Source organism: Cryptomeria japonica, chromosome 1 (assembly GCF_030272615.1).
Source record: "Cryptomeria japonica chromosome 1, Sugi_1.0, whole genome shotgun sequence".
Taxonomy (NCBI): domain Eukaryota; kingdom Viridiplantae; phylum Streptophyta; class Pinopsida; order Cupressales; family Cupressaceae; genus Cryptomeria; species Cryptomeria japonica.
This window is the reverse complement of record NC_081405.1, coordinates 262,570,884-262,642,972: the sequence shown is the minus strand read 5'-3', so window position 1 is coordinate 262,642,972 and position 72,089 is coordinate 262,570,884. Positions and strand designations below refer to the sequence as shown.

At 32.9% G+C, this 72,089-nt stretch overlaps 3 protein-coding genes across 3 annotated transcripts; all 3 read left to right on the top strand.

Moving 5' to 3' along the window:
• The first annotated feature begins 26,086 nt into the window (after nt 1-26,086).
• On the top strand, nt 26,087-26,651 carry LOC131857304 (cysteine-rich repeat secretory protein 38-like). Its single transcript, XM_059209584.1, has 2 exons — nt 26,087-26,145; nt 26,291-26,651. Exons 1-2 carry the CDS (start codon nt 26,087-26,089, stop codon nt 26,649-26,651), a joined length of 420 nt encoding a protein of 139 aa, XP_059065567.1.
• Nucleotides 26,652-27,435: 784 nt separating this feature from the next.
• LOC131857302 (cysteine-rich receptor-like protein kinase 25) lies at nt 27,436-28,182 on the top strand. Its single transcript, XM_059209582.1, has 2 exons — nt 27,436-27,454; nt 27,623-28,182. Exons 1-2 carry the CDS (start codon nt 27,436-27,438, stop codon nt 28,180-28,182), a joined length of 579 nt encoding a protein of 192 aa, XP_059065565.1.
• Nucleotides 28,183-28,208: 26 nt separating this feature from the next.
• On the top strand, nt 28,209-30,542 carry LOC131073767 (cysteine-rich receptor-like protein kinase 43). The gene is made up of 6 exons (XM_059207235.1): nt 28,209-28,383; nt 28,534-28,673; nt 28,882-29,092; nt 29,204-29,438; nt 29,817-29,967; nt 30,210-30,542. Exons 1-6 carry the CDS (start codon nt 28,305-28,307, stop codon nt 30,351-30,353), a joined length of 960 nt encoding a protein of 319 aa, XP_059063218.1. The 5' UTR covers nt 28,209-28,304; the 3' UTR covers nt 30,354-30,542.
• Nucleotides 30,543-72,089: the final 41,547 nt, after the last annotated feature.

The following is a 72,089-nucleotide window of genomic DNA, read 5'->3' as shown; positions in this document are numbered from 1 at the left end:
TAGTAATTTTATACACTAAAATAAGATTCTCCCCTAATCCTTCAATCCCTATAACATTTCTTAAAGTTTTATTTGTTACACTAATAGATCCTATTCCTAGAATTGGTAATTTCATTTTAGTACACATGATAATTTCTTGGTTTGAATTATTTCTTTCATAAAAAGCAATAAACAAATTTCTATCTCCAATCATGTAAAAATATGCTTCTAATTCTAAAATCCATTCTTTATTAGAGTCTAATGAAAAGCATCCCCACTTAACTCTATTCTTCAACTTCAAAATTGCCTCTACAATTGATTTTAGTTTCTTGGAGATGGTCATAAAACTATGTTTATCCATCTTTCCTTCATTGAACCTTTCTGTCTTAGGCTTCTATTGTTGTCTTTTCATTGTCCCTCTTCTTCAAGAAAATTCTTTCCTTGTGTTTCTCACCTCTACAGTATGTGCAAATATTAGATTTTCTTCTCAACTATTTTTTGCACCACCATCTCTAGAGGAATGGTTAGAACCATAATATTTTCAAAATTTATTGGAATTTTTCCAATTCTTCTACCCTTCAACAAATCTAAGAAAGGAATTACCCTTAGTTGTATATAAATGATTCTTTTTAATGTGTCCATCTTTAATAAGTTGATAGTCTTAAATCTAAAATCAACTTACAAAATTGATCAATAACTTGCTAGGGGTATTGGGATTTAGTTTTATAACCCTTTTCCTAGGTTCTTTAAATACCTTGTAAGTTTGGGGAAGCTTTCTTTAAACCATTGTAATTAATTGAAATCTTTCTTTTCTTCCTTCATATTCAACACCTCTTTTCTTTAGTTAGGCATTTAAACATGTAATGTCATTAAAGTAATCAACCATTTTTTAAAATCAACTATATCTAAGTTCTATATTTTTTATTTATAATAAACACAATAGAAATATCTATTTTTTTTAATCTGTTTCTAAATTTTTCCATGGCTATATTGGATTATCAATATCAAAAAATATTTTATTGAGATTGGGAAAACCAAGATTTACCAGTAATACTTTTTTATTTCTCTAGCTTGCATTTTTATAACTCCTTTTCTTTATTTTGTTGAGGTGCTCCAATATCTTTATTAACTATGATCCATATAGCCTTTTCTCCCAAAGCATCTTTGACTGAAATATTTCAATCCACAAAACCACTTCCATCAAAGATTGATTTTTTTATTTGTATCTAGCCCATGTCAGAAATAATCAACCTTCAAACAAATAGATTAAACCCCTTCAAAGTTCATCTAGTTAAACAAATATCAATGTAGAAATATTTTAACCTTGTTAGAAAATTTATAGCTTTGATACTATGCAAAAGAAATGCCAAAAGAAAACTATTAAAAAAAAAGAAAAAAATAGCAAAAAATAGAGGAAAATACAACATAAAACAAAGAAAAATGGTTGGAGAATAATATATTGATCTATAGTGTTGTAAATTGCATCCTCTGCAATTTCACATAACATAAGTCTTCCCTATAGTTACAATGATGATAATTATGTTTTGCAACTTTAATCCTTATTGGAAACATATTTTTCCACCTCACATGCTTGATTTCTTGGCCATTAGGTCTATTTTTCACCAAAATGTATGTGCTTCATGTAGATGTTTTTGTGGTGCATGATAATCTCAAAAAATAAATTAGACTATACTAGCCATTAGGATGCTACAATTTCCATGTTTTGATAGTGTAACACCTATGCCAACCTACACCAATGTCAAAGGTAATTTCCTATTGCTAAAACCTCCTATTTTGCCTCCATTTTTCCAATATTTGAACATCTTTGAACTTCATTCACAAAATTCACAAGATATATGGCATTCCGATGCTCCATTCATTATTTTCTCTCACTCATAACACTTCACCTATTATGTTATTTTACCGTTACTATTGCAATAATGATATCTTGTTAATACATTGTCATTACTAGATGATATCATTGTTATCTTAGGGTTTTCTTGCTAATTATTACACTTGCAAGTTTTTTTCTGCTTGAGGTTGATAAATTATCTAAGATTGCTTGATATATTATCCTTATTTTGATAGAATATCTTTCCTTTATATATTTTATTCATATCTTGTATAAGTCTATCCATGGAGGTGGTAACACCAAAATGGGGGGTTGACTAAGGAAAAATCCTATATAGCCATCCAACTCCTTTCTCTAGTCTTATGTCTGTAGGTACAAGTGAATGAGTTGCCTAAAGAAAGTCTACATGGACATATTCAACATTCCTAGTGATAAATAAGCATATTTCCCCTCTTTTCATTTCAATGGTTTTGTTGCATTCAATACTTTTATTTATATTATTTTATTATCTACTTACATTTCACTATTCTTTAAATATTAGAATGTTGTGTAAGTCATTTTATAATTTTTTTTATAATTTCACGTTTATTAATATGTCTGTATAGGATGCCAACGTGTTGCGTTGTTATCCACACATCATAATTTTTTCCTAGATAGAGAGCTTTTTGAATTCTCTATAATACCTCTATGGTTTGAACTTTCACTTTATGAAGTCTAAATAACTTAGATGACTCTCCTGCATGCTTAAAACACACATCTACTTAATTAGTGGGTAAACTTGAAGGGCATAGTTACCTAAAGGCTTACATGAGAGGAGGGTTGTGTTGGAATGATTTGATACTAGGGGAAAACTGAGAGCAAGGGGGGTGAATCAGTTTTCTCACAAGTAAAATAGTTAATGCAAATTACAAGATTAATACCGGAGCACAACATAGTGAAAGGTAAATCATGAAAGCACAATACATATGACACCAATATTTTGACGTGGAAAACCCTATAAAGGGAAAAACCATGGTGGGAAACCCTACCCACAATTAGATAATACTTTTGTAGTAGTATGTGAAATAATTACAATGGGGATTGCACTTGCAATCAGGCCAATAGCCTATATCTCACTGCTCATCAAAAAAAGGAGAAGTATCGCTGACTTACAAAACATCAGACTACAATCCGAAGAAAATGAACTATCAAAGTAGCATCCATTAATGCTTGATACAATTTCGGTTAAGCACAAATGTTTGCTCTGCAATACCAAATCCTTTAGATCCCTTCGCTGAAATATATGAATTTATTTGCACATAAACCTTTCTTTCATAATGCAAACATAACCATTGATCCCAAAAACCATACCCAATTACATGAATAAGTTACCTATAAGTACATATCATCAACCTTAATGATAAGGTCGGCTAGACCCTAAACCCAAAAACCCATAATTACAAAAATTACATCATACAATACCACCAGACCAATATTGTGATTTACATTACATAGAATGGACCTAATTCAAATTCTCAAATGATTATATCTACCCAAAATTCCACTAAGACCAAAATCCAACACGTTTCAACAAGTGATAGAAACCCTCAGTGCAATAACACAAAAAGTCTAACCGGATCCGAATAGGACCACCATAACAACACACCGGCCAATGCAAAGTCACCAAAAAATTAGGATACGATCAAGAAGCACTTTCAACACAATAAAAATAGATTCCATAAGCCAAACCAAAATCATCTAACCAAAGCATCAAATATCGCTAACTGGTAAAGCTAACTGGTACCAATAAGTATCAACCGAGAACATAAGCGATAGTTACCGAAGCACCAAAACATGAACCATTAGAATATGGCAAAAATATAACCATCTGAATTCAAGGATCTGATCATATCGGACCAGGATCGAAGCCAAGACCAATATAAACACTAAGTCTAACCGGGATAGGTCCAACCGAGATAGTAGAACCATATCCAACCAGGATACAGTGTTGACATCAATGACAATACTTAACCAAATCCTGCATATGCCAATAGGTTTAATCCTGAATCCTCAAAAGGTTTGATTATCCTGTGTAATGGTTAACATTTCATACTCTACATTTTTTTGAACCTATCGTGAATCAAAATGTTTCAAGAAAACAATCTCATCAAACTAAAATTAGTAAAATTTTTATTTTTCTCACGTCCTCTTTTCTCATTTTTTGAGGTTTGTAAAACCACATGTCTTGATACTCTCCTATGATTTTCATGATTTGGTATATAAATTTTGAAAATATAGATAGAAGGATCTTAAGAGCTAGTGCACCTCTAGATCAATATAGTAGATTACTAGACTTGGCCTGATGCTTTTTTAAGACCTTGAGTCTCTTTGCTCTCATCTATTTTTTGAAAACTCTTCAAGTTCAGAATCTTAGCCTAATTCTCAAGAAAAATATTTCCCTAGGTCTCCTCCTCTTGTGGATCATGAATCTTGTCTTAGGGTCCCCTTTGAGAAAACACAATCCCTAGAAGAGAACTTGAGGGATTTCAAGAGCTTCCTTAACCATGATAATTTCTTCACTCAAGTCAGTAATATGAGAGAATTTCTCATATTAGATCATCAGGGCCCTAAGTTACTTTATGCATTGAATAATATTGTTTAGACACATGTTCCCTCTTACACAATTGTTATGTCTCACCCTCAGGATACTCATTCAAATATCATTGGTCCCTAATTGAATCTAACAATGCCTATTGTGTCAATACATATGGTTGATAAAAATCTTTATCTTCTAAATTGGTAACACAAATACCATATATATGAATCTCATTACTCCTAGAATTAATGTTTCTTGGAATCATTTTGGGATATGATTTCTACTTCCATCATTTCCACGAATCCAACTTCTATAGACCATGCTTCCATAGGAATTGCTGCCATGGGTAATGTTTCCTCAACTCATCTATTCGCTTCTATGGTTAATCCACCTTCACCTCCCCTATCATCTAATCCCATTCTAAATACCCCATTGTAGAATATGGGCCAGAAGTAGTCTCGATTAAAATCTAATCAAAATTGCTACACAATCTATGCTACACCTTATTATCATTGAAGTCCTCTTTCTTTAACCATTTTGAATACACCTATGATCCAAGGCATCGAGGTTTTAAAAGGGTAAAAGTACAAAGTTGTGTCACGCTTTTATAAAGGAAATGGCCCATGTTGATTCAACATTTCAAATTGAATCAATAGAAAGTGACATATATGTTTTGAATATTGAAATGATGTAAACTAATTAAATGTAAATTTTTAGTGTATTTTGTGTTTGTAATTTAAATTTTTTTTAATAAAATTACTTGATTATATTTTTTTATAAAGTAAACACTAAAAATTTTCTACTAATAAAATGTCAAGAAAGTGAAGTTACATGATGCCCTACACTTTATATAGTAAATTTTATGTTTGTTTTTTTCAATTTTTTTGTGTGTATTAATAACTTGAAACTTTAGTGCATGGATATTATTTTTACTATTTTTTATAAATATATATTTTTAAATAAATTTGAAAAATTGTGTGTACTAAAATGTAAATCTTTTCATTTGACACCACTTTTTGTCTTAATTATTTATCCAAAATAGAAAAGAATTTTTATTTAAATAAATTTTAGGTTTTTTCTCGGACAAGATAATCAACCTTATATTTTAGTACTGATACCTACTTTCAATTAAAATAAAATATAAAATTGAAAAACAAATTAAAATATTAAAAGACATTTTAAAAAAAATTAACTTATAGATCTAAAAAATAATATTTTATTATTTAAAAAAAATTATTTATAATAGTAGGAGTTGCTGAAACATGGAGTTTAAAAAAAAATATACGTTTTTGGTAATTGGACCCAAAGTGATATTAAATATACATTTAGTAGACACTTCCAATTGAAATGGTTGTCGACCATATATAACTTAGCCATGATAAATCTATATAGATCATATGTTTGACTAAAATTAAATTTTAGTTAGAAATACATAATTTCACTTTTGTTGATAAGTTGGCCTGAAACGTGACACAGTTTTGTACTTTTACCCAAAATTTAATAAGTACAATGGTAAGGGTAATACACAATTACATGTTAATTCCTTCACTGCACTTTGTAATGATTTTCATCATTAGGATATTTTGTTAGCTAAACTATTCTCCTGTTCCCTTAAGGAAACTACATTGGAATGGTTCTACTCATTTCTTGATAACTCTATCTTTTCTTTCAATTAGTTCTTGAAATGATTTTAGGTGAACATTGGCACCAAGGTCACTATTATTGATATCGTTCATTGTAAGTAGTACCCTAGTGAGAAGCTAACTGGATTTATTTGTCATTATCAATCTATATCTTTAAAAAATTCATTATAATAATTTTATAGTTGTGTCTTCTTTTAGATGATCAAAGAAGAATAAAGAAGTTGCTAATGTAATCACAATTTTAGGAAACTGAGAATAGTATAACCAGTTTTCAATAAAATAATACCAATATAAATCTATTCAATTCCTACTAAAATAATAGGGTAAAATCTCAAAACCATGTCATGTTTCAGGCTAACTTATCAGGACAAGTGAATTTATGTAATTCTAACTAAAAAGTATTTTTTGTCAAACATATGGTCTCTATGTATTCATTATAGCTAAGTTATATATGGGCCACAATTTTTCCAATTGGAAGTGTCTACTAAATGTATAAGTGAATTTTCATCTATATATATATATATATATATATATTAATATTTTAATTAGTTTTTTATATTTTATATTTTCTTTTTATTGAAAGTAGGTCATCAACATTAAAATATAAGGTTGATTACCTTGTCAAGGAAAAATACTAAAATTTATTTTAAAAAATAGAAAAAAATATGATGCAGTAGAGAGAAGAGTCTATGTCAAGATGATATAATTCTTTTCTAATTTTGATAAATAATTAAGAAAAAAGGTGGTGAGAATTGGAAAGAGTTATATTTCAGCACACGCAACTTTTCAAATTTATTGAAAAATATGTATTTATAAAAAATAGTAAAAAATATATCAATGCACTAAAGTTTCAAGTTATTACTAAATAAAGTGTGGCGGCTTGTGTAACTTCAATTTCAACATTTTTTCAGCAAATAAATTATAGTGTTTACTTTATAAAAAACTAAATTCAAACAATTTTTTAATTTTTTGTTAAAATTACAAACATAAAATAGACATAAGAATATAAATTTTATTAGTTTACATCATTTAAAAATTCAAAACATATATTTCATTTTCTATTGATTTAATTTAAAAAGTTGAATCAATATTGACCATTTGCTTTATAAAAGTGTGACACAGCTTTGTACTTTTACCTAATAAAGAACCCATAAAGAAGTTGTACATACTTTAAAAGATCAACCAAGAAACATGTCCTCCACAAGAGAATGTTCAAACATGAGCTTGCATGAAAATGAGATTAAAATACTCAATGATAGATGAAAATGATTCAATTGATATGATACAGTATACAAATGAACCTTGGTTATATAGACAAGGAGATGAGATAGGATGAAAAGTACCATTGATATAAAAATTAAATGTGTGATGCATAATGATAAATGCCTAACAAATATTAATTAATGATACATGACCTCATGTCATCTAGAATTTCACCTAGGATAAATAACATGATCATATGAATGTTATTAAATAACAACTTACATAAATTAACTTTATCATAACTAACTTGCAAGATAGATCCTAAGTAAACATAACATGTGAATAAGTTATAACTAAGAACTAGTTAGGATATAACCACATTCACCCCAACACCCCACTTAAGTGTAACTTAGGGGGAAAAAATATTATGCAAATAATGCAAGCCTAATATGAAAATGAAATATGGGTCTCGATAACTAGGTCATGTTAGGTACCCATGCACAACTAACCACTTACAATTTGAGAAAAGGAGAAAAACTTGTGGGATGAGATTCCTCTCTAAAATAGAGTCCTAAATGTCATCATCAACATGCATAACAATGACTTTGAGGACAAGATCCCTATTACATTTCCAAGCAAGTTTTTGATGAGAGGTGTCTGAAAGGGGAGCAAGAATATACAAATATGACAATAAATTAAGCCATCTAAGATGAGTGAGAATTCTATCACTCCATTTTCTATAGTTCCCCATCTTCAAGGCAATCAAAGAAGGGTGAAATGATAAAACCGATTGCAAACTATGACCTCAAAAACCCAAATATAGAACCATAAATTGAATTTAGAAACCCCCAAATATGATAACCAACTGAAAATAGTGCCCCCCAAAGAAATTGTACCTCTCTAGATATCACAATTTCTAAGTTATCAAGGAAATATCATAAATTACAAAAAACTCAATCAATAGTACCTGGGCCTGAATTTGGAAAAAGTGTATAGACTAAATAATAGAGCTCCTCAATACCTTTTCAACACCATAAGAGTAATAGTAATTGGAGATCGTAGAAAAAATTATGAGCTTAGGAGTCCAAAAACAAGGACGTTGGTGGATATTTTTTCAATTTTTGGAGGTTGTGTTGTACTTTGGTTGTGTTCATTAGCCCAAGACATTTTATTGGGTCTAGTACTTTATACCCATGCAAGAGGTTATTATTTGTAGCACAACATATGCCTACCACAACATTTCCAACCATATAACATCACTAGTGGGATCGACACCACATCTCCACCATGGGATTGTGCACCTTATCTAGTCCCACTAACTCTTAAGCCTCCAGGTTCTTAAAATTTTTTAGTTTTCAAACAAGTCAATCACATCTATTATCAAGTTCCTATCTAGCCTAGGGCTTAATTTAGCAACCTTAATTTTTCATTGGGCTCCATATAGGCGATTATTTTCCATGGATCATATCTTGAGCATATAGAGTCATTTATGGGTGGCTGCAAGAAGTTGAGTCCCACTTTTGGGCAAAAAGTGGAAGTGTTTTCTCTGTTTTTCAAATTTTCAGTCGATTGATGTCAAAATTTGATGCACTTAGAGATTGAATCTCAAAAAACTTCAGTAATAGAAAATGTAGTGCTCAGAGTCTAATTTTCAAATATGTAATTTATTTTAATACCCACATGGTAGAAATTTCTTTTTAGTAGGCATGCTTAAAAAATGGTTTTTCAAAATGCCTATTTCAGGACCATACCACACATGTGTACGACCACCCTTTCTTGATGCAAATAAATGAATTTTTGCAAATACTTCTGGGAAACGATACCTAAGACACCAAATATTGACGATAATATTTTTTCTTATTTTTAATTAATTTTTAATTGACAATAAAGTATATTTTCAAAACATCGGGTGTACGACCACCATAATTTGATGAAATTTTCATATTTTTCAATTTTTTTTTTTTTAATATTCAAATAAATGTATGTATATCTATGTCATTAAGTACCACCTAAAAACAAAAAAGTTATTAAAGTTTTACTCAACCTCGGTATTTTAGGTTTAGGTACCACTTTTGACTAATAAATAATACAAAAATAATAAAAATGATCTTATCACTATGAAATTTACATTTCTGAAATCAAGACGTTGAAAACTCTAATGGGTTTTCATTTTGTCAAAAAATTCAATCAGGAAGGCCCTCAAAAAATTAGGCCAAGGTAGAAATATGATGTCATTTTACCTTAGCCATTTATTTGGAGGTCAAAGCATAGGATTGGTGGGACCAAGCCTATCTCGAAGCAAAAAACAAGGCTAAGGGTTGATTCCCGCCCCTAATTTTAAAAATCAGGCGCCCATTTTTTAAATTCAAAAAATAGGCGCCCGTTTTGCTTTGTATCATTGAAAGCAAAATGGGTGCCCATTTTTAGAAACAGGCAACCGATTCTAAAACAGGCACCCGTTTCATTAAATAACGGGCGCCCATTTTTGAAAAGATTTGTTGGGCCAGAATCTGGCCCACAAGCACAAATCCTAATGATTGAATGATTTTTCAATCTTTGCTTGACAGGTACGATCTGCAAAGAGAATGTTTTGATTAATCATTCTCTTTTTTTGTCTTATTATCGATTTGGTAAGGAGATTGATTTGAATTCAAAATTTGGTGCAGCCATGGGATCAAATCAACGCTGGAAGAGGCAAAGGAAGGTTCTGACAACTGAGGAGATTGCAACAAATAGGGAGAAGGAGGCAATACTTCAATGAGAGAGAAGAGAAAGAATGAGACAAGGAGCTTCAAGTTCCACAATCGTTTCAAAAGAGGAGAACATTGAATGATACCATAAATGTTGACAAAGGAAACACAATAGAACCATTTAATTCAGGTGCATCTTCTAATCCATTATTGGATACATGTATGTCTTCACAGCCTTATGTTTTGTCTCATGAAGAAATTGGTGATTTAGTAGAAGTAGATTACTTATTAAATCAAACGCCAATTGAAAATCAAACCCCAAATGAAATTAGAACTCAAGTTGAAACTGAAATTGAAATCCAAATTGAAACCCCAAATGAAACTAGATCTCAACTTGAAACTAAAATTGGAACCGAAATTGAAACTCCAAATGAAATTGAAAATCAACCTGCAACTGAAACCAATAATGTGGATGTAGACATGGAAACACCAATTGAAAATGAAACATGTTTGAATGATAATCAAACGAATGAAAATTTTGAAATTAAAAGTGATGTACTAGACAATCTTCCTGGCTTGGTTTCATGGAGACAAATTAGGACACATGCAAATAGATTGTTTAGACATTTTTATAATAATAAGAAATTTGGGTTTCAATATCAATTAATGGTACAACTAATTAAAATGACTCAAATGCGAAAAGTGATGAAGAAGTTAGGCTTTTATGTCAAACCCAAGAAGAAGGATTAGTCTTTAAAACAAGTTGTATCGACTGTTGCTAGTGCCTTTGATACAATCGGAAAGAAAAGTCATTTTAAAGTTAAAAATGCAGCACGATGAGAAATAACAACTTTAGTAAGCCAAACAACTTCTGATAAAAGAATGATGAGTAACATAAGTGGATATTTTAATAGTCATCATAAAAATTTGTCAAGAGCTATAAAAAGAAGAGGTAACTTTGAAAGTGATCCGGCAAACAATTTGTGGACTTTTAGTGGTAGACTACCAAGGTTTGATATGAAACTTACTAGTGAAGTCAAAACTTTGATCGAAAAATTTTGGCACTATAATACAAGAGTATCACCTAATGCTAGAGATGTTCTTAAATTAAGAGTTGGGTCAAAAATTCGTGATCCACATCCAAAACACCTATTGGACATGACTCAAACTGAATTGTACAAAAAAAAATTGGATGATAAGGTGTTGACTATTACCATTTGTCAAAGGTCTTTTGAAAAGTGTAAACTTCGGTATGTTCAAATTACAAGGAAAGAGTCACATGTTGCAAAACTCATGTTCAATTTCGCTACCATTATGATGTATTTCAATATATACGTGTTACCATTCATAGTAATGGAATGTTGCAAGAATGTGGTATAAATATACCACTTGAAACTATAAAGGAGTTTATATCAAGTTTGTTTTGCAACCCACCAAATGAGCAAAATTTTCTTTTCAATGAATGTGTTTCCGGTGTATGTGATATATGTGGAAATCTTGCATTGTTGGATGAATGTTTGCATGAAAATATTTCAAATAATTTTGGACAACAATTAGTTGATGTTAAAAGATTTAAAACTATTGAGTATCCACTGCAAGATGGAAAGGTTGGAAGACGGTGCGATATAATCACTGAAAAAGTTAGTGTTCATGCATTTATCAATGAATTTAAGAGTAAGATCGTACCTAAATATGTTAAACACTCTCAAAATGCTAGATGGTTCGATGGTCAGTTTTGAATATGTAAAAATACATTTCTTGTTGGTATTATTCTTTTGGTCATTGACTTTGCAGAGAACTACATACTTGCACCACAAGATGCGGTCCAATCACAATAGTACAATTCAGTGCAAGTATCATTTTTTGTCCATATTGTCTATAGGCATGCACCAGATAGTACAGAAGAGGATCGTAAAATTTTGAGAGAGTACCATTTCTATATGAGCGATAATAAATTGCACTCATCTCAGTTTGTCCAGTATTGCTTCAAGACCTTTGTTGAGAATTTGAGGGAGAGAGAAATTCATATGACACAATATCTAATATGGTCAGATAATTGCACAGCGCAATTCAAGAATGCTAGAATGTTTTATTGGTTGAGTAGGATTCATAAGAAAACTAATATCGAACACATGTGGAGTTTTTTTAAGGCTGGACACGGGAAAGGAGAACATGATGGTGTCGGTGCATGTGTTAAGAGAGCCCTTTGCAGAGAGCAATTGTGGATTGGTGTAGTGCAAGTTTATCTACAGGATCAAGTCAGAACTCTACAATTAGATGTTTCTTCTAGCTAGTTAAAGAGGAGAATATCCTTCCAAGATATGATTGTGATACAATCAATGGGTCAGCTAGATGACATTCATTTAAGAGTTCTAATTCTAACACTTGGACTATATGGACTAGAGAGCTTGGATGTTTTTGTCAATTTTGTGTTGTAGGTGAATCGAAAGAATGCAAGAATACGGAATGGGTCAAAGAATGACAACACAAATCCTTAACACCTAGTGAGACACAATATCAAGATGTTAGAAGAAATGAAGACCTAGATCATGCATTTACATCAGAAGATTATGATCGTGTTTTAGACCTCATACAACCTGGTAATTTAATTCAATTTCTTGTTTATAACTTTAAATTATATATTTTTATGTATTGTCATATAATTTATGATTGTATTTGAATTATAAATTCTAACAAGTTTTATTTCTACACGTACTTAAATTTGTTTTCTAGGACATGTGTATGTTGTTGTTGCACCTGAGGATAATGATGAGCAGGTTGAGTATTGACTAGCTAGATGTGTAGAACCTAAGAAAAAGCTGATATGTGATCAAGTAGATGATGATGGTTTTCAGTATCCAGTTGGTTCTATTGTTGTAGTTGGCACATGGCTATGCAAATACTTAACAAGGAATGTCTTACCAGCTTATGAAGACTACCAATCAGAAAAGAAGATTATACACCTATCTCATTTGGTGGTGGCAACAAACATAAAATTAGAAAGATACAAAGGTAGACCTACTAATAAGGTATTGTGGACACTTTCAGTAGAAGATCATGAGGCAATCATAGACGCATTGTAGAAGAGAGAGGATGCAGATGGTACATTAGGTTGAATCAAATTCATATGCATGTAAGTTTGTGTTAATTGTGTGAATTCTTTTATATTTAATTATGATAAAAAAAATTCTTTGTCCCTTTAACATTGTATTTGTCTACATTTGATACAATTTTGGTTTCATAAACAACATTGTATTAGTTATCTTCTTCTTAATGTTATTTTGTGCACATTGTAATTGTATTACAATGATTCTAATTTTTATTGTGTTACATTGTATTTGTCTAATTTAGATACAATTTTGGTTTCATAATAATTTATTGTTATTTTATGTACATTGTAATTGTGTTACAATCATTCTAATTTTTTATGATATATTTATTTTATCACAATTTTTTATGATATAAGTATTTTATTGAATTATAAATTGTTGAACTATAAGATGTTCAATCACAATGTTAAAATATAAAGTCATAAATAGATCATATATAATCACTAGAGGGTACCAAATCACATAACAACTAATCATATATAATCACTAGAGGGCGCCAAATCACATAACAAGACCTGATATCATAATAGAAAGGAAATGACATAATAAAAAGTCCTAATTACATAATAACAAGTCCAGGTGAGAAAATAATAATAAGCCACAGAATAACATAACAAGTGTCATCGTAAAAATTCCATAATACAATAATATGACATGATATAAAATATATAAGATAAGAACTTTCATGCATCTCATCTGCAGTCCTCTTCACTCCATGTGAAGGTGGCTGAGATGAATCATCCTGTTGCACGTGATCCTGAGATGCACCATCCTGTGTGTGTGTAGTATCAATGTCTCCACCCTCCTGTATATTATTAAAATATTTTACATGAGAAGAAGATTTAACATGAGAATTGAAGTTACTTGCATAATTCACTTATAAAGTAATTAAATATTAAAAATTTAAAATAAATTACCATACGACCGTGCTCTATAATGCCCTCACTAGTACGTGGAGGTCCACTATCACGAACGAGAAAAGTGGTTGTAGTCAAGTCCTGTAAAAAAAAACATTGTACATCAATTTTGATAATCCCTATAAAAGCTAGGTACACAGTATAAACAAATTACAAATTATTTTTCTAATCATCACCTTAAATGATATTGTCGACGGTTGCATCTAGCTCAATCCTATAGCCATACCAATACTAATAGTGGTATAGACCTGAACAACATATATAAAACATGAATCAAACTTGTATATACATAAATTATAAAGTATATATATAGACTACAAGTTTATCATAGAAAAGAATACATATGGTGTGTCATGTGTAGCCAAAGTAACTAATGGGTTGAGGTGTACATTTGATGCACCATCAAACAATCCAGAATCCTACAATTACAAAAAATAACAAACATGAATCAGAGTTGTACATAAATTAGTAAGCATACAAACACTTCAAATTAATGCATACCATAAATGGGGCATCGACATCTCTAGGTATCGAGGTAACATGATGTCAGTCCCTCAATGACATGGTATGATCCATCCTCTGTTTAGAAAAATTGACCTATGTTATGGTTCATATGTGTATATATAAGGAATTTAATATTACACTGTAAATTATATAAATTAATTTGTACCTCTGTAGGTTGATCATCGTCTGTGCACAGGAGATCAACATATGAAGAGATGACATCAGCATGTGTAGCCTCCTCGACATCATCATTACCACCATGGGCAGCATCAACATCATCAAAATCACCATCTCCTCCAGGGACAGCCTCACTTTATGGACCCATACATACATTCCTGCAGCTCATGCAAACATGTGCTAAGATGGGGGCAACCCTCACTTGGTGCAGGTTCTCTAACAAATTGCCCGAAAGGGCACTCGGTGAACCAAGAGAAGATTCAACTGCTCAATGATGAACGGGTGCAGGAACAAATGATGCGGGAAGAGGAACAAGGGGATCATCACGCACATGATTTCTAACTCTATCACTCAATTTGGCCCCTGACCTATCCTGTGGTATGCCTCAACCAATCCCCTGAAATGATCTGATCCCAAAGTAATTGGGTTTTTTATCCAATTCAAATTCTACCTATAATTTTTTCAAAAAATACATCGACGCCTTATGATTAGAGTGTGATGGATGGTCAAACACCATCCACCAACACTCCCAAAATTGTGCAGCTATCTATGGGTGCCTACACCATCTAATAGATATACGCGACTTTTTCGGATCTATCTCCTCACCCGTTTTTGGGTTCCCAAAATAACGTTTCAAATCATTTTTTTGTTATTTTCAACTCATTGACTTGTTTATAAGATAGGCCATCAAGAATAATACGCACGCATGAAATCTCTCAACGTGCGATATCTATCCAACTCCCCATCCAATTTATGTACAAAATGGACAACGCCTTGCATACTATCTGCAAGGCGTAGTAGTTGCGGAGGAGGATGAGGATAATATCTAATGGTACTAATATCTCTCAAGAGGGAAGCAATATTCTTCCTCATGCTCTCCCTCAACTCCTCAGGAGTAGGTGGAGGTGGAGGTGCAGGGGCTGGAGGTGGAGGGGGTGGAGGTGACATCTGACCTAAAAACTCATCTATGTCAAACTCATCCATTCTGTGAATATAATCTGCATATATATACAAACATGAAAATTTACAATTACTATTTAATTTAAATTTCACCTTCAAAATAAAAACATAATTAAATACAACATTTAGAAATATAAATTTAAACATTCAAACTTAATAATTAAATACAACATTTACAAATATAAATTTAAACATTCAAACTTAATAATTAAATACAACATTTACAAATATAAATTTAAACACTCAAACTTTATAATTAAATACAACATTTACAAATATAAATTTAAACATTTAAACTTTTACGCACAATTAAAATAAAGAGAGCTAGAGAGAGAAGGAGAGTAGGTAATTTGAGAGACAATGTGTGTGTGTGTGTGTGTGTGTGTGTGTGTGTGTGTGTGTGTGAGAGAGAGAGAGAGAGAGAGAGAGAGAGAGAGAGAGAGAGAGAGAGAGAGAGTTCATAAAGAGAAAGAGAGAGAATAGCTAATGAGAGAGAGTGAGATAATGAGAGAGGGAGAGAGAGAAAAGAGGAGAGAGTTCATAGAGGGAGATAAAAGAGGAGAGAGTAGCTAATGAGAGAGGGAGAGAGAGAAAAGATGAGAGAGTTCATAGAGGCAGAGAGGGAGAGAGGGAGTGAGATAATGAGAGAGGAGAGAGTTCATAGAGAGAGAGAGAGAGAGAGAGAGAGAGAGAGAGAGAGAGAGAGAGAGAGATAGAGATAGAGTGTGAGTGAGAACATTTATACATAACATTAGAAACATATAAAATGTAACATTTCAACATATCAAAAATAAATTTAAATATTTAAACATCTAACTATACACATGTATAACATTTAAATATGTGTAGCATTTGGGTGAAAACGGGTCTAAGGATGGAGTAGGATGTATTAAAGGGTTCTCGGTTTCTTATAGGGTCAAAAGATGTCTTAGGATGTATTAAGGCATCCTATAATGTCTTAAGAGGTCCTAGGATGTACTAAAAAAGTCCTAGAGAGAGAGAGAGAGGGGTAATCAGAGAGATTTAGAGAGAGAGAGAGATAGAGAGTAGGTAATGAGAGAGAGAGAGGGTTATTGTTCATTTTCTATCTATAGTTTATTGTTTGTTTTCTGTCTAGGGTTTATTCTTCATTTTTTCCTAGTGTTTATTGTTTGTTTGTTTTATGTCTAGGGTTTATTCTTCATTTACATTTTTTCTTTTGTTTTCTACCTAGGGTTTTAAGTTTTAACTATTTTTTTATTTTTCAGGTTTTCTACAATATTTGAAAACTAAAACAACTATTTTAAACATAAAATTAAATAAAAAATTTACACTATTAAACTAAAACGTTTTTCAAACTTTAAAATTTTAACCTACTTGCTACAATTAAAAAATGACATATATTAACATGTTTATAGAAAAATGAAAATGAAAAATGAAAAAAATATTAAAAAACAAAGGTACGTATCTAGAATGAGGGAAAAAATAGTCTAGGGGGTCGGCTGGCAAGATGAAAACGGGCACCCATGCTTCCTCAAATCGTCTACCCATTTTCTGAACAATGAAAATGAGGACAAAATGCATTAAAAAAAAAAATTAAATACATTTACAAAACAGGCACCCATTTTGCTTTGGGTGCCCGAACCAAAACGGGCGCACGTTTCTAAAAATGTGCGCTTGTTTTATTCACGACACAGGCGCCTGAAGCGAAACGGATGCCAGATTTGTGAAAATCGGGCGCCCATTTCTTGTCGGTAATTTTCCCAACTTGCGGACTTTCGAGGGATTGGGACCCGACTTTGAATTCCAACCCTTATTCATAATCCATATATCGTTGGAAAGTTGGTTCTACCAACTATACAATGGTATAGGTTAATCTAATTGATTTTATTATTTAGTTGTCCATTTTGTGGCTTGAAGTCAATGTATTCAACTAGAATTTAATAAAGCCATTAATATCAAATGCCAGGATGGAATGGGCTAGACCTAGCTAAAGGAGGTGATGTAAGTTGGAGGCTCAACTTATATGCTCAAACCTGTAAAATGGGTACCACTAAACAAGGATATATGCCATATAATACAATCATTGGGCTTAAGTTCAGTAGTTGGCATAAAGGTGCATAAGGTCTGTGATAGTTGATGGGACCAAGTACTATTTGCAAAAACCATGTATGCCTATCAATGATAGTACGCGAGGACTCCCAATGTAGAGAGCATGATTTGGGGGTAAGACTTTAGCACAATAGATATTGATATTTGAGAAGTCCAACCAACAACAAATGATTGAGCCATCGGTGAGAGAGCAATTTTTCACCAAGGTTGGGGCTAGGACACATAAAACCTTTCTTAATCCAATGGGCACAACAATAGAAACTCCCTCAAATATAAACATGATGCCACCTATATATATCTAGCACTTTAATACTAATAAAATTTCAGTAAATACATAAAAAACATTGACAAAAAGAAAATACAACGTACACAAATGATGTGGCCTTGATATAAAAGAGCAGGCTAGTCAATTCAAAACTTGAAAGTAAACTTGAACAGATAAGAAATTGCATCATCTAATAATTAATCACTTCTACTATAAAAGTGGGCCCAAGGGATATGTGAAAAAAAAAAATTTAAATTAAATAGTGACAAATACAAGCAATAGATGCAGCCATGTATGTAGAAATGACTTATAGAAGCAAAAATATGCTCAAAATTTTGCAAAATAAGCCCAAATAGAGCCAAAAAAGTACCAATTCTACGAGAGAGGGGATTCTTTTGTATGACCCATCCATATGATATGGATTATACTACATGGATCCATATGAATCATACCTAGATGTAGAAAATTTATATGGCCATTGAAAAAAAAGTGTCAAAACTTGATGATTTAATACCTACATTTCTAGAGTTTTTGGGCCTTTTGGATGCAATGGCAAGGATGGATTTAACCCAAACTGCTCCAAACAATCAACTACCTCCTAGAATTGGTAACTAGCCCTTCTTGAAAACCTTGAAACATTGGTAAAAAACATCCAATTCAAGAAAAAAAAGCCAAAAATTAATTTCTTCAGCACTTTGGACTCAAATTCCCTCCAACAATAGCCAAGATCAACCTATAATGAAAGTCTCCATTCTTGGAATGGTTCAATTATGCTATATAGGAAGGGGTTTACTAGGCTATAGCTTAAATACCATGTTGGAATTAGAAATGACCCATGAAAAAGTTTCACATACTTCAAAAGATCAACCAAGAAACATGACTTCCATAAGAGAATGTTTAAACATAAGCTTGCATGAACATGAGATTGAAATAATTAATGTGATATGAAAATGATTCAATTGATATGCTACAGTGTAGAAATAAGCATTTCTCATGTAACTAACATTAGTATTAAACCATTTGTACACATTAAATGCATGATGCATAATTATAAATTCCTAAATAAAATATTAAATAATGAAAATGGTCTCACATCTTCTAAATTTCCACCTAGGGTAACTAACATGATCCTATGACCATTATTAAATATTAGTTACATCAAGTAACTTTATGACAACTATCTTAAATACAAGCTAGATCCTAAGTAAACTTAACATGTGGAGAGGTTCTAACTAATCTGAACTAGTTAGGATATAACCATTTTCACATCAACAATTCCTATTTAAGCGTACTTCAAAAAATACCAAAGGATAAAGTTTGATTACCCTACCAGAGATTGGATTTCTCTCTTATAACAAGCCATACCCTCATTGGTATGGTGCTTCTAAATTTTATCAATATCATCAAGTGTTTGGGCATGACATCAAACAATGTGTGTTTCTGGGACATTTAATCCAAGACCACATATATAGAAGTACCATCTAGCTTGGTAGTAAGAAATTGAATTTTAACAAATTTGTTTCTAAGGCTAATAGATAACTATAGATATACACAAATCCATTTCCACCTCACTATTCCAGCTTTGTCACCTCTTCTCCTCTATCTAGTGATTTTGTATATGTGAACATGGTGACCATTACTTTACTCTCCCCTCTGAGTTAGAAGGTTAAGGTGACTGATATATCTTTCACACCTAATGATTCACCATTCCATGGAGAGCCTACTCCTTTGTACATTCCTACTCAAATTAATGATAATGTGATTACTGGCATTATGGTTGATCCTCCCTATAGGATTAACGCCATCATAGACAATACTCTTTCAATTAATAGGCTACATAAGTTGAGATATGATGAGTCAGGGCCACCATTCATACACATGATGGTATTTCTCTCCATCTTTTTTAATTTATTTCTTTGTTGATCCTTGTGCGACCTAAGGCTATCTCTATAATACTTGTCATCATTCCATAATATGACCTATTCAAATTAAATCTAGGAATTCTTTGCCTAGTTTCCATGGATGTTGTCACTTTTGTTGTCCAAAAATTCTTGAAGTTTCTTCACAATGACACTCTAAAAACTATCTACGATACTAGATACAAAAAAATAGTATCATGTGGGGGCTTTATTTTGACCATTTCTATCCTACTCTAGTTGGACCTATTTTACACCATGGTGATCTATTATCTCAATCATACTATAAGAGAAGGGACTTATCATCTTTGTCTATCTAGTTTACTTCTTCTCTAGCTCTTCCTTCTTAGTCTAATTTTGCATAGCAGTTCACACTTCATCCTTTATTCCTTCTTCATCAAGGGCTTAGGAAAAGCCCACTCCCTCAAGTAGACCCCCTTATTCTTCTAAGACCTCATAAACTCCAATTGTTCCTTTTATTTCTTCAACCATTACTAGCCTAGTAAAAAGAATGGCGCCTACTTTGTTTAAGTCAAAATCCCATTTCTTTGAGTTTATGATTCTTCATTACACCCCTCACCCTACTATGTTTTATTTGTAGAGCGTTCTCTTCTATTGGTGATGGCTAAGAAAATGACCTTGCCTATGAAGCAAGATGTTACAAAGTCTTCTTTGGCTTTCAATCCTAGTACTCATCTCCATTGGAACCAACTTATGTGTAAGCATAAGCATCATTAATGTTTGGTGGCTTGGGAACTGAAGATGTATCAAAGATCAAGGAACTATTCTTCTATTTTAGCTCCTACATCTTATTCTATTCTTTTTCAGTTTTTGTTCCTCCTATTGTATTGAATCTTATCTTCGCTTCTACTTATATCTTGATTTTGGCTTCTTTGGAAGATGCAAATGAACCTCACCTGAAAAGAGTGCAAGTATTCATTTCTCTCTTCCTAGAACCACCTCTTATTTATTCTTTTCCTAATATCTGTCTATTTTCATATCCCATAAACATGCTTAACATGACTTCAATTTTTGTCTCACACAACTCTATCTGCTCGCCCTACTTCTTAAAATATTCATCCTAGCTTCTTTGGGGTCCTTGAGCTTACCACAGATGATGTGAGGATTTCATATCAATCGCCTAAGTGCAAGTTTGAGCGAGGCCTCATTGCCGAGTTCTGCCAAGTTTGAGGGGGTTATTCCTTCTTTGAAATTTTTTAGTAACCCTGTCCCAAAGTTCAATTGTGCAAATATTATTTCACAACCTTCCATTGAGTCACCCCATCTTCTGAGAAGTGTAATTTTGACTCTAGTGAATATTCAAATGTTGTCAACTATCTTCACATAATCATTGACCATTGAATCACAAAAATTGGTGGATGGGAATGTCGAGGCATCCTCATCCTAGCTCCTGATGCAAGTATGATGCATGCTACTACACTATCCATTGTGCTTTTTTGAGCTTGTCCTCCTTCCCTTTATGATCAAGATTGGGAGGACAATGATACATTCAAGGTGATTGACTAGAGTAATGTCTCTTCATGTCTTTACATTATCATTTTATTTTTTGTTTGTATTCATCATACTTTTTTGTATATGTTTGTGATGTCTACTAGATGACTCGAGATAGCCTTATAGGTACTTTGATATGTAGGTGAGAAAATTTGTCGTACACTTCCTCTATTTGTATCATCATTCTTTTTTTATTATTATAGATTTATTTTCAATATTTGGGGACAATGTAAAGTGTCAAGGCATTTAGGCCTCTTCTATATTGACCCTAAATACTAGGATCCCCATGTTTATTTTGTGAATGATTTTGTTGATTTTGTAGGTTCTATGTGCTATTTGTTATAAGGTAGCATCCCATGGATAGATCTCAATATATTTTTATGACACAACATCTCTTCCCCTTAGAATGACTTGTCCTCCTTTACATAGCACATATCATTCAAAGGGAGGGCTATCTATATTATAAATTTCTTATTATATATTTTTGATATATCTTATTGAAATATATTTGCATCCAACTATCTTATCTATCATGTAGCATGGGGGTAACCTGCTTGACCTTATCTATATGCACATTTATTTCTCTTTTCCATGGTTTTCCTATAATACAGTTTGTAGCAGTCACAGGTTGATTGGATTGTTGTACAATACCTATGATAACATAACTTCTACTCATGCATATTGATGTTGTCTTATGTTAGCATACTTTTTTATGTCTAATTTTTTCTTTTTACCTAATGTGTTTGTGTACAACTAATATGTTTATGGTGATATAACTTACCAATCTTTATGTAGGAATGACTTAGGTCTCTTCCTTGGGGGAAAATCCACATGGATAAGAAACTCTTCTCCCCCTTCGCATCCTAGGTGTAATACTCTCAACTCTATTCTTTCTACTTTTGCTTGCATCTTCCTTTTGAACATTTACGCTTGCTAAAGTGGGTACAAAATTTATGTTGTAAATTGTGTCCTATTAAATTTCACATCACATAAGCCTTCCCTTTAGTTATAATTAAGACAATTATGTATTTAAACCTTAATCCTAATTTGAAACATATCTGGCTATCTCACATGTACCCGATTTCTCAATTGTTAGGTCTAGATTTCACTCAAACATATGTCCACCATGTAGACATTCATGCAATGCACTAGCATCCCAAAATAATTTGACACTATGCTAGTTGTCGAGATGTTACACTTTCCATGTTTAGATAGTATAATGCCTCTACCAACTTGCATCAATGCCAAGGATCATTTTTTGTTGCTATATAACCTCCTCTTCTACCTCCTTTTTCCAATCTTTGAACATCTATGATCTTCATTCACATCATTCACAACCTTTCTAGAATTATATAGCTTCATTATTTATTTTCTCTCACTCAAAGTACTTCATCTCTTATGGTATTCCACCATTACTATTGTAGCAGTGATATCATGTTACTATACTGCCATTACTTGAAGAGATAATTTTTGTCTTGGGATTTTATTGTCGCTTCTTTGTATGTGCAATTTGTTGGGATCTTGAGATTGATAGGTTCTTTGATTATTGTCTTTATTTTGATAGAATAATATTCTTTTCTTTTTTTTATGTATTTTATTCATATCTTGTCTAAGGTTGTCTATCGAGATGGGAACACTAAATTGAGGGTTTGACTAAGGAAAACTCCTATGCAACTGTCCTAACCTCTTTCTTAGATCTTATGTGTGTAGGTACAATTGAATTTGTGGTAGTTGGAGTCAGTCTATCGATTTGTTGAGCATTTCACATTATATATATAAACCTCTTTTCCTCTTGTCATTTCAATAATTTTATTGCATTCAATACTTTCATTTCTATTATTTTACTATCTACTTACTTGCACTTCAGTATTTTTTAAACATCAAAATGTCATGTAGGTCATTTTACGTTTTCTACTATGATTCTAGTTTGTTGTTCATATGGGATATTAGCACATTTTGTTGTCGTCAATGTGTCATGCATTTTTCCTAGATAGAGAGCTTGCTGGGTTATCCAAAAGACCTATGTGGTCTACACTTTCAATTTATAAAGTTGAAAAAACATAGATAATTCTCATACATGAATTAAATACACATCTAGTTAATTAGTGGGTAAAATTGAAGGTTGTAGTTACCTTAAGGATTACCTATGTGGAGGGTTCAAATCCTTGAAGAGTTTGATTATCCTTCGTAGTGGTCCACTTTTCATACTCAACATGACCTAAATTTTAATTACACGTGTTTCGATAACTAACATCAATGTTGATTGCAATGAACAACCTCATATTTACAATTGAATGTTTCTAAATCTAAAAACTTCTACCTTTCTATAGGATTCTACATTGTTATTATTAGAATGTTTCAACTTTGTGAAAGACTATCTTTTTTAGAAAACACTAGGAAATCTTTTTTTTCTTTTCTAGATAATCTTTAGTTTTTAACAAAAAGGAAGTTCCCACTAGCTTGATTTCCTATAAAATTATGTATTTTACTACGTAGTATTTGCAAGAATATTCTGGAGGCGTAAAATGACATCCCTAGTGATTACCTACTCAATGTTATTGAAACGATTAGAATATCCAAAAATAAACAATGACAAATCCAATATTTTAGGAATTTTTTTTAACAAATGTGGAGGTTGCATAAACATTAGTAAAAGCATAAAGTAGAAATAAAACTTTGCATCTACATGTTTAAAATTTTAAAATCAAAATACATTATAAAACTAAGTGGTTGTAGACATATGTAACATGTTTGCAATATTACAAATTATAAAGAAAAATCCACTTTTTACTTCCTCTTCCTAGAACTAAAGTAGAATGTCAAGGATATAATAGGGTTTACACCAAAATGGATTTATTGAAGAGTTTTCAAAACTAATTGAGAGATGATGCACTACAAAATCTAAAGCGTAATGTAATGATCACATATAGATTCAAATTTTACATACTTTGCTAACAACCTCCCACAATACCACAAAAATTAGGTGAAAAATATGAAAGCAAAAAACATATGCATGAGTTTTCGAGTGCAATTCCTCAAAGATGTGTGATCCCATGGAATATAATTACTATAAGATATATATATATATATATATATATATATATATATATATATATATATATATATATATATATATATATATATATATATATATATATATATATATATCAAAAATAATTTATGATATTCATATAATTGCATCTAGCAAGTAAAATCAAAATTTGATGATGTGTAGCATTTTTTATTATGGTAAATAGGAGAAGGCCCCCAACACAAATAATTTATCATATAGAGAGTCAAAAACTACCAAGAGGATTGAAAACTAAGGCAAGAAATAATCCTAGAAACTAATTATGATAATTACATGTAACAAATGTATTAAACTAACAAAGTTCAAAAACAATATCCAACACATTTAATGTGTTCTCTATACATAGCCTAGGCATATTAGTTGTCTATTTATAAAGAGTTGTTATAGAGATAGGGGAACAACTAAGTGAATTTTTAGATTATAAGTATCATTTAGAGGCATTGAGAGAAGAAATGTGATTTTTTTTATACAACTAGCTTTTTTTTTGAGATTGTTGTTAAATGATGAATTAGTAGGTACAAGTATTCAAAGGATAAATAAGATTTTTTCTAAATATATATCTATTGTTTTATGTCAAGATAAATTCTTTAACATATATCTCTTACTAATATATACAATAAGATCTTGAAGGATCGATTTATGATTGGAATACAAATGAGATCTTGCAACAAAAAAAATCATGAAAAGAAAATACTTTTGGTTGATGCAAGATTACTTTTAATCTCTAGATTACAAATTCATTCATTTTGATCTTAAATTGATTATTCATTTAAACAAGACTTTCAATATTACATGATGATTACTAGAATTGAGTCATGAAAATAATTTTGAATTAAGTTTAATATATGTATATAGTTTGACAAATGGTATCATATTATATGAAATTGGGTTATTTTTCTATTTTATATTTATGTATTAATAATCTATTTTTTATATTATTAGAAGTCTCCTAGTTTTTTATATCTTGTGAATATTACTGAGTTCTTATAAATGCATCACTTGTATTTAAGAATATTCAATCTCGAATGGTCTTGTATTCTTTGGAAGAGACTTTTACCCTCATATTTTGCCCCATCAACATAATATAAAACTAGATTATCAATACATAAATAGAAAATAGAAAAATAACCCAATTTCACATAATATGATACCATTAAATAAACACAAAATAGAAAAATAACCCAATTTCACATAATATATAACCTAATTCAAAATAAACACAAAATTAAATATAAATGATATGGTCAAGCATTCTAACTAGATAAAAGTAAAACATAAAACAGGAAAAAAAACATGTATTTGGTTACTACTTATATAATCAATGACTTAAATCACATACACTAAGTTTACATTTCTAAATTTAAAAATGTTGAACACTCAAAATTAACTAACGTTCTCTAAACTTAATATATGAGATTTAAGACTGTATGATTCTAATAGCTATTCTGTCTAAGTCAAATGAGAGCCGTATTTTCCTGAAGTATCTTTGTTCAACAATGCCGGTTTGACCATCAATGTTGCAGTTTAGTTTCCAATTTCTAGCTAACACGGGCTTAGGTGTAAATCAGAGTGTGATTTCCTTCGTTAAATCCTGTTAAACAATGCCTTGCTATGATTCACAAACAATACAGCTGGCAAATTACATTACGTTAAAGGGCCTGTTTTTGAGAGAATTCTAAACGGGAGGAAAACATGCAGATCGCCTACTAAGCAAAATGTCCACAATTCGTCTGTATTGTGCTCTTCTTCTGCATTATTCCCAATGCAGCGTTAACGTTTGACGATATTCCTCTGTATGTATGCAGCCCTAAATGGGAGAGTAATTTGAACATGGTTCTTAATAATCTTGTGAACAATACGTCATCATCATCAAATGGTTTCAATACCTCTGTCTCCGGCCAAACTCCAGAGAGAGTCTATGGTCTCCTCCAATGCTGGGGAGACGCAACAGTGGAGGAATGCTTCAACTGTTCCAACTTGGCAATAACCAGTGTTCGCCAGGATTGTGGAAATGCCATAGGCGCTAAAGCTTGGCTGCCCAAGTGCTTCATACGCTACGACAACTATTCCTTCATCGGAATACTTGATACCAACACAAAGAGAGCTTACAATGGAGAAAAGGTCACAGTTGACCCTGATGGGTTTAGTACGGCAAAACATACTTAAGAAATGCAATGTTGGAGCGATTTAACTTCTGTTAGAGACTGCAAAACATGCTTCAAAAATGCAATTGGTGAGGTGTTAAATGTGACGGGAGATGGAACTCATATTGGAGGTGAGGCCGCCTCCGGAAGTTGCGATGCTCGTTACGAAACGTACACCTTGTATGATGTTGACATCTAATAATAATAATTATAGTTTGAATAGTTACTATCGGTCATATCTCCTTAAAATAATATCTTTCTAAGTATACTTGAGAACACCATCACATTTAACTTGCGGTTGATCAAAATCTTATTAAAGATTTTTCTTTTATTTTTATTTTCCAAGGAGTTGTGGCAAATGCATGCACTCATAAATTATTCTAGCCATTGTTTTCTTTGGGAGAGAGTTTTATACTCATGTTGGCCAAGTTTTGAGAGAATTCTAAACGGGAGAAAAACATGCAGATCGCCTACCATGCAAAATATCCACAATTGGTCTGCGTTGTGTTCTTGTTATGCATTGTTCCCAACGCAGCGGTAACGTTTAATGATATTTATCTGTATATGTGCAACAGTAGTATGGATACATGGAGTATCGAGTTGGAGAGTAATTTGAACACAGTTCTCAATAATCTTGTAAACAATACATCATCATCATCGAATCTTATGAGCACCTCTGTCTCCGGCCAAACTCTAGAGAGACTATATGGTCTCCTTCAATGTCGTGTTGGGAATGTGAAGCCCAACGAACACATGACTGTTCGACTTCTCCAGACTCTTCAATTCGTATCTGATATGTTTATATAATGGCTGTGTACAGCCCATGTATTGAGTAGAGTTGATTAATAGAAGTTATTCCCTGCTTTGAGTGTGGATGTAGGCATATTTGAGGAACCACGATAAATCATGTGTTGTCTCTTCTTATTGCTTTTCTGTTTCTGTTATTGTTTTCTCTGCTCTTTCTAATCTTTACATGCCGGGGAAACACAACAGTGGAGGAATGCTTTGACTGTTCCAAGTTAGCAAGAACCAGTGTTCGCCAGGATTGTGGAAATGCCATAGGCGCTAGAGCTTGGCTGCCCAAGTGCTTCATACGCTACGACAACTATTCCTTCATCGGAATACTTGATACCAACACGAAGACCGCTTACAATGGAGAAGAGGTCAGAGTTGAGCCTGGTGAGTTTAGTACGGCGGTTTGGGGGTTTCTCGCAAAGCTGTCAATTGAAGCCGTTGGATCTCCTCGTCGCTATTATTCTGGATCGACAACTACCTCTAAATTTCAGCAGATATACGGTCTGGTTCAGTGTTGGAGCGATTTAACTTCCGTTCAAGACTGCGAAACATGCTTATGGAATGCAATTGTTGAGTTGTTAAATGTGACGGGAGATGGAACTCATCTTGGAGGTGAGGCCGCCTCCGGAAGTTGCGTTGCTCGTTACGAAACGTACACCTTCTTCAATCCTGCCTCTGCACCGTCACAGCCTCCCGTCCAATTGCTTTCTCCCCCATCACCTCTAAAACCGAGTACTATGCTAAGAAACATCTTATAATTGTGTCTTGTTGTTCTTTATTTAGGTTTTTACATGATTGAGTTCTTGAATTGATCTCCTGTGCAGAAAAGTCTTCAAACAAAATAGGTATAGTTTTGGGTACTGTTGGCGGTTTCTTGGTGATGTTATTGCTATGCCTATTTGCAATCAGAAGAAAATTAAAATCTGCGGTATTATGGAAGCCACTCTTCTTAAGGAAAGGTACTTTTGAGGCTAAATTTTATTGTATCTTTCTCTAAAATATCAAGAAATTTTTCTCTTAACAATCCTCAAATTCTGGTCAGAAAATAATTTTCCTAGTTAAAAGTCAGATACAAAAGTGTAATATTTTTGCCAAGCATTAATTCGCAGAGGACCCAGATACAGAGGTGTACTCAGCGATCGGCGAGGAACAGGGAATGATATTCAATTTGGAAAATATCAAGGCTGCAACTAGAAATTTCCACGATGATAACAAGCTTGGAGAAGGGGGATTTGGCTCTGTATACAAGGTACAGCCACATTAAATATGCTATTACATTCATTGTTTTGACTATAATTGCTCAAATGTTTACTGGTATATCGTATATGTTATTCAACACAATTCAGTAATCAACCTAATATAACAAGCTTGAAGTATTTTACTCATTTTAGAATTCAGATCTGCATTATATATACTGCAATATAAGTTGAAGGTTTATATGTTTTATCTTATTTCAGGGAACAATGCTAGATGGAAAACAAATAACAGTAAAGAAGCTTTCTTTAAAATCTTTGCAAGGGAAAAGGGACTTTCTAAATGAGGTCAAATTGGTGGCCAAAATTCAGCATCGAAATCTTGTGAAGTTATTTGGATGTTGCACAGAGAAATCAGAACGTTTGCTTGTTTACGAGCTATTGGTTAATAATAGTCTTGACAAGATACTATTTCGTGAGTTTATTTCATCTAATATGAAAAGTGAAAGTGGTAGATTGCTTTTGTTTTCTTTAGGCTACGTACGTGAAAGTCATAAAATAATAATCTGGATTGATGTGTATATAGATCCAGAGCGAAGAAAAGAGCTTGACTGGCCAAAGCGTTTGAACATCATATGTGGAATAGCTCGTGGGCTTCTATACTTGCATGGAGATTCTCACCTGCGAATCATCCATCGTGATATCAAAGCAAGCAATATTTTGCTTGATGAGAAAATGGAGCCAAAAATATCCGATTTTGGCTTAGCAAGACTGATCCGACAAGATGAGAGTCGTGTTGAGACAAGGATTGCTGGAACATAGTAAGAATCTAACCATTGCATCACAGAGATATATTTATAGTGTTTTAAACTTAGAAGGAAACATTATTTTGATGGTTAGGTTAATTGCTAACATTAGACTTTCATATTTTTTATATTTTATTTGCATTAGATTTTTCAGTCTATTTCAAGAAGATTTTACTATTTTTTCAAATAATAGTTATAACCACAGAAATAATTTAAAATATTTTTTAGAAGTAAATTATAATAAATATTATTCAATATTTTGATTTCTTTTGTCTTTGTTACTTTTGTTCCTTGTTTAATTTTATATATATATATATATATATATATATATATATATATATATATATATATATATATATATATATATATATATATATATATATCATTTTTCAGTGGTTATATGGCACCAGAGTATGCTATGCTAGGTCAATTATCTACTAAGGCTGATGTGTATAGCTTTGGAGTTGTCATTTTGGAAATTATATGTGGAAGAAAAAACACTGATAAAAGATTATTCCCCCAATTTCAAAGCTTGATAGAATGGGTAAGATAAAAATAAGATATGTTAATATAGTTTGTTCTTTAAAGTTATTTGTTTGTTCTTCTTAAATTTATTTAGTTTAAAGGTAAAATAGTTAATACCAATTTTATACTTGACCATCCACATCATAATATAGTAACTAATTATTCAATTTTTAAAAGCTAAAATTTACCTTCACCTAACCAAATGAGGTATATGAATAGATATATATCTCATAAAGATGAGTATGTATCACTCTTATGTAGGTATGGAGATATTACAATGAAGGAAATATTGTGGATGTGATTGATAGAGAAATAATAGAAATTTTCTCTATTGAGCAAGTTTCAAATGTATTTATGCAGGGCTTTTATGTACACAAGCAAATGCATCACTTCGTCCACCAATGACTACTATATATGCAATGATTTCAAACCCTTTTGTAGACAACTTACTAGATCCCACAATCCCTGCTTATCTAAATGTTGAACAAAACAACCTTCCATTAGATATATCTACAACAATATCAACTTCAAGAATAACTTCCTCTACTTCATCTACCCCTTATTTAGCCCTCCCATCTATCAACTATGCATCAATAACAGATATGGATCCAAGATGATCCCACTTACTCTTTTTTCTTTATAATAATTTTAGAGTTTTCAATAGTATCTTGCTTAACATGTATAGTTGTGATATTTTTATTTTGTGGTGCTAAATAAAGCATATAATCTTATATTTCTCATTCCTCTTTTTTCTTTATAATAATTTTAGAGCTTTCAATAGTATCTTGCTTAACATATAGAGTTGTGATACTTTTATTTTGTGGTGCTAAATAAAGCATATAATCTTATATTTCCCATAGAATGATGTAACATTTTTGTAAGTATTATTTTCTTTTGTTCATTAGAAAAAGAGTGCATTGAAAATTATAGTTAAAAAATCCTAATCTATTTCATTAATTGTATATTAAAACAAACATGATATAATTTATAATAGTTAAATTTAATAATAGAATTTTGATTTAATTGTAAAACATATAGTTTGTATTTATTAGTTTTATCATTATATAAAAGAATAAAGAAACTAATAATGTTATTCTCTTGAAAATTGAAAGTTCCAAAATTTGTTGTGAACACTTCAAATTCTATATATTCAATGAAATGTGTGCTATGAAATAATAATAGTTTATCTTTTTTATTTAATAAGGAAAACATGAAAATAAAAAACTAAATAGTCATTTCTTAAAACTTTGGATTTAAATAATTAATTATTTATAGATTCTTATGATTGTATATTTAAAATAGTAATTAAAACATATTCAAGAAGTATATTTAAGAAATTAATTTCATTGTATTAGGAATTTAACATATTTATTCATTATATTTATCCAATAAAGTTTAGATTCTAGATAAGCTCAAGAAGGTTTGACAAGCATCAAGACAAAAAAAAATGAATTTCACGAGGAGTGAGATTAGAAAAATGAAAAACTTAAACAAAAAGAGGGCCAACAAAACAACACAACATAAAGGACTGGCAAGGTACCAAAAATATTAGGAATCATTGAGTGATTAGGACCTCAATGGCCTACCATACTTTTTGCGAAAAAATTGTAGTCTTTTTTTCAAATGACACACCCCTAGGAGAAGTAGAGGAGCCAACCACCAAAAGCATGTGTAGAGGAATGCATAGTCTCCACAACATGTTTAGTATTTTTAAGAGTATAATAATGAGAATTGCATTGAGAGAGGACACTCACATATATCCTTTCCTACATTTCTCTTTCCTCCTTCATAATTCCTACCAAAAACATGAATTGTGGTGATATTATTGATGAAATATTTATAAAATTCAATGATGTCCTAAATGATCTTTATAAGTGTCCCTATGTTCTCTTTCAATTTGTCACTTCCTCTTCCAATTTAATTATCTGTGTGCACCCAATCTAAGATCATTCTTTGTTTCCTACACCTCATCAATCATCCCCCGATTATAAAAAGTGGTTGCATCATTCTTCATAACCTTCATATGCCTTATTGGATGAATTCATCCAAAAACTCTTGTGACTTCTTTAAAACTTCTTTAAAATCATATATCTCAGAGTTTTGGTTTTTTGTTTAGTTGCATGGAGCTGGGCCAACTACCATTTGGAAATTTCCATATTAGTGTTGAAGGCCTTGCAAAGATTCTCCATTATGGCTTGGAGCCTAATATAAAAATAGACATCATACTTCATAGGGCCGAATCGCAAAACCACATCCAAGTCAAGGGAGGGTCTTTTGGAGGGGACTGGGGGGGCTGTTTTAGTGAACTTTGGGGTGAGGAGAGGTAGACAAAATAGAAAATTTGGTGTTGGATTTGTAGGAGCTAAAGGAGTTGGATTTAGTGTCAGAGATGGAGACGTAAGAGTCCTCAAAAGGGTTTGAGAATCGAACTTTCTTATCTTTAGGATCCAAAGAGGAATGTTCTACCAGAATATTCTTAGACTCATGGGTAGGTTTAGAAACTTTAAAGCCTATATTGAGGACTATAAGGGCTAAATATGATGAGGCATTAGAGAGATGAAAATTTCATATTGGGATTTTATTTTGTGAAAGAATTGAGGGGTTGAAAATTCTAAGGTAATTATTGAAGGGAGGGGTGATGATTATATTGAACTAAAATAGCCCCAGGATTAGGCCTTGATAGATGGGAGGGATTCTACCAACATTTGTAACTTTTCAACAAAATCTCTCAACCAAGATAAAATCCAAAAATAAAAATTGATCTTAACATTATGACTGAAGTGATAAAGCATGGGAAATAAAAAACCATGGAAACACTTATAGTGGTCTTCAAGGATGACATATCTCATGAGAATATTTGAAATCTTTGCCTAAACTCTCAAAAGATCCTCTCAATTAAGGTCATTCTGGAAGAAATTCACCTTCTCCCCATCCCATAGGAATATCTACAATGAATCCTTGTAATTCCCCTTTCTTTTATTTGTCATCTAGATTCCTTCATTGAGAATAATTTTCACAATAGCTATGGCTTCCTTAAAAACTTTAAAAAAAATCTCTGCACCAATGCCACATGTTTCATCCAAGAATTGGTGAATTCCAATGTGAATAGGGCTTGCTGTAGTGTTTCATGGATTTAATATAGCGGTAAATTTTCTTGTGACTAGAATATCACATAGCTCCTTATTTATTTGGATTAATTCATGGTCCTTTGACTCAATTTGGATGAATTCTCCAACCACGTTTGTTAGAAATAAAAAACCCAAACCTATAGAAGGTAGAGGAGAATAATCAAAATACGAGAATAAGGAAAGGTGAGAGAAGCTCTAACATATCAGGGAGGGAAATATCATATCTTTATGATTCTACCAAAAAATTGATACAAGCATATTAACACAACATCATAAGAAAGGGAGGTGTGGGATTTAGCTCATATGAATAACTAAATAGGCATCATATTCAATTATTTGAGTCACCTAGGCTAGGAGAGAATTCTCATCATCCCATGTAGTGAGGTCATTAGCCTAGATTATCACATTTACCAATAAATTTTCTAGATGGTTCCCCTCTTTAAATGCATACATCACCTTATGACTGTACAAGGAAGAGATGCTAGTATGAGCCATGCAAATCATATTATAGAAAGGCTAGCTAGGTTTGACCTTGTCCAACAACATCTTAACCACATTAAGATCAATCTTCTCATAGATTACATTATCTAAGCCTTTTTCTTTTACAGTCATGATACCATGGTAGGATGGAGTTGCATTCAATATAATTTAATGTTTGCACCCATAGGTTAATAGTGAAAACAAAAAGGAATCTACCCTTGTGATCCCTTATCCTCCACCCCATTTGCCTACCCCATATTACCATGAGAAAAAATATTAAATTTTAATTTAAACTAGCCAAAGGTAGGGGGACAAGAAGGTAGTATATTGAGTTGAGGCCTTGGTGATATCCACACTATTGAGAAGATCTAAGATGTCCAAAATGTCAAAAATTGGGATTTCTATCTCAAAGGGGTTTCTTGAAGGATTCTTAAGAGTGGCTCATTTAATATTTTATTCTATGGAATTTATAATGGACTCCACAAGGATTGGCCAAGGTTATTTTTTTCTCTAAAGATTGAACTCTCAGCTAATGTGAAGAAAAGCCATCCACCACAACTCCACTATGATAGGATGTGAGAATGGTTTGTACCAAATTTCATAAACACTCTTTACATTACTCCATCAAATCTAATTTGAAAGGAATTGATTGACAACATTTCCCCTGATATTCCATGTGAAGTTATATTTGATAACAAGGTGATCAATAGACCACCCATCATGTTTATAGAAAAATCATATATTAACCACTTGTATGACTCTTTTATGAAGATTATCCATCATATGGATCTTTCAATGGCAAGTAGTCTACTAGAGGAAGATTTCCTTTGGGAATGGTATTGTGTTTCCATGGATTCAACCAATTAAAGAGGGGCCATTTTGGTTCCAAAATGTTGAAAATAAAATTCACTAGATAGTGTTCAAAGCGAGAATTGGGCTAGATGAGGACGTCTTGAACATGATACATATAGCATCTCTAATTCAATATAGTTATGAGGACATCCTCAATAGTAGCATGAAGGTGTGCTTATGCCCGATTGGGACCAATTCTCCAAGGTAGGGGAAATAAAGAGTCCTAGTAGCTTTTAACAAAACTTCCCAATCTTCTTTCCAATTTAGGGGAAATGGAAAAGTAGATAGGGTGGAATTCCAATTAAATAGGAGAGAGTCAGGAGTCTAATCAAAATTGAACTTTCTCCCCATTTCCAATCTTCTATTGGTTGCTCGAACCTTTGATATTCATAGTCTTAACAAGATTATTCTAGAAATAGACCCCCTTGATAGATGTTGAACTTGAAGAAAGGAGATATCATTATAACCATTAAGGTATTTGAACCTCATAATTATAGATTATTCTAAGTCTTACTTAATCTACTTCAAACATAATTTTTGAGAGGAGAGATTTGTTTATAAGAGTTATCTTTCTAATACCCAGTCCTCTATTCTTCTTGTGCATACACATTGAATCCTAGTCCACAAGAGAAATCCTATCCTTCCTTTTAGTCCTACACCACAAGAGTCTTCTTTGAATTATTTTTAACTCAAAAGCCATAATATTGGGAACAAAGAACAATAACAAAAGGTAAATAGGTATACTCTAAATAGAGGCTTTAAGAAACTAAAGCTTTCTTGAACTGCTTAGAAGGGGCCCTTTCAACATGCCCAACATCAAATTTTTTGAAGAAGATAAGACTAGAAATAATATCAATTAAACCTTAAGTGACAGTAATTACCAAGTACAACAAGGAATTAGATTTCACTTTGTCGCTAATAGTGTTTGCTATCCTAACCTGAAGTCTTCAAGGGACAAATAAAATAATAATTTATTATATAGTTAATGTATTGGCCTAAAACTTTGGTATAATCTGTGAGGATTCTTAACCATTCCTTATCCTTTGAACTAGAAGCTTCACCCATTAATAATATTACCCTTAAATTGTTGTTGCGAGATTGGGGAAGATGATGGTGTTATCTTAAAACCATTCAAACTATGCTTAATGATGCTAAATTTTATATTTCTCCTCAAGACTTCATCCATAATAATAAATAAGTAGGGACAGAGGGGGTCTTCCTATATAATACAATGAGAGGCATTAAAAAAACCTTGATGGCTTCCATTGCACATCATGGAATAGGTAGGGGAGAAAGCACAAATTTGAAGCCACTTTATAGAGGACCTTGGAGATAAAGTCAAAAGAGAAATTGTCATAGGCTTTGGAAATATTAATTTTGAGTGTCGTAGATTAACTTTTACTTTTGTCTATGGAATGAAGTCTTATGGACCAGTAGGGTAGCATCAATAAAAAAATTCTTGAGATAATTTTTTTTTGATTACGATGAATTATCTTATCAAGTATTGGTTCATAATATCCTCATCCCAAAATTTAATATTTCTCTAAGATCTAGAAATTAGATGTGCAAATTCTATACCAAATTTTATCAAAAACACCAAAACTAGCTAGCTAGTCTTGTACATAAGAGGCCAATTTAAATGAAACCTTACAAAATATATATTGAAATTGATTTTTTCTAATATGATAATCATTTAATCAGATCTAAAACTGATCTATTTGATAAAAAGCATAAATATCTTCAAAGTCCATTTTTTAAGCTAAACCCACAATAACTATTACAACTAAATACTACTAATGTCATTGCAAACACCACAAATAGATTTTGTTTGATTTCCAAATGGAAGATACATAACATATGGTCTTATACAAGATTGATAATAATATAAACCACTCTATAAATATCTATAATCATTGAAACAACATTAATAAGGCCTGAATACAAACAATGGAAAACTGATCAAACTACTAGAAGTTTGAAGATCCAATGCAAGGAAAGAATTGTCTCCAAGGAAATCCATAATATAATGTACAAGGAGGCCACATATATACCCCCTTCATTAAAATGGTGGTGTATCTAGATATGGTGACATATTAGGGAAAAGAAGAGCAAGGATACACACCTTCAATCACCAAGGAGGTATTGGTAAATAATAATGTGCATGCAACGCTAGACAAAGAGGCATAACTACTATAAGCCAAGGAAAACATAATTGTGAGATATCTGGAAACAAGTGTATGGGATCCTTTTGATGAATACAAGGAGGAAGAGATATCTGATCAGAGACATCTACCTCTAAGAGGAGATATTGAACAAAAATAACATCATTGAATGAAAGGAAGGAGAACAAGAATTCAAACCTTCCTCATTTTGTTAAGTAAAGGGATTCTTGATGAAGGATATGTTGAACATCTAGAATACTGAGAGGGGAGGGTGAATTAGTATTCCCTTGAATTTATAAAAAAAATTAAACAACCATCCATATAACATAAATTAGTTACAGAATTAAAATGAATAGTAAGCAAAAATATAGTAAAACACAAGAATTTATACGTGGAAAACCCAAGACAGGAAAAATCACGGAGAGGATTAGATCTCAATATTATGTAACCCATTATAGTAATACAGGATGGCTCACTTCTGGATTGACTCACTATCCAAAATACAATGGCTCACTATCAGAAGATGGCTCAGCCAATATTACAAAATTTGAACTGTTAAAATTACATATATATCACATATATGAGTTACAATTCCATTGAGGTGCATAATCACTTTCACATTCACTATACCTAATCACTTTCACATTCACTATACCTAATGACTCGCATTTACTATACATAATCACTTTCACATTCATCGACGATCGCATAGAATGATCAAAAGATCATACACACACACACACACACACACACACACACACACACACACACACACACACACACACACACACACACACATATACATATACACACATATACATATACATATATATACATATATATACATATACATATACATATACATATACATATACATATACATATACATATATGTATATGTATATGTATACATATATGTATATATATCTATATATATATACATATATGTATACATATACATATATCTATATATGTACATATATGTATATGTATATATATGTATATATATGTATATATATGTATATATATGTATATGTATATGTATATGTATATGTATGTATATATATGTATATGTATATGTATATGTATGTATATATATACATATATGTATATATATCTATATATATATACATATATGTATACATATACATATATCTATATATGTACATATATGTATATGTATATATATGTATATATATGTATATATATGTATATATATGTATATATATGTATATATATGTATATGTATATGTATGTATATATATGTATATGTATATGTATATGTATGTATATATATGTATATGTATATGTATGTATGTATGTATATATATATACATATATGTATATGTATATGTATGTATATATATGTATATATGTATGTATATATATACATATATATACATACATATATATGTATATGTATATATATATATATACATACATATATACATATATATATACATATATACATATACATACATATATATATATATGTATATATGTATATATGTATATACATATATATGTATATACATATATATGTATATACATATATATGTATATACATATATATGTATATATATATATATATATATATATATATATATATATATCCTTCACAAAGCAACTAAATATATATCAAAGTAAGTCTTCATAAAGTCGGCTTGATCGAAGTAAAGCATAGCTCAAAATCCTTTGTGTGTTATTGCTCAATAGATCTAATCATATTGGAGAATTCGGTCAAAGCATAAAAGAGCTTCTCCATGCATCAAGGAATAGATGTGATGGCTAAAGCTAATAAAGCACTAATAATTTTGGAGGGATTGAATCAAAACATTCACATAGAGAAATGTGGGTAAGCAGGGTATCATATTATTGGACCCATAAATATGTCGTAATAAAACATTACCACCTAAAATCTTGGATAAAGACATTAGATCAAATACAAAATAAGTTCCCAAACTATTACGAAGATATCTGGTATTGTGGAGCAATGCGGACCCAACAAGGAATATGTCAAACACGTGTATACCAGAGCTTGAGGGGATCAAACCGGAATATGTCAAACTCATGTTGTCAGATCATAAAAGATATCAATGACAAAATTCTAACAATCTCCCCCTTTGTCATTGATGGCAACATGACAACTAATATAGCATAAAAAAAAATTGTTCATATGTACAAGACCAACCTTCTATATAGTTTGTCTATATTACATTACATAGCTACTCACTCCCCCTTTAACATCAATGGAAAAGGGTATAGAAAGAAAGTACTATAAACAAAAACTCCCCCTAGAAATAAGAAAATGAACTAATTGGAAGACTTCTTGATTTTCTGAATATGGGTAGTCCAACTACCTATGTTGTTCTCCCAATGTTGAATAAAATTTATTAGAAGTTATGTTTGTACCTGGAGAGAAACAAGAGTGTGTCATGCTTCTTTAATTGAGTGGGGCTCAAAGAAAGTAAGTTGTTGTGCCTTAGATAGGTCATGATTCATCAATGAGATGAAATCATTGCACATGTCTCTTAATTGACCAAGAGGGAGGATAATGTTATCCCTTTGTTGCTAAAGTTCAAAATATTTCTTGTGCTATTCCTCAATAGTTGATCTACCGAAGCCAGTAAGATCTTGAGATAGCTGAAAAGTATGAAAAGCTTATTTTATCATTGACTCAATTGATTCAATCTCTTCACAAATGCTTTTTGTGGCCTCTGGCCATTGTAGGTTGTACATATATATCGTGTTTCCACCAGAGAGGCATGTTGGACCATGAGCAATAAGGTGGGAAATATTTTTGTGCGTTGTTTCACATTTGCCTTTTAGGTCCAATAGGATCTTTTCTTTCTTAGCTTCCTTCTCATGAGCAAAATTGGTTTCCAAAGTAGTGGAGTAGTTCTTCAAGAAATTTAACAATGTTTTACATTTAACCAGAAGAAGTGGATTAGTAATTCAATAACCTTGTTCTTTTCCTTCAGCTCTTCAAAAACATATTTCTTTATTGAAGCTTGAATGGCTTCTCTAATTTGAAACTTTTGAAATGGATCAACCTTGGTGAAATTAACAATTAACCTGGAAAAGGTAATCGGCTAGAAAGATAATGGTGTAGCAAGTAATCTTTTCAATGATTCATCCAAGGTACCAAAGCTAATACCTTCTTCTTCCTTTTGAATGGTATTACAGATTGTAACACATTCTTTAGATGATACCTTTTCTTCTTCTTTCTCTTCCATTTTATCCTTCATCTCCTTTAACTTGTCTGAGGGGACATCAACTTTGAAAACATCTTCCAGATGATTTTCTTCCATTACAACATTATCAAAAATAGTATTATCAAAGATAATATTTTCAAAAATAATGTTTTCAGTGGCAATGCACTCAGTGACAACTTCAGTAGACATAATTTCCAAAGTATCTGAGTAGGGATTAGAGTCATCATCAGACAATATTCCAATTTTTCTTGCTATGCCCTTGACCAATTCCACAAATTTTATCTTCAAATTTTTTGCTACTTGCATGTTTTCCATAAGAGCGTCTACTCTATACTTGGTTTGGAGCTCAATTTTTCATACTTGTTCAAGCGAGGCCTTATTTTCCTTGGAAAGGGTCTTTCCAACAATTTTCAAGGCATACTTCTTTATTTCTCAATTTTCTTTATTTTCTTTTTTCCTAATCTTATTCAGAGCTTCCCAAAGATCTTGTATAACGTCCTTTCTGAAATCTTCTAGAACAACACTTAATCTAATGCAATATTGAATGAAAGCTTTTATAATTATTTCCTTATCCTCAATATCAGCCTCGGTATACATATTGCCTACTTCATTTAAATATCCTTCTAGAGCTATCATATTAAATAGAGTTTTCTTATCTGGGGGTTCTTGGACAATTTTCTTACCTTTGCCTTTCCGGACCTGAATTATGAATCCTTCAGCTTCAGATTCTTTTGATTCTTCTTCTTCAACATCAGTGATCTTTCGTTTGACTTCTCTCGACTTTCCTTTCTTGGATGGATTAGATGTGGGAGACTCTTTCTTCCTCTTAGTCAATTTCTCCTTCACTTCTACCAGAGATGCCTTCTCTCTGACAGGGGTGCCAGATGAAGCAACTAACCTTCTAAATCTCTTAACCTTCTCAATTTCTTTATTTATAACACCAGATTACTTCATAGATTCATTAATAACCTTTTGAATATTTTTCTTCCTATCCTTCTTGGTTTGTTCCATGTGGATCTCCATGGACTTTTCTTGAGTAGTTTCAAACCTTTCCTGATTTTCATCAACGAGACTTTCTAATAAAAAATTTGCAAATCCTTCCAACATCTCCTCTGAAACTTTATAGCCTAATGTTGGAATCCAGTTGGTTCTTGGAAAAACATCTTCTATATTGAACTTATCTATCGAAATTACAAATGTGATATCAGCTTTGTACTTCTGCATGATAGACTTGAGAATCCTTTCCCTATTATGTATTTTATATTGGAAGACAGAGAAGAATTAGGTAAATGCTTCTTCTTGTGCAGTGTAATCTTGAAACCTCCTCAAATGTTATGCAATCTAATGTGCCACAAGAATTTCCCAAATCCAAAACACCTTTCCAATTCCAAAAATCTCTGACATGAAGTAAAACAAGATGCACAATGTAAGGGTTTCATATTTGAATGGATACTTCTCTTTATATTGTCTCAAGTTCTCAAGAAATTCTTGTTTCAGTATTTCACATAGATCATAATCAATGTTTTTCTCTACCATTTCATAAGCCATGTTGACTAATGTGGTTGAGATTGAGTTGTCCCGTTGGTGAAGTATATCTTATTTCCAATCATCAATGATGAAAACTGAATGACACGATTTTTAATAGTGCTAATGAATAGAGAATGTTTGACAATGGTTGCTTTGGTCATCTTTTCAACAACTTTGTTCTTTGCAACCTTAGGAGTCAGAATAGCACCTGAGTCACTTAATTTGCTGACGAACTTCATCGCATTCTTGGTAATCTAGAATGACTCTTCAAGCCATATGAATTCATCATGTAATCTACTCATTGCCATTCTAGCCCATTTGTCATCAAAGCAAAAATTAGGAAAATGGTTTCATATGCCCAGCTTCTTATCAACTAGGGTTTGATATTTTGTCTTAATTTTGAAATTATCTCTAGTCAACTCGTGTGTCCATAATTTTTACAGTTTTCCCATGTCGTATTCTTCCAACTTCACATGAATTTATGCCCTAATATCCTCAATCAATAGAATTCTAAAGGGAATGCTTGAAACCGCACCTGTCAAATCATTTTCAACATATTTTTTCAGGTATTTCTTGAAGCTAGGTCGACATTGAGTACTAATATCAACAATTGTGGGAGTAGCCATGGATGCAAAAGTTGAAAGAAAGAAATTTTTAACAAAAATAAATACCTTTTGCATCTCACTGGGAAACCCTAACCGTTGAAGCACCTTTTTTCTCTTAGAAATTTCTTTCTCTTTGAATGAGAAAAAACTTAGCGAAATCTCCTTTTAACCTTTTTCGAACCACTTGCACGTAATAAATGCAGAGAGATGTTATAATACTACTTTACTAATTACCCATTCTATTTGTGTCCATAGTAACCTTATGAACCTCCACATTAGCCATAGTATAATGCTTTCCACCTGAATCTTCATTAATTCCCATATTTCAACATGTTGTAACTACAACCTTGCGCTCTTTGGCAGGGGAAAGATTTTTCTTGATTTTCTCCCCTAAGCCAAAGCCTTTCACTCTTAATTACTAGAACAAATTTTTGTACTAGAGCTAGGTGCAACTTCGACTTCCTTTTTCCTCCAAATATTCATCTCAGCCTTCACATCTTCTTTGTTGATTTTCTTTACTGGTTTATTTGTCTTGATTCTCCTATTCTACAATATCTTGCAATATGTCTAGGATTTTTGCAGTTGTAGCGTTTATTGTTACCTTGTGCTTGGCTTGACCTGCACTAGTTATCCTTATGTCCAAACATTCTACATGTATACCAATGACCTACGAAGTGGCTATTTCTATTTTGATCCATTATAGCATGATTTTTATATTAACTAACTTTATGACCATAGTTATTACAAGTATAACATCTACTAGAGAAAGATTTAATATTTTGATTCATTCTATTTCTACATTCAAATTCTTTGTGACCTATTTTATTGCAATTAAAATAGTAGCCATTAAAAAAAATGTTTATTTTACTTACCTGTTGCTCGACCAGCAACTTACCTTTGTCATCCTTACCAGACTTACCAAAGTTTGCTTCTTTTGTTGGAGATGGTCCTTCTTTTCTTTCTGTCTTGCACTGTGAGATTTCACCCATTTCAAATTATAAGTCATTTTTGTTTTGAAGAGACCTTTGTAGAGTTAACATTTTATCAAGCTTATCTGAACTTATTTTAAATTTTTCCTCTTATTTCTTTGATTTTTCTAGATCTGATTTTAGAGTTGTGACTTCTTGTTCAAGCTTCTTGCATTCCTCTTATTTGCATTTAACCATATTGTTTAAATACTCCTTAGTTCTTTCGTCTTCTTTGCTCTTAGTTTTTAGATTTGCAATAGTGTTTATTTTGCTTGAGCTCTTCACTAACTTCCTTATGTCTTTCTTTAAATTTTTTGATTTACTCTCTCAACTTTCTAATGCATTCATTTGCCAATTGAACATTTTCTCTTAGATCTCTATTCTCATTTTCAACATTCTCTAGGTATTTAGGAGCAAAACTTTATAATTCTCCATTCACATCTAGGTATGTATCCTGATCTAAAGTGGATCTAGATGTCATATGTTCAACTTTCTACATCTCCTTCAAGTTATTAGACTCTTCTAAAGGACCAAGCTTTGATACCAATTTTTTAACATCATGAATACTAAGAGGAGAGGAGTGACTCAGTATTCCCTTGAATTTATTTTAAAACTTTTAAACAACCATCCACATAACATAACTCAGTTGTAGAGTTAAAATGAATAGTAAGTAAAAATATAGTACAACACATAACACAAGGATTTATACGTGGAAAACCCAAGATGGGAAAAACCATAGAGAGGATTATCTCTCAATATTATGTAACCGGTTATAGTAAAACAGGGTGGTTCATTGTCAAATGGACTCACTGTCCAAAATACAACTCACTACTGAAAGATGGCTTACAACCAATATTATAAATTTTGAACGGTTAATATTGCATCTATTGCATGCATGAGTTACAGTTCCACTGAGGTGCATAGTCACTTTCACATTCACTATACATAATCACTTTCACATTCAATTTTGATCGCATAGAATGATAAAAATATCATGTATCTATCCTTCATAAAGAAATTGAGTATATATCAAACCAATTCTTTATAAATTCATCTTGACTGGAGTAAAGATTATCTCAAGAACCTTTACACACTACTGCTCAACAGATCTTATCATACCAGAGAAGTCACCCAAAGCATAAAAGAGCTTCTCCATGCATCAAGGAATAGACATGATTACTAAAGCTAATAAACCGTTGATGATTTTGGAGGGGACCGGATCAAAACCTTCACATAGAGAAATGTCGGTAAACATGACATCCTATTACCAGACCTATAATTGTGCCACAATAAAACATTAATATCTAAAATCTTTGATATAGACATTAGATCAAATACAAAATAAGTTCCCAAAATATTATAAATATATCTAGTATTGTGGAGCAATGCGGACCCAAAAAGGAATATGCTGGACCCAAGTGTATATCGAAGTGTGAGGGGCTCGAAGCGAGTAAAAGTAATAACCTCTATCACACTTTTATAAACGAAATGGTCAATGTTGATTCAACCTTTTAAATTGCATCAATAGAAAGTGAAATATATGTTTTGAATATTGAAATGATGTAAACTACTAAAATTTATATTCCTTTATCTATTTTATGTTTGCTATTTTAACAATAATTTTAAAAAATATTTGCATGTAGTTTTTTATAAAGTAAACACTATAACTTAGTTGTTGAAGAAATGTTGAAATTGAAGCTACACAAGGTGGCACACTTTATTTTGTAAATTTTTCCTTTTTTTTCTTCAATTTTTTTGCGTATATTGATGACTTGAAACTTTAGTGCATGGATATATTTTTTACTATTTTTTATAATTAAATATTTTTTCAATAAATTTGACAAGTTGCATTTGCTGAAATATAACTCTTTCCGATTGCCATCACATTTTTTCTTAATTATTTATCCAAATTAGAAAAGAATTATATAATCTTGACATAGATTCTTTTCTCTACTGCATCATATTTATTTCAAATTTTTTAAATAAATTTTAGTATTTTTCCTTGACAAGATAATCAACCTTATATTTTAGTGTTGATGACCTACTTTCAATAAAAATAAAATATAAAATAAAACTAATTAATATATTAAAAGATATTTATTTTGTAAAATTCACTTATAGATCTATAAAAGGGTATTTTTACATTTTAAGAAAAAAAATATTTATAAGAGTAGGAGTTGTTGAAACAACGAGTTTTTTTAATTGTTTATTGTTTTGGTAATTAGACCCAAAGTGGTATAAAATATACATTAAGTAGACATTTTCGCCTGCGTATAATTTCTCTATAATGAATTTATAAAGACCATGTGTTTGACTAACATTAATTTTTAGTTAGAATTACTTAAATTCACTTGTGTTGATAAGTTGGCTTGAAATGTGACATAGCTTTGTAATTTTACCCAACCGAAATATGTCAAACTCATGTTGTCGGATCACAAAAGACATCAATGAAAATATTCTAACATGATAACACACTTTTTGGCTCTAGAAGTGAGGGATTTATTTAAAATAGGCATACATAATCAAGCTAGCAAAGAGGTTATACCAAAGGATACACACCTCTTGCATGAGAGAGAATCCTTGAGCAAACAAATAATTTCACACAAGAAATTGCATAGTATCATAAGAAAATACCACCCAACCAAGGTAAAAGGGGATCTTTAGAGAGAATCTTTGCCCCCCAAGAATGAAGGTCAAGGAAAAGAAGCTATTATGTCACTCACAATGTAAGATTAAAAATGAAAGCATAACACCATGAAAAAACAAAGAGTCCCCTAAAGGTAAACTACTAATATTACATGGTGTGGTCCAACATAATAGGCAAAGGGAGTGCTAAGGCATGACCACTTCACCAAGAAAATGTATAAGATCAGGTGTGAGATTAATATAAGATTTATCATATTGGTCTTGAATAAATTCTTTAAATTCTTTAAAATTTCCAAGAGAATTAGAATAACTATGATGAAAGAGATAGTACACATCACCATATTTGTTCTAATAATTATTTGTGTATCTTATGAAAGAAAAAGTAACATTTTTGTCATATTTCAACCTCCAAAAGATTCTTGTAGCTAATTGTTCATGATTCTTAACATGGATAGGTCTTGCATCATGAGATGTAGGGCAAGATACACTAGTGTAAGAAGAAGGGTTGTTTTATTGTGGTAAAAATCTTTGGTAAGGGAGGAGGAGGATTGTTTAATAAAGAAGCATGTTTATATGGATGATAGTTTATATGTCTTGCAAAGTACTCCTTAATCATTTGAACCATACAGAGATCATCCATAGTTCCTAGTGAATTGGGATATCCTAAACCTTCTGTAGTAGATTGTAAGGGAATATCTATAGGGACATTAATTGCTTGTTCATTATTCCCAAGTCCTTTTCCTCTATAGCCTTGTTTTGAAATGATATCATAGCCAACCTCATAGGATGTTTTTAATTGTGAAGGGGAAGGACTTTGATCATGAAATTCCTTAAATTTTGTTGTGTAAGGATAATTTGAAGGTCCAAATGAATGATTAGATGAAGAAGGAATATCCTTTGTAGAGAGATTCTCCTTTCTATCCCCATTATTCATGTCCTCTTTGACAAGTTGGGAATCAATACCCTTATCATCTAAGGCTTCATCTTTACTTGATGTTATTTTAGGACATAGATCATGTATAAAGTGCATAACATCATATTGCCTAAATATATTTTGATGATCAAGATAAGATCTTGGAGAATAAGGTGTATCTAGAGGGATTGATATACCAATATTTTGACCTTTCCCCCTTGCACTAGTGTATGTATATGATAAGAGGATGGTTTCATGTTTCTCTTCAATGCTTCCTCCCCATTGGAGATGTCATTGATAGGAGGATTGATTATTTTCTCATTCTCAAGAGATACCCTAGGAGAGGTGCAAGTACAAGTGTTAGTCTTTTCAATGTCATTTATAGGATAAACACTTTCTAAAAAAGATTTTGTGTGATCGGCATATGCTATGCATTTTCGTAAGAATATCATCATAAAACAACACACAACATGGATAAGAGCTTTGAGAAATGATTTAAAAGTAGAAAATATCTTTAAAATTATAATTATAGCACATGGAAGAGTACTATGAATTAAAGTAAGAAACATGAAGTGAAAGAAATTGTTATCTAGCACATGATTTGATAAATGTAGCTACGAAGAAATGTAATCACATGTAAATTAGAAAATCAATCAGATTTAGCGAATTCCATTATGATGCACCCTAAATGAAATCTAGATGGAAGTATAGGACATGGGTTCACCAAAATATTGTGTGGTGAAATAGGGTTCACTAACTTGCATGGGAAAACTAGGAATCTTAAGGCCTTTTCCACTCTAATCACTTTGAGAGGGAGAATGATCCTATTGGCCCAAGATGTTCGTAGGAACAAGGTGAATTTAGTGGTCCCTTGTGGGGGTACTTGAAAGATGAATTTGTAATCTAGGAATAAGGATATAAAATAGGGTGATAAGATGACCTTTCTATGTGCACAAGGATATAGTGAACTAGCAGACTAATTTGACAAAAGATCCAGCAGAGTAGATTTTAATTAACTCACATTCTAGCAGAAGTGGAGAGAGCAAGGTGCCCAACATGACCTACTCTTGGGACTAAGGTAATCACTTTGAGAGGGAGAATGATCTTCTTGGCCCAATATGTTCTTAGGCACAAGGTGAATTTATTGGTCCCTTATGGGGGTACTTAAAATATGACTTTTCAATTTAGGAAGAAGGATGTAAAATAGTGTGACAAGATGACCTTTCTGTGTGCACAGGGAGATAGCGAACTGGCAGACTAATTTCAACAGAAGATCTAGCAGAGCGAACTGTAATTGATTCATATTTTGAATTTCAGATAGAAGTGGTGGAAGAAAGGTTCCTAGATCGACCTATTCCTGAGACTAAGGTGATCTTCTTGGCCCACTCTCAATAGTTTGAGCTCTGACAAATTGTAGATTATAGATCTCCACCTACTTCCTCTGTACCTATTTCAATGGGGTCAACACTTGTTATTGCACACAAAAAGAGATAAAATGTTGGGTAGAAAGAGGTTTTCCTAAGTCAAACCTCAATTTTAGAATTAACCATGAAATTAAATTGAAATTTAATTGAAATGAAAGTGTTCTAATATATAGCAGAGGCTATATCTTTGAATGAGAATGTCTTATGCCTTCAAGATGCAAATGTGTATTTCAATGTTATCACAAATGGTGATGGAATATCATGACTCCACAAAAGACCTAAAAGGACATCACAAAAGACATGTTTACATGAAGGTTGTTAAAGGTTGCAATAATGAAGAATATGGTGGGATGAAATGCCTTGAATGCTTGAATTGAATTTCCTATAGTTCTCCTCCTATGCTTAGTTCATGATTACTCTAAATGAGGGAGGATACCTTTCTTATATACCTCTCCCAAGAATTTTGGGGTGAAAAACTTGTAGTAGGCCGACACTGGAAAATATTTCTTACTTAACCATGTCGACCATCATGTGGTTTGCATTTGGGCCCAAACACTGGGGAGCAGGGTGCCCTAATTGGCCTGCTCCTACGAGCAGGTCATCCTAGGCACCTTTCTCCCTCTGATGTGACCCTAAATTGGGACTTGAGGTCTAAAATAAGAGGAAGAAACTGGAATGATATCTGGAATGGAGTTGGGATGAATGGAACCGGATGCAAGAGGCCATACATGCTAAAATAGGGCCTAGTAGAGCAACAAATTACACAGGGATTTAATTTACAATGCTACATTTATATATATACAAATTTCATTGATATGAATCCTACTAACCCTAAAGACTAGGATCCTCCTATTTATTTTGTGCATGTTTTTGTTGATTTTGTGTGTTCTATGTGCTATTTGTTATAAGGTAGCATTCCATTGATACCTCTCATTATGTTTTCATGACACAACTTCTCTTCTCGTTAGAATTACTTGTCATCAAGTTTATGTAGCACATATCATTCAAAGAGAGGGTTATCATATCCATATTATACACTTCTTATCGCATATTTATGATACAATTTTTTGAAATACGTTTGCATTCAAATATCTTATCCATCATCTAGTGTGAGGCCAACCTTCTTGACCTTATCTATATGCACATGTCTATTTCTCTTTTTTGTGGTTGTCATATAATGTGATTTGTAGCAATCATAGTTTGATTGGATTGTTGTACAACCCCTAGGATAACTGTAATACCCACCAAAATACCCTAGAGAAATACACTAACTAACATGCAATAGAGATAAAAAAATATTTAAAACATCAACTAATGCAACCATTACCATCAACTACTCAAATGTAGTAATCATTAATTAACTAAATAACATCTAACCATCATAATCAAACTCACATTAAAACATTTAACGCAAGTGAAAATAAACACAACATCTCAAAGCATCCTCTAGGGCATCTCAATGTCATCACTTAAACTAACCATAAGAAATAACATTATAAGCATGATAACACAATTACCACTGTAGACACCCAAAATTGTCATGTCTAATTAAATAAATATTTTATTTATTTAATTATCTAAGCTTAATTCTTCTATTAATTAAATAAATCTTTATTTATTTAATTAATTCATTTATCCTCTTCTAGCCTTATTTCTCATTTAAATAAATACATTTATTTATTTAAATTATCCTTTTCCTAAATTAAATAAATATCTTATTTATTTAATTATCCCACTTCTTCTATTAATTAAATAAATCTTTATTTATTTAATTAATTCATTAGCCTTTTCTACCCATGACACATGTCATTCATCTCTTAATTCATACACTACCTACCCCTTTCATTATTTTATTATTTCTTTTACCTACCCTCTAATCATAGCCGACCTCCTTTTACACCTCTCAATCTTATCCCTCCATTTCATATAGTGTCTTCTATATAAGGAGATGCTTCCTTCATTATCAAACCCTAATCATTCTATGCATTCTAATAAATCATCCTAATCATTCATGCTAATCATCTTTTATGCAATTGACTACACTACGATCCTACTTGCAACCACATTCCATTCTTTGTTGAGCTCTTGTGCATATATAATCTGAGAGCAAATATATCAAGCAAGATCAATGGAGATAGGAAGAATGGAGATCAAAACCCTATTGGACATGTGATGGTATAATATTTGTGATTTCATTTGATTTGCATTGTCTTAGGTAATCTTCATATGTTATGGTGGATCTTTGTTGTTGTTAGGCTAGGGTTTTTGTGGTTGAATTCATTTAGCCTTTCAATATTGTTATTATTGTTATCCATTTTCACCATAAACATTTTGGATCCTATTCTAAGCGCATTTATTACATTACCTAGCATGCATTAATGACAACAATAAATGCATCAAAGTACAAGGAGGTTTTGTGGTACTTACTGGCTCTCCTGCCTCTACTGGCCTCTGAAATCGGTGAACGCGGTCGAATCTGTGAGTGAAAGCCATCGCTGCTGACTGCTCCTGCTCTATTTTTGCTCTACAATATTCTCTTGTGAATGTGTAGATGACAATGAGGATGTATTTTCCCCAGTGGTCTATCTTATAGCCTACCCTAGCCCTCGCCTTCATTTTCCGAGTCAGTCTTCATTATCCCATGACTTTGTCACTTTATCCGGTCAATCCATTCTAGCCTTTCTTTCTTATCGAGAGATTGTCTGCAATCTTTTCAGACATTTTCATCCAATCTCTCGAGGGGGCATATCATTCCCATCTTGGGGCAATTCTGTATCAGTTCATCTTATCTTCTTTGAAACAACGCGACAAGCTGCATTGTCTCAAAGAGGGGCAAAATGTAGACACCTAAAATTGTCCAGTCTAATTAAATAAATATTTTATTTAATTAATTATCTAAGCCTAATTCTTCTATTAATTAAATAAATCCTTATTTATTTAATTAATTCATTTATCCTCTTCTAGCCTTATTTCTCATTTAAATAAATACATTTATTTATTTAAATTATCCTTTTCCTAAATTAAATAAATATTCTTATTTATTTAATTATCCCACTTCTTCTATTAATTAAATAAATCTTTATTTATTTAATTAATTCATTAACTTTTTCTACCCATGACACATGTCATTCATCTCTTAATTCATACACTACCTACCCCTTTCATTATTTTATTATTTCTTTTACCTACCCTCTAATCATAGTCGAACTCCTTTTACACCTCTCAATCTTATCCCTCCATTTCATATAGTGTCTTCTATATAATGGGATGCTTCCTTCATTATCAATCATCCTAATCATTCATGCTAATCATCTTTTATGCAATTGACTACACTACGATCCTACTTGCAACCACATTCCGTTCTTTGTTGAGCTCTTGTGCATATAAAATCTAAGAGCAAATATATCAAGCAAGATCAATGGAGATAGGAAGAATGGAGATCAAAACCCTATTGGACATGTGATGGTATAATCTTTGTGATTTCATGTGATTTGCATTGTCTTAGGTAATCTTCATATGTTATGGTGGATCTTTGTTGATTGTTAGGCTACGGTTTTGTGGTTGAATTCATTTAGCCTTTCAATATTGTTATTATTTTTATCCATTTTCACCATATACAACCACAATAGACTAATGCATACTAATTCCTAGCATGATGTATTCTTAATGCACACATGATTCTTCACTATTCTATATCATGATTATATCCCATCTACTAAGCATACTTAACCAATCCTTTTTAAGTTCATTTTAAAACACCAATACCAAATGTTCCTACTCCTAGATTACTTATATATTTATATCATTATGAACTAATCATAAGATAATCTAACATATATCCAACATTACATAAGACCATATAAACATCCATGAATCAATTTCCATTAATGAACCAATATTACAAGTTACATTATTTACATCATGAATCACTACATACATTGTCATATAATCATTTACATCAATCTGCTACAAGAATCCATCCAAAGATGAAAAGACAAGATATCCACATCCACGCAAGAGCATCCAACGAAGAACATCCCAATGGAAGAAGGCATCAAACCACCCAACCATGTGGAACCAAAGGCTAGGAGATGACACAAGATCCCACACATACTCTAGATCTAGGTTGACACCTAACAACCAAAGGAAAGACCAACAAAATAAGGATGCAAAACAACATAAGATAACCCAAAGAAAGCCACCAACACAAATCCTCCAAACGCAGAACCCTCCAAAGGCAACACAACCAAGCAAAACTCAAGCCACTAGGATCTACATGTGGGGAGAAAGAGTGTCATCACATTCAACATGTGGGTACCTGGGTACAAGTCTCAAATGTCCCAAAGCACATGTGGATCCATCTCAATTTCATAGAGTGAAAGAGATTAGCTTACCTAGGTTTTACCAAGGCCTTCCCAGTCCTATCCCGGTCCACAACCACAAGGCAAGGCAAAGGGGCCAACATAATTTTATTATCCTATTAAGATGAACTATTCTACCCAAACCCAAGTATTATTAATTAAGTTATCACTTGTTCACATTGGAAAACTTATAGTGAGATACCTAGAGATTTGGACCCCGGATGGACCTGGCAACCCACTCCACACGATCCTAGTCACTCACTATGAAGCCCACTCTTCCCCTTGCATGCACCTAGACCTTAGGGTAACAACACAAAATACTACCACAAAACTATGGTCTCTCAACAATACAAGACATGGCTTACTAAGGTATCCAACCAATCCAACAACAATATAATCATCATTAAAGAATACAACAAATAAGCTCGACTACAAGATAAGCATAAACAAGCCAAATAATCAAAATAACCAATAATCAAACAATGAAACAAAACAGGAACATCTCAGGTATCATAAAACAACCCCTGGATTCCAAAGAACAAGAACCAAAATCTAGAAAATAACCCAAATGGACAAACTAAATTAGACTAATAGAATAGCGCATATGTTTAATCATTTAGTGCATATGTCGTACGGAGTAGTGCATACGTCGTACGGATTAGTGCATGCGTCGTATGGATTAGCGCATGCGTTCGACAAATTAGCACATACATTCGACAGATTAGCGCATATGTTAAAATGTCTAGCGCATACATTAAAATGTTTGGTGTATATGAAGTAGTGCATACGTTCTCTACTTTAGCGCATTTGCGCCAGAGACCAGAAAACTCAGAAAATGAAAAGTGAAATTTATGACTTGGAAAAATAAAATCAAACTCTTAAGTTTAAATCCTAAAAATACAACCAAAAGATATGCAAATCCAGTACAAAACTAAGGAAGATAAATTCCACACTTAAAATAAACTCATATAGGGAAGATTCAACTCATAAATAATTACTCCAAATAATTTCAAGCCATGAAAACTCACAGGAAACCAAATATAAAGCTCCCAGCCAACTAAGAAACCAAATAGCTTCTAGAGTCCAAAGCCTAGGCTTCAAACCCAACAAGAATCATATCCAAGGAAGAAAAATGCACAAACACAGCAAAGCAAAGCCTGACATTCACGGCAATCAAAATATTCAGACAAATATATTTTCCCCAAACTATATTATAAACTATATATTTTATTCCTTCTATGAACTATTATTTATCCAAAACTATATTAAGTGAATATGTATTTCCCAACAACCCTGAAGACAATCTTTCCTGAAAATAAAATTCTTAGGAAGAGGATTTCTCCAACTTGGAAGATAAAAGTAATGGAAAAGAAAATTTGAAGAAGCGCAATCCACAATACAAGCAAGCCAAGAAATCTCCAATCTCCAAATCTTCAACCAAAAATCCAAACTTGCAAGAGAAAACCCGAAAATGCTCACCCAACAAAATACACAGGAAAGCCAATAAATAGAAAATCAAAGGATAAACTATAGAATATATCAACCAATCAAACTATTACAAAATAATATATTTCTTACCTACCTTTCACATCAACCAAGGTAAGAATAATAAAATAATTAACTTACCCAATAATTCAACCAATAGAATAATAGGGTAAGTAGAAATAATATATTAATTATCCCAAAGTGTAAAAAGAGAAATAATAATAATAATACTCATGGCACAATTAAATATAAAATCTCATTAGCAAAGTAGTCAAGGGTGTATAAACAAACACCCAAATTAATAGATAATATTTATCCAATGATCATAAATCAATAATATAAAATCACTTATTAAATAAACCCCAATAAATAAATAAACCAAGGGTTATAAATTAAAGCCACAATAAAATATAATCAAAGGCTATATAAATAATTAAATATCAAAGCCTTGTTATTACAAAACAATATTAATAATAATATCAATAATAATTACAAAAGCCATTATATAATAAATAATAAACATCCAATGATTATAAAATCATTTACCAACATTACTTCTCAACTATATTAAATATTATTACCAACTATTAATTTATATTTATTATTGCCAGCTATATATATTATATATTTATTTATTTTATTATTATAAACTATATGTCCATAAATTTAATTTAACATTATTAAACTATATAAATCATTTAATCAACTAATTAATAATTAACCAAATAATAATTACCAAACTACACAAAGCAAGCCACTATAAAATAATCCAGGAAATCATTACACACTAATCATGACTCGCGCCAAGACTCTAAACTGACAAGGGTAATCAACTTAAATCTAGAGTATAGGGTGGGATATCATGTCAACTCCGATCAACTTGCCATTGGGATAAGACACGCTTAGACCTATGAATCTAGGTGGAGTAGATGTCTAGTACCTGCAAATCCTGCATCCACAAGGCCACTATACAACATTTACAATATATAATAATAGGCAAGTGATAGAGAATCGCAATGGCACATCATGCTTGCAATGAGTGATGTGGCATTATCTCTATCACAAAGACAGTAGAAGACACTCGTACACAATCAAGCAATATCATAATCAATCTCACATCATGAAATAGCGTTAGTACATAATATAATATCCTCAAATCAACATTAAGTAGACTACACTATATCAAAGAGATCTATTGCCATTCAAAAGAGCTAGATGGCTTAAGGTGAGGCACTACAATAACATAGCTTGCTACTCATATATATTGTTGTTGTCTTATATTTGTATATTTTTTTATGCCTAAGTTTCACTTTTCACCTAATGTGTTTGTCCAAAATCAAATAAAAAATTAATTTGTTAAGAAGACTTTAGACACATTCATATAATTGCATCTAGCAAGTAAAATCAAATTGTGATGATGTGTGTAGTACCCCTGCCCTAATCAATCTCTAACCTTGGTTTAATCTTGATTAGTTTATCTTAATATAATGTTAAAGTCAGATGTTTGATTTAACGCATAGCTATTGATGTGGTTTTCACACTAGTTATATGCAAGTTGTTAGTGTACCTATTTCGTGGTATTAATATTGAGCTAACCCTTTCATTAAATTTTATATATGTATGCATGTAGGACTCTTGGTTGCAGGAGATTCCAGGTACAACGCCGCATGAGTTCGAGGTTCGTCTTCACCTGGAATTGCAGGTTTGAGTGTACCTCTTTTAATCCTTAGAGTTGGATTAGGTGGTTGTAAGACCCTAGTTGACCTTAGTCGTGCTCTAGTGAGCATCGTCAGTCATCATCGGTGATCCCTTTTTGTTTGGGTTTGTGAGTCGTCTGTTTGGTTGACCTTCTCGGTTTGCATGCTTGGTGTGCCTGGTTAAATTGATTAATTAGTCCTTAGTAATTATCTGGATTAAATATGTATTTGTGCATTAGAGATTAATGGGCTAGATTAATCAGAATTTCGTTATGCGATTTTCGTTGATTTGGATTGCTCGTTTTTAATTGGGAGTAAATTCGATTAAATGACTGATTTTGAATATTAAATGCATTTTATATTTATGCTGTTGAAAAAGAAAGTTGCAGTTAAAAATGGCAATAGATTGATTATATTCTGTTGGTTTTTGATATTGGAAAGGCTAGATTTGATTAAATGAGAAAATCGTTTTTGGAATTAGAGAGCAAGTTAATTTGTTGCTATAGTTAGAAAGGATTAAATTTTGAGAATTATTTGTAAATAAAGATTTTAATTCCAAAAATGGAAGTTTTGGTCAACTCTTTGATATAACCCAAAATTTGGGGAGATTTGGAGGATGGACATTTTGGAGGAATTTTGGTTGGAAAAATATATTTTTGGAGATGAAATTTGGGGGCTTTTGGAGAAGAGGCAGTTTTGCTGAATCTGGCAGGTGGGCTCTCCTTCAGCTAATCCAGGATTGCGTATGAAGGTAGGATTCTGAATTGTTTTTCTTGTTGCCAAAAGAATTTACTGTTCTGGTTGAAAGAAATGATTTTTGTTATTGAGAAAACAATTTGATTGTCCATTTTGAGTTGGTTGGAAATTTTAATGGAGGTGGGTTATTCCTCCTTGCTGTTGGGTGTTTGAAAACCCCTTTGTGTTTGGAGAGAATAAAATCACCAAAGAACTTGATACCGAACCAGTCCCTTTTAAATCGAATTTATTTTGAATCGAAATTTCTTATCAAATTTGGTGATGGGCGTTTGTTTTAGTTTCGGACTGGGTGTTTAAAAAAAAAAAAAAGTATTTATATTAAAACCCGATCTGTGCGTTAATCTTTGATCAATATTATTCCTTTTTTTTGAGTTGGGCGTTGTTTTGTATCGGACTGTGCGTAGGGTTTAAACTGTTGGGTTTGGGGTTTGGAGGGCGGGGAGCAGAGCTCCACCCGCTCCTCCTCCCCCTCCCCCGCACGTCCCCCTTCTCCCCCGCTCGTTCCCTCTGTTTTCCCCCCCTGCTGGTGTTAAAAACTCCGGCCGCGGCACACTGCAGTGGCCGCAGGGCCGCGGTGGCCGCAGGGCGCCGCGGAGCCTGCGGGCACCGCAGTGGCGCCGCCGCTCGGGTATTGCCCTACGGCTAGGGTTAGGGCACGGCCGCCCTCGCCCTAATTAAAATGCATTCCTTTTTAAAATTAGTTTTAAGATGTTTTTTTTTTATGCTTTTTTTTTTTAGTATCAAAAAAAAATAAAGATGCATATAATATTTTTAAATATTATTTTAATGCTAAAGCTTTAATTAGTTGCTTAATTATGATTAAGGGGCATAAAAATGATAAACGTTATATTGGTATTGATTAATTTTGTAATGGAGTTTATAGGTTTAATCATTATTCAATCTCACTTCATGACTTATGTACCCTTCCTAATTAAGTTTTAAAACTGTGAAATTTTGCAATTGAATATTGTTATTTATATTCTTATTGATCTTGGATTAATAAATCTAGATCTTACCTTCTAGTTGATTAGAGCATTTGGCAAATTGAGGTAGTATTGTTTAAAAATAATAGAGAATATTATGTTATTGGAAAATCGTTGAAATACGATGTAGTTACTAATTGATGATGTTAAATATTATCGTAGAACATATCATTGGAGTAATTGAAAAGTAGTGAAATATTTATCGTTGGGCATTAGAAATTTAACGATATGCTTTTGATAATGATTATCTTCATTTGGACTTCTTTTTTTATATTTATATTTCCGTGATCCGTATGGTACATCTGGGATTGAAAATTATGAATCTGTAGAGATTGATTTTGAACCAGTATGTCTATGACGTCTTGATTGGAGATTAAATATCTTAATTAAATGATTGATGGTTGTCTGAGTTTTATGAATATGAATTTGGTCTAAAAACTCTTTATGGCTTTATATGTCTGTTCGATGCTTTGAACCTTAGAGAGTTAGAAAACCAAGAATAACTTATCCCTAGATGAGGTAGATAACTGTAATCTGATTTGGATCTTGTAGAAAACTTGATCGACTTGTAATGATTAAATCAATTTGAGGAAATATTGTCTTTTCTGATTATTGCCTTGCGAGTTTAATTTCTGTATTCGCCTTTAATTATGAAATGGCATGTTTTGCTTTGTTTAGTAGGACCTTGTCATATGGATTGACTTGGGGTACCTATTTCAGTCCTCGATTCCGAGTTGACTGTTGTATTGTGGTAGTGTCGTTTTGATCATATCCTTTTTGTGTGAGTCGAATGAGGATTGTGGTTGACCGTTGTTGGTCAGGTCTCTAGTTAGAGTACCGTCTGTAAGTGTTCATCTTTGAGTCGTGTTTGACCTGATGTTTGTCTCTCCCTTCTTGAACTCCGTTCGTCAGACCATGCCTATTCCTTGGGTTTTGAGTTCGTCTGAGTTTGTTCTAGTGTCGTATGGGAAAGTGGCTTTCGATTGGGGGCCGCGCCCAAAGTGGCTGTTGGGTAACCCGTCGAAAGTGAGTCTAATAAGTGATAACCTTTAAGTAGATTAGAATGTAATCTCTAAGTAAGATTAATGTGCCTCACACATGGGACGAGTGCTATCATAGACTCGACATGCTGTGAGAAGGCCTGAAATGGCAAACCATCTTCCTTGTCTTCACGAGAGGATGTGTGGGTCCACATGAGGCTTGGATGGGCTGGAAGCTCAGATTAGGTTGCCAGGGTGACCCAGTGTATGGGGCCAGGACCTATGAAGACTTGCCGTGGTATCCATACCAGGTCGTGTGATGACACTTGTCCCTACGTTCACTAGTGTGTTGTCGTTTTGTCCTGTTTTGAGTACCTTTGTGAGTCGTCCTTTTGTCTCTGCCCTTGTGAGTATCGGTTTCATGTTAGACCTTGGGTGATGATGGCTCAGTCTTGTGGATGCTCTTCTGGACCTTTGTATTAGCTTGATTATGTTCAGCTGGATCCTGTTCTTTTCAGGGATCGTTTATGTATTTATGGACCGATGCGGTCGTTTGTATATTGTTTATGTATTGCCTTGATGGCTGGATTGTAAATGGTGTAACCTCTTGTATTCTTAACTTTATTAATTATCAGAGGGGTCTTGCAGTTGAGCAGACCCGAAGATGTAGCCCTTTAGGGGTGAACTCTGAGATCATTATGGTGTTATGTGATGTATTCTCTTATGTTTCCTTTATTCAGCTTTATCATGTATGATTAGCTTATGTTTAAAATGGTTAAGTGGATGAATGGAATTAACTTTAAATGCTTTTATGCAATACTTTCTTGAATGCCATGGCGATCGAATGCTTAAGCGGTTTAGATGAGATTTATCGTAGATGCTAGTATGCAATCGTCTTTTGAAATGCAATAAGTTGGAATATGAAAGAATGTAACTTAGAGTAATGAATTATACTCAGTTGTTGTTAAGGAATTTATATATGCTTGGAAAGATCTCTTATGTTATGATGAAATCCTAGTGTATTAGAATGTTAGATGTATGGTTCGTAATTTTAAATGAAAAGCTTGAATGAAGATTATGAATAGACCTTAATGGATGAATCTTTTCTTATGAATTATATGTCCCTCTTTTGAAAGGTATTATCCTGATTATGAATTATTTCGTTATTAAGATAATCAGCTTATTGGATTAATTGTGTGAGTTAAGTGAGTTGTGATATTTAAGTAATCTCGTTGGGAAACTCTTTAGGTGTTAGTTGATGTCTTCCGCTATGTAATCTGAATCTTTGATATCTTGTTGCATCTTATGTGTTGTAACTTTTTTTTAAAAAAAATTGCACTCTATTCTTGTGTTTTGGCTTAATCCCTTCGGGGTTTCCTCGCGGGGCATTACAATGTGTAGTGTTTTTAATTATGGTAAGTAGGGGATAATTAGATATAACGAAAGTATTATACAAAACAGCAAAGTTCAAAAACAACATCTAACACATTTAATGTGTAGTGTTCTCTATACATAGCCAGGGCATATTTGTTGTCTATATCTAAAGAGTTGTTATAGAGATAGAGGGACAACTAAGTGAATTTTTAGGTTATAAGGATCCTTTAGAGGCATTAAGAGAAGAAATATATGTTTTTTTTTATCACAAACTAGTATTTTTTGTAGAAGATTGTTGGTAAATGATGAATCAATATGTATAAGTGTTCAAAGGTTAAGAAGATTTTTTCTAAACATATATCTATTATTTTATGTCAAGATAAAGTCTTTAACATATATCTCCTACTAATATATGCAATAAGATCTATAAGGATTGACTTATGATTGGAATGCAAATGAGATGGTGCAAAAAAACAAATCACGAAAAGAAAATATTTTTGGTTGATTCAAGATTGCTTTTAATCCCTAGATTACACATTTATCCATTTTGACCATAACTTGATTATTCATTTAAACAATACTTTCAACATTACATGATGATTACTAGAATTGAGTTGTGAAAATAATCTATCTAATTGTTAAAAACCTTTAATAACCTTGTAAATATCGCCCACTTCTTATAAATGAATTGCTTCTATATATGAATCTTCAACCTTGAAGGATCTTGTATTCTTTTGAAGAGAGTTTTATCTTCATATATATTAACAAGACTTTTGAACCATCAACATAATATAAAATTAAATTATTAATATATAAATATAAAATACAAACATAACCCAATTTCACATAATATCATACTATTTTTATATATGAAACCTACTTCAAAATAAACATACAATAAAATCTAAATGATATGCGCATTTCACCATTATAATATTGAAGAGTTGTCTTTTTCTTCCAGACTTACCTTACAAAAAGTGTTATGGTCAAGCATTATAACTGGAAAAAAGTAGAACAAAAAATGAAATTTGGGAAACAATGTTTGTTTGGGTTTTGCTCGTATGACTTTCCACTCTAATAACTCTTCAGTCTACATCCATGAAAGCCGTATTTTAGTGAACTACATCACTATTCATCAATGTCGACTTGACCATCAATGTTGCAATTTGTTTTCTACTTTCTAGCTAACACAGGCTTAGCTGTAAATCTAAGTGTGATTTCCTCTGATAAATCCCATTAAACAATGCCTAGCTATGATTCACTAATAATAAAATTGGCATATTGTTTGATTATGAAGAGCGAATAGATGAAAAATAAAAGTGCAGAAAAAACAGAAAGAAAGAAAGAATGAATAAAGACACAACACAGAATTTTATAGTGGTTCACCCAAATTGGCTACGTCCACATTAACAGGGGAATTCTTGTATTAATCTTTGTTCTTGTTACATTCAATAATGCATAGCAGCAAACATATATAATGGCTCCAATACATAAGGCTCAGGAAGCTAAACAGCCAAGTGAATTGGAGGGAAGGAGGCTATCGGTGTTTCATCTTCAACAATCTCCCACTTGAAACCCAATCGCTGCTGCAGAGATTCCCCTACTTGCCCTGCTATCAGAGTTTGACAAGGCCGAGAGAAGTCTGACAAAACTCGAACTTCGCCCTTGTCACAGCCTTCGTGAGTGCACCAGCTGGATTCACCTTTGTATCAATCTTAGCAACCTGTAGCTTGCCTTCTTCAACTACATGGCAAATGAAATGTTCCTGTATATCAATGTGTTTAGAACGATTATGAGATGAATGATTATGAGCCATAAAAATGGCACTGCTACTGTCACAAAAAAGAACATAATCATTCTGTTTACATCCCAGCTCACTCAATAAGCGCTGCAACGAAATCATTTCTTTGGCCCCTTCGGATAGAGCCATATACTCGGCCTTGGCAGAAGAAAGAGCAACTGATTTTGTAACCTAGAGGCCCAACTGATCGCTGCTCCAGCAAATTTGAAAACATATGCTGATGTAGATCGGCGTGTGTCCAGATCACCACCCAAATCAGAATCAACATAACCCTGTAGCTGAAGTTTACCTCCACCAAAACATAAAGCATAACTGGAAGTCCCTTTCAAGTACCTCATAATCCACTTAACAGCATCCCAATGAGCCTTGCCGGGATTGCTCATAAATCTGCTAACAACTCCCACTGCGTGAGAGATATCTGGTCGGGTGCAAATCATGGCATACATAAGGCTACCAACTGCAGATGAATAAGGAATACATTTCATAAAGTCTTGATCTTCTTGTGTCTTAGGACACATATCGGAAGATAGACGAAAATGATCAGGTAGAGGAGTGACAACAGGCTTAAGATCCTTTATACCAAATCTGTCCAAAACTTGACTGATATATTTTTCTTGAGACAACCTAATTTCTTTGTTCTTCCTATCCCTGATTATGTTCATTCCAAGTATACGTTTCGCAGCCCCAAGATCTTTCATGGCAAAATTGTGAGCTAATAGTTGTTTCAAATCACAAATAGTTTTCATGCTAGAACCTGTAACCAGCATGTCATCAACATAAAGTAGTAATAAAACAAACTCACCGGAATCAAGCTTCTTGTAGTAGACACAAGGATCAGCCTCACAACGAATGAATTGATGCTCAGCCATGAAACGATCGAACTTACGATACCACTGTCGTGGGGCTTGTTTGAGCCCATACAAACTTCGTTTTAGTTTACAGTATAAGTGTTCTTGACCCTTTTTGATGAAACCTTCGAGCTATTCCATATAGAGTTCTTCTTCGATATTGCCATGAAGAAATGCGGTTTTAACATCCAACTGTTCAAGCTCAAGATCATTAGCTGTGACTAAACCCAACATAGCACGAATGGAAGTCATTCTCACAACTGGGGAGAAAATTTCATTGAAGTCTATCCCTTTTTTCTGGTCATAACCTTTTACAACTAGCCTGGCCCTGTAACATTTCTTACCACCTTCTTCTTCCTTCAATCGATACACCCATCGATTTTTCAAAGCTCGTTTATGAGGAGGAAGTGACACCAAATCCCAAGTTAAATTGGTCTGCAGGGAATCCATTTCATCTCGCATTGCCTCCATCCATTTTTCACTATAAGGATCATGACATGCTTGTTTAAAGGTAACTGGCTCTGTCTGATCAGTGAATAATAATTCTGGACATTCAGCTAGTAATAATTCATAATCTTTAAACTTTTCTGGAAGTCTCCTCTGCCTGGTGGATCTTCTTAACCCAGTAGTTGAATTCTTAGTTAAATTTTGGGACAAATTTGGATCCCTATTTTCATTTCCCTGTCCATTGCCAACATTGTTTGACAAAGAATTCTTTCCATTACTAGTGCAGGTATGTTTCTGGTTCAAATCCACAGAACCCTCCTGCATTATCTCTGTCAAACCAGGATTTGGGAGAGTCTGTCCAAAAACGCCCCCTGTGCTTGAAGACAAATCTGTTGATTAGGGCAGATACGCTGATGAAGAGGTCAATGATCTTTGACTGTGTATGAGTTGTGAAGAAAGGCATGGCGGCAGAGAACATTGCTGGTGATTTACCACGTTATCACTCCTATCACATCTCACACTAATGTCCCTTGGCGATTTTAATGAATCAAAACCTGCACTGCATGAAACTGGAGATGGTGGTGACCTACGCGATGACAGAGGTAAATAATCCACGCCAAAATTCCCATCAAATTCTGGCTCAATGTTTCTTGGTAAACCTGTAGTTGCTGCACGGGAGGAGTCAAAGTCATGTGGGTCTGTATCATTTTGAAATTGTTGCGATGTGTCAAACCCTACACTGCCAGAGACTTGGCGAGAGGAGTAGGGATCGATGGGCAAAGACACAGTACGAAATGTTTGAGAGTTGGGCAAAAAAAACTGTGAGCTTGCAACTGGGCACCGTGGAGAATTTTCAGCCTCTAGTAAGACTTCATAATCTCCTTGTAAAGGATGTATAATTGTTCTCAAAAATTCAGATTTCTCATGTGAAGTGACTTCACTATGCTGGGAATTATCAATCCCAAAGGAATCAGACTCATTCTGACTGGAGACATGTGATGAAGAAATAGGTCCAGACCCCAAAATAGAGGTTGGAGAAGTAATCGAGGTAGGAGACAACCTCAAGGGCTCCTGTGAAACATCGTTATCAAAAATAGAGAGGGGCACATATTCTGTGGTATCAATGGGTTGTGCTAGCATTGCTGGGAAACAATGTTCATTAAACACCACATCTCGACTTCGAATTATCTTCTTTTCAAGCGGATCCCATAATCGAAAACCATATTGGTTTTCACCATATCCAACAAAGATATAGCGCCTTGATTTGGAATCAAGCTTGGAACGCTTTTCCTTAGGAATGAGAGCAAACACTTCACAACCAAAAAATTCTGAGATAATGATAACTAATTTTCTTACCCAACCAAGTCTCCTCTGGAATGTCAAAGTTCAAACGAGATGAAGGCGCTCGATTAATCAAATATACTACTGTATTATAGGCTTCGGCCCAAAATTCCTTACCCAATCCAGCATTCGAGAGCATTCAACGAGCTCTCTCAAGAATTGTACAATTGAGTCTTTCAGCTGCATCGTTCTCTTGAGGAGTAAAGGGAACAACTTTAATCTGATGAATACCATTGTCAGCACAAAAACTATCGAACTCCAAGGAGCAAAATTCTCCTCCATTATCTGTTTGCAAACACTTAATTTTGCGGCCACTTTGATTTTCAGCGAAAGCTTTAAATAGCTTAAATTTTGAAAATACTTCAATTTTTCTTGATAACATGTAACTCCAGACTTTCCTTGTGCAGTCATCAAGGAAAGTTACAAAATAATTAGCACCTCCAATTGATGTTACCTCTGTGGGACCGAAGACATCGAAATGAATCAGCTCCAAGGGCATGCTCTTCTTCTCATGACCAGTCCTTAAGAAGCTAACCCCCTTTTGCTTGCCATAGAGACAATGTTGGCAAAATTCCAAGTCAATTGATCTTAGACCTGGTAGTTGCTCTCTCTTAAGCATAATGGAGAGTCCCTTTTTACTCATGTGACCGAGTCTTTTGTGCCAAAGTGCAGTCCCGCTGTCTTCAATTGTCATAGCAGCTCCCACTTGATCATGATTATTAAAGACATATAAACTGCCAACTTTATTTCCCTTTGCTACCACAAAGGCCCCTTTAGTTATTTTCCAACAATCAGAAGTAAAAAATACATGACAGCCTTGATCATAAAGTTGACTTATAGAAATTAAGTTCCTCTTGAGTTTAGGAACATGATGAACATCCTTCAAGAGCCATTTGCTTCCATCTACCAGCTGCAACAAAATATTACCTTTCCCAATAATTTCACATGCTTTATTGTCGCCTAAGTACACTCTTCCAAACTGCCCTTCTTCATAATTAGTGAATTCTTCTATGCAAGAAGTGGCATGAAAAGAGGCTCCGAAATCAAGTACCCATGAGTTTGATGTAGTGTCGGTTGTAGAAAGAACTAAAACACCATCATCTTTATCATAAACTGCATTAACTTCGCTGTCCCACACTTTTTCTTGTGCTTTCTTGTAAGACTGGCAATTCCTTTTAGTGTGGCCAGCCTTACCACAAAACCAACATTCGCCATCATGACCTCTAGATTTCGATCTCTTTGCAGATTTAGATCTATTTTTGTTATAATACTTGCCTCTTTCTTGAGGCCTTCCTCTTTCTTGATGCCTTTTAGTGCTTACTATCGTCAAAGCTTCTCCGGAAGAAGGCTCTTGATTCTTTCTTCTCATATCTTCACTGAGAAGAGTACGTGCAACATCATCAGAATTCAACTTGTTTTGGGCTGCCACTGAAGTGCTGACAGCCATTACAACGCCTTCCCAGCTATTAGGTAGCGAACATAATAACAAAATTGCCTTAATTTCATCATCTAAAGTGATGCCAACTGAATTTAATTGATTCACTAAGGTGTTGAATTCATTCAAATGGTTTGACATAATTCCACCTTCCTTCATTTTCAGATTATAAAGTTTTTTCATAATATATACCTTATTAGATGCTAAAGCCATCTCATACATTGATGAGAGTTTATCCCACAAGTCTTTAGAGGTTTTCTGCGATGAGACATTAAACAACACATTGCTGGACAGCGAAAGAAAGATCGTCGCTCTTGCCTTTTTGTCCATTTTTTCCCACTCTGGGTCAGATAGAGTGCCTTGTCCTTTGGTCTTTCCTTCCAACGCTAATGCAAGATCCTGCTTAATCAGCAGTGACTCCATCTGCACCTTCCAAAGTCCGAAATTCTGACTTGCGAATTTCTCAATTTTCCACTTGTCCGCTTCTTCCATAATTCTGGAAATTTTACACCGAATTTCCCAACCAGCTTCACCACCGAGCTCTGATACCAATTGTTTGATTATGAAGAGCGAATAGATGAAAAATAAAAGTGCAGAAAAAATAGAAAGAAAGAAAGAATGAATAAAGACACAACATTGAATTTTATAATGGTTCACCCAAATTGGCTACGTCCACATTAATAGGGGAATTCTTGTATTAATCTTTGTTCTTGTTACATTCAATAATGCACAGCAGCAAACATATATAATGGCTCCAATACATAAGGCTCAGGAAGCTGAACAGCCAAGTGAATTGGAGGGAAGGAGGCTATTGGTGTTTCATCTTCAACACATATTACATTACTTTAAGGGGCCTATTTTTGAGAGAATTCTAAACCAAAGGAAAACATGTATATCGCCTACCAAGCAAAATATCCACAATTCGTCTGTGTTGTGCTCCTCTTATGCATTATTCCTACTTCAACTTTTACAATAGACGTTATTTCTCTGTATATATGTAGCCCTAAGAACTATACAAGCGCTAAATTGGAGAGTAATTTGAATATAGTTATTAATAATCTTCTGAACAATACATCATCATCATCATCAAATGGTTTCAACACCTCTATCTCTGGCCGAACTCCAGATAGAGTCTATGATGTCCTCCACTAATGTTGGGGAGACGCAACAGTGGAGGAATGCTTCAATTGTTCCAAGTTAGCAAAAACCAGTGTTCGCCAGTACTATGGAAATGCCATAGGCGCTAGAGTTTGGCTGCCCAAGTGCTTCATACGTTGCGAAGAACTATTCCTTCTTTGAAATACTAGATACCAACACATCAAGTACTTACAATGGAGCAAAAGTTGCAGTTGAGCCTGATGAGTGAAAGAAGTCATAAAAACATATTAAAAAAAATTAAAAAAATTGAAGTTAGTAGTTGTGATTAAGGGGGACTTTTGAAAATAATCCCAACTAGCCCACCTAATCTATCATGTCATATATCCTTCTTGGTGTAGTGCCCCTCCCTAATTCATCTTGCCTTTTTGTACATCAAAGGATTATATTGACATAGCTTAATCTATTTTAAATTGATATGATGGCGTCATACTATGTACTAACCCTACGTCATGATTGTATTGGATATGATGATGATAGTGCTTGATTTTCATGACTGTCTTCTAAGTATATTCGTGATAGATACGATGTCATATCACTCATTGCGAGCATGATATGATGTTGTGATTCTCTTCACTTGCCTATTTATTTATGTTACATGTTGTTGTATATGTATTAGTGGTGACAGGTCGCAGGTACCAAACATCAACTCCACCTAGCTCCACAAGTCTGAGCGTGTCTTCATCCCAATGGCAAGTTGATCAGAGATGACATGAAAACCCATTCTACACTCTAGGTTTAAGTTGATCACCTTGTCAGTGGTGTTGTGACGTAAGTTAGTGGCTAGTCTTGTGTTGGTATTTCCTTACGTCGAGTTGCTTGTTATGTGTGAGTGTATGATTTATATTTAATTAATTTAAGGGATAATGTGATTTATTAATGCCTAATTAATTTATCCTATAGTAGGATTAATGGGTATTTATTTGATTATTTTATTAATTGATAATTATTTATTTTTTAGAGTGGTATTTAATTAATTGGGATTAATCTAATTAATTTAATTGATTTATTGTTTATTGGTTTATTTATTATTTATTTATGATTTATTTATTATTGATTTATTTTTTGTTTTGATTTAATTAATTATTAAATTATTATTGAAATTGATTTATTTGATTTTATATAGTGGTGTTATATATTTACTGTTTATTATTGATTTATTATTTAAGTTGATATTTAAATAGTTACTATGGTTTATTAATCTAATTATAATTATATGTTGCATTAATATTATTTGTATAAGCAAGATATAATATAAGGTTTGTGTACCCTTGCATGTGATAGGTTAATTTCAAATTGGTACGTAAATAACATTAATAAATAATATTTGCCTCAAGCTATGCATGGTAGGTATATTATATTGTTTCTTGGAATTTTTTGATTACTCGGATTTTTCCTATAGTTTTGAGTTTGATTTTTATTTAATGGGCTTTCTGAGAATGTTGTCAGGTTACCATTCGGCAGAATTTTGAGATTGGATTTTGAATTGCTTGAAGCTTGGATTGAGGATTTGATTTCTTGGTTGTTGATTGTTGTGATCTTCGCCAAATTTTCTATTGATTTGGAGTGTGATCTCCAGGTTGGAGCTTTTGTTCTCTTCTCTACAAAAATTCATTTTGAAATCTTGTATGCTCTGTGTTTGAATAAAAGATTGTTTTGGGTTGTAGAATGAATTTTAGAGATTGAATTTGTATTTGGGAAAGATTGGAAAGAAAGGGAGATTGAAAAGGAAATCTGCAGACCTTTTTTTTCAAGCTTGAGATATTGCTTGTCGAGAGTGCATTTTCTGTCTTTTCACTGTGAATGGTTTTTAATCCTCTTTGTGATTGAGATGTGATGATAAGCTTTGAATTTGGTATGACATTTCCTTTGTGTGATGTATTCTTTGTATCTCATTTGCTATAGAGCTGTGATTTTGGGATTTGAACTCCATGTAGCTTGTTGGGAGACTTTTTATCCCACTGTAACTTGCACATGTATGTAGTTCATTTGGAAGGGTTTGTGGTTGTAATTGGGCTTTGAATAGAATTCATGATGTCTCTTTGAGGTTGTTGTTGAGCTATTAGGTTTTCCCTTTGGTGTTAGGCTTCTAGGTGCCAATTTGAACACTGTGAGAGAAATATTTTTTTGTTGTTCTCAATCCCCAAGTCTGCAACTTTGTATTTTTGTATTCTCTCTTTGATTTTTGGACTTTCCAGACCTATTAGGCTGGTTTTGAGTGTCATTTTCTATCCCTTTAGATTTGGGTGCAAGTCTCCTAACCATATGAGTCCTTTTGCATGATTTTTGGCCTCTTTACCAAAAATGCTATAGGAACTACCAGGAGCACTACCATATGAACCATGAGTGCTACCATATGCTCTAGGAATTCCATATTGGAAACCAGGGGCGTTGGACTATATTCCAAGAGAGATAAGTCATATACTCAAGATGTTGAGTTATGGACTCAAAACTCTGCCAAATGCACCCTAAACGCTACCATATGTACCCAAAATGCTAGGAAATATACCAAAAATGCTAATGTACATACCAAAAGCACTACACTACATTCCAAGGGTGTTGAGTTGCATTCCGACAGAGCTAGACTGCTCTGGAGGTCCTAGAAAGTCAGTTTTGAGCAATGTGAGAGTCTTGTTGGGATTTGTAAATTCTCCAGAGGCATTGGTGATTTGTGTTGAGCTTCTCAGAGTTGTTATTTATTTTATTTGACCTTTCATGATGTCTTTTGTGCTCTGATGAGAGGGTTTGAACCCTATCATTGAGATGTTTCTTATGCATTGAGTTGCTCCGGAAAGAGGGAGAATTCCTTGTTGTTGAGGATTGTTCTTATGACTCCAGCGGGATGTGTTATGCCTCGTTGTTGAGGATTTAGAAAGGATTTGGATTCATATTTGATTTATGTCCATGACTATCTCTTTGATTGTTATGCATTGGTGAAGGCTATTGTCATGTATAAGGCCGTATGTATCCTATTTCATGCAGCATGTTCTTTATGATGCAATGAGCACTTTTATATCTCTTGTGAGCCTTCATTATTATGGTTATGTTTTTATTTTGATGTGGTTTCCACCCTAAGGTCTAGGTGCATGCTAGGGGGAGTAGGCTTTCAAGTGAGTGACCAAGATCGCAAAGGGGTAGACAGCCAACTTACCCAAGGTCTAGATTGTCGGATATCTCATTGGGAGTTTGAATTTTTAATAAAGTGATAACTTAATATAATAATTCTTTGGGTTGGGTAGCATAGTTCATATTAATAAGATAAGAATTGGTCGGTGGCCCCTCTGACTTTCCCAGTGGTAGAGATCCGAGATAGGATTGGGAAGGCCTTGGCAACCCAGGTAAGTTAATCTCCCTTACCCCATTAAGGTTGAGATGGCTCTGCATGTGCATCTAGGATGGTCAGGACGTGTGCTCGGGTTCCCATTTGTCGCATTTGATGACACTCTTCTCCCTACATGTAGGTCCTAGTGCCTTGAAATTTGTTTTGGATGTGTCACCTCTGGAGGTTTCTTGTTTAGAAGTTTCATGTTGGAGATTTTATGTTTTGCATCTTGCATTTGTTTGGTGTTCGGCTTTCCTTTGGATTGTCAAGTGTCAGACTAGATCTAGAGTGTGAGTGGGATCTTGTGTCATCTCCTAGCACAGGGGGTGGTTCCTTTGGTTTCACATGGTCGGGTGGTTTGATGTCTTCTTCCATTGGGATGTGCTTTGTTGGATTCTCTTGCGTAGATGTGGATCTTTTATCTCCTCAATTATGGATTGATACTCAAGTAGCATATTGATGTAAATTATTCTTATGGCATATGTATGTAATTGGACTCGCGATGTAAATTTAATGTAATTGAGAGCCATGCTCCTAATTGTGTAAGGATATTGTATTCATGTAATGATAGGTATTAGGAGAACTTAATGATGTAACATGTGACATTGGTATATTAATGGAAATGGATTTATGGATGTGCATATAGTTTCATGTAATATTGGAAATGTGATAGATCCACTTGGGATTAGTTTATGATGATGTTAGAAATGTATAAATGATTGGGATTAGGAACATTTGGTATTGGTGCTTGAAATGGACCTAAAAGGGGTTGGTTAATGTATGCTTAGTAGATGGATATATTCATGTTATAGAATAGTGAATGATCATGTATGCATGGAAAGAATAAATCATGTTAGAGATAGTATGCAAGTGTGATATCATGCTTATGATGTTATGTTGTTTCTTATGCCAGTTTAGGTAATGGTGTTGAGATACCCTAAGGAATGCTTAGATGTATTGTGATTATTTCTGCTTGCGTTATGTGTTTTCATGATTATGTTAAGATGGTTAAATGTTATTTGATTAGTGGATGTTTATTGCATATGAGTAGTTAATTGCATGGCATTAGTAAATGTTTTAAAAAAATTATCTCTATTCACATGTTAGTTAGTGTATTTCTCTAGGGTATTTTGGCGGGCATTACACTTGGTATGCACATTATATCTACAAACTTGACACAAACAGAGATTGAGACAAATTTTCTTTGGATATGGATTTCCATTTACTCCTCCACCCTATTCTTTGTCACATTACTTGTTTTTTCGACAATTCAAACTATATTATTATATGAGCTTTCTCTCCACCATATGTGATAAATTTGTTATATTTTGTATGGTCTTGTGTTTTGTATGCACTCTCACATTAGAACCCAGCTCCATAGAGCTATTAGAATTGTCTAGAGGAATTTATTAAGAGTGAATGCAAGAGAGTAGCAGCTCAGAAGTTGTAAGTTCCAAGTTGAGTCAGGTGTGTCTGTCTGAGCTAAATATATGACCAGAAGCTCAATATATGTAATGTTTTCTTTTTGTTTAATTTAAACTGTAATTATTTACTTTTTCTGCTCTCCCTCTTGATTCCAACAACTTATTCCATCTTCACTCATGGTGCAATGGATATATCACTTCACTATAATCTACAAAATATTCATAAAATAATGGAAGGGAAGTAATAAGTCCTCAAGCAACACAAAGCGGGCAATTTGATTTTGATCGCAGATTTGTCCACACTCATTCTTTTGAATATAATAGCTCAAATGTTTACTGGTATATGGTATTCAACAAAATTTAATAATCATTATATATTCTACTGGAAGGAACCCAATATAACAAGATTGAAGAAGCATTTTAATCAGTTTAGAATCTAGATTTGGAAGGAACCCAATATAATGAATTTGGAGAAGCATTTTAATCAATTTAGAATTTCGATCTGTATTATATATACTGCAATATAAGTTTAAGGTGTATGTCTTTTATTTTATGTCATGGAACAATTAATGTTAGATGGAAACAAATAACAGTAAAGAATCTTTCTTTACAATCTTTGTGAGAGAAAAAGGAGTTTCTAGATGAGGTTAAATTGGTGGCCGAAATTCAGCATTGAAATCTTGTGAAGTTATTTGGAAGTTGCAAGTATGGAGATATTACAATGAAAGAAATATTATGGATGTGATTGATAGAGAAATAACAGAAAGTTTCTCTATTGAACAAGTTTCAAGATGTATTTATGTGGGTCTTTT

Coding starts and splice junctions, on each gene's coding strand:
- LOC131857304 (XM_059209584.1), top strand. CDS start 26,087: ATGCCTTGCTATGATTCACAAACAATACAGCTGGCAAATTACATTACG. Junction 26,146..26,290: donor TACATTACGTTAAAGGGCCT/GTTTTTGAGAGA, acceptor GTATGTATGCAG/CCCTAAATGGGAGAGTAATT.
- LOC131073767 (XM_059207235.1), top strand. CDS start 28,305: ATGTTATTGCTATGCCTATTTGCAATCAGAAGAAAATTAAAATCTGCG. Junction 28,384..28,533: donor GCCACTCTTCTTAAGGAAAG/GTACTTTTGAGG, acceptor ATTAATTCGCAG/AGGACCCAGATACAGAGGTG. Junction 29,968..30,209: donor TTCAAAGCTTGATAGAATGG/GTAAGATAAAAA, acceptor ACTCTTATGTAG/GTATGGAGATATTACAATGA.